We start from the raw sequence: 71923 nt of genomic DNA on the forward strand, positions 1-71923 counted from the left end.
AGGGGTCAGGCAGAAATTCACCTTCAAAGTCAAACACACATCAGCAAAGAGACCTGCTGAGACTCATCAGTCGGCCCAGAACATGGATCATAAAAAACAAAAAGGTGGTGCTTAAAAAGAGACAAAAAAAGGCTCTTGAGACTGACGCTGCTAAACGTGTAAAATTAACCAACTTATTTTCTAAAAGTTCTGGTCTGAGAAATGATGTAGGCGCATTGACAGATCAGATGATGCTGCAGAAGACAGTGCAGTCGAGGTAGGGAGAAAACAAAGACACACACGGACACAGATTTAACCTACTGCTGCCAATTCATATTTTGTCTGTATACCATATTAAATAGTAGTTTTATTATCACTTAGGCCTAATTATGGAAGGGGTGATTTGGAGGAACAGATATGACAGGTAATCAACTTGCAATAGCCTTAAAAGTTGTTAGATTGGCTTTTATAACACATAAGCTAATAGCCATCAAGCTAATCAAATCAACTTTTATTGGTTACATACACATGTTTAGCAGATGTTATTGCGTGTGTAGCAAAATGCTTGCAAATAGTAATGTAAAACATGAAACACTGGATTAATCCATAATAGCTAAATAATCCTCTGTGAAAGGTCAATTCAGGGACTCTCTGTGTATTTAAATTGTTTTATCAATGTTTATTCTCTCCTGAATCTGAGTCTTCAGCCAGCGAGTGGGTCTTAGTTTATGAGCTCTAGTAACAAGTGTCTCTGGTGTCGAATTACATTACAATCCACTGCCACTGGAGGCTGGAAAGTCCCGCCTATTTCCTGCCTAAGGCCTGTCACTTCTTGGCAGAAAGATACGCATAAACTGCACTGTCAAATGAAGCAGACGCTGGAAATCTATCAGCATCCACATAAAGTACTCCTGGCATCGTTCTATGAGAAACACAGAAGGTTTTATATTGAATTCAATAGAATAAAACAGAGAGAGCTGGAGAGAGAGATAGTTATACTCCCAAAACATTAAGGAACTGCAGTCTCTCTCTCCTTTTCTCTTTATGTTTTCTGTAACTCAACCATTAGTGAATGAATAAACACATCTATTAGACAAAGAAGCCTTGTAGATGACCATTGGTAGTGTCTGTAACTTTCCACTCATCATTATTCATGCTTCTATCAGGACTATCAGGAATCATGGTAGCATCCACATGAATGTAGAAGTGTTTAGAGACATATTCTATTCATACATACAATAAAAGTCACCCCAGTATGACACTACACATTATTTACCATTAATTTCTATTAGGCACAAAATAATCTGAAACACAACCAAAGCAAACAGCAAATGCATCCAACAAGTTTGTAGAGTCACAAGCTTGATGTAATTATTGCATGCTAGGAATATGGGACCAAATACTAAACATTTGACTACTTTAATACATATGCAGCAGACCGCATGAAAAATATGGGTAGGGTTAGGGTTGTAGACAATCGAAGGACCGTGAATGTAATGGTTGAAGATTTCCCTCTAGTGGTGTGGGGGCTGTGCTTTGGCAAAGTGGGTGGGGTTATATCCTTCCTGTTTGGCCCTGTCCGGGGGTGTCCTCGGATGGGGCCACAGTGTCTCCTGACCCCTCCTGTCTCAGCCTCCAGTATTTATGCTGCAGTAGTTTATGTGTCGGGGGGCTAGGGTCAGTTTGTTTATCTGGAGTACTTCTCCTGTCCTATTCAGGTGTCCTGTGTGAATCTAAGTGTGCGTTCTCTAATTCTCTCCTTCTCTCTTTCTTTCTCTCTCTCGGAGGACCTGAGCCCTAGGACCATGCCCCAGGACTACCTGACATGATGACTCCTTGCTGTCCCCAGTCCACCTGGCCATGCTGCTGCTCCAGTTTCAACTGGCCTGGGCCCTAGGACCATGTCCCAGGACTACCTGACATGAGGACTCCTTGCTGTCCCCAGTCCACCTGGCCATGCTCCTGCTCCAGTTTCAACTGTTCTGCCTTATTATTATTTGACCATGCTGGTCATTTATGAACATTTGAACATCTTGGTCATGTTCTGTTATAATCTCTACCCGGCACAGCCAGAAGAGGACTGGCCACCCCACATAGCCCGGTTCCTCTCTAGGTTTCTTCCTAGGTTTTGGCCTTTCTAGGGAGTTTTTCCTAGCCACCGTGCTTTTACACCTGCATTGTTTGCTGTTTGGGGTTTTAGGCTGGGTTTCTGTACAGCACTTTGAGATATCAGCTGATGTACGAAGGGCTATATAAATAAATTTGATTTGATTTGATTTGTTTTGATTTGATAAGAAACCTTAGGTGCTGGATTAAGGCCGGTAGCAACCACTTGAGAATGTCCGGTCAGAACAAGGATGAGGCGGATGTCCAGGTTAATGAGAGTTTAACGGAAGAAGATGTCCACATTTACACATTTACACATTTACACATTCACCCACACACACACACACACACACACACACACACACACACACACACACACACACACACACACACACACACACACACACACACACACACACACACACACACACACACACACACACACACACACACACACACACACACACACACACACACACGGTTCATGGTTCTGACCACTCATGGTTCAGATAACTGAGAATCATGTCCAGTGAGAACTGACATTGACTATGTGGTCATTTAGATGCATGCGCAATTAAACATCAGACATACATGGATTCAGTCCACAGGAGGATAATTTCAGCAGGAGGGGAAACTGTGGAAGTGATCATCAGGATGTGGAAGGCACGTTTCTGTACACACAGCGTGCTGGGACATAGACCAACTGAAACTGAAGTTGCAGGAATCAAGACTGTTGATAGGCTGAACGAGATGTGGTGATAAGTATTTGGCGTCACCTTGACCAAGATGACACTAACAAAAGTTGGGGTCCTCTGAATAGGAGACGAAGCTGCCCGACTAGAACTAACCATAAAGGACAGCTAGAATCAGCTAACTGAAGCTGGCCATTTTAATAACCGCCCTAAAATTTGTTGTACAGATTTGAAATCAACAACAAAGGGCAGCAAGGGCAGACAGTCACTGAGAGGAATGACATGAATACTTGTTGTCATCCAGAGAGGCAGAAATGTAGACCAGACCGGTTACTGGTCCAAAAGAAGGGCTGTGTTTTGGTGAACCTGGCCACCCCATCACAAAGGTTCTTGTGGTCAACAGACCAGGGCGACTGAAACGGGTGTGGCCAGGGCAGATTGTGAAGGAGTTCTGGAATGGGCTGCTCCCGCTGCCCAGGAACAGGCAACATGAGTACCTCAATGGTGAGGGCTTGTAAGATGTCCCAGGAGCAGGAGTCCTGTTCACCCCTGTTCAGCCAGAAACTGTGAAGCCACTAGGGAATCAGGAAACTCAGGGCTAAGATACTCTTGACCTCCTGGCGCTATAGACTTAGGACCTAGTAAGGCAAAAGGTGAAGTGTCTCCTACAAAAGGACACTGAACACCTCGGTCAGGAGGGTCCCCCATGGGGACGTCAGGAGGGTTCCCCACAGGGTCTCCCAAGGCTGAAACTAGCAGGAAACAGTTTGGAGGGGCTAGCAAGCACCCCAGGGCTGAGACCGGCAGGTTCCACCAGGCAGGGACTGACAGGGCCTGGACAGCAGATATTGACCAAGCCACTGCAGCAGAGACTGGAGGGGGCTCCCAGGGAGGAGCAGGGAGACGTGTTTGGAGAGCAAGTAGGCTGTATGTTGAAGGTAGGAGTAGACAGATCCCACCAGAGAGGTCTGAGTGGCAGGGCTGGTCATGGCGCCTTCAGCAACTACAGACAGGGCTCCCGCATTATGGACCAATTGACATCCAGAGGTGTCAGCTGGAGTAGGTGTAGGGTTCTCCCTCAGGGTGAACTTTGGTAACTTCTCCGTCCCTGAAGAAGGCTGTAGCTCCTCCTGCTCGCAAATAGGCAGGGAGGTAAGGATAAATCTTGGGTCCAGAACAGGGGTCGGCAGAACCTCTGTCACTGGAGATGGCACAACTGTGGGAACCAGTTGAGACTCTGTGACAGGAGCTGGTGGAGTAGGCCCCACTACTAACTTGAGCTCCATTGTTGGAACCGGCTGGATCTGCACGGCTGGGGTCAGCTGGAACACAGTGGTAGGGTGCTCCACCACGGTGAACTCTGGTAGCTCCTTTGGCCCTGGAGAAAGCTGTAGCACCACTGTGAGGGACTCCATAGCATGGGTCAGATCCAAGACCGGGGCTAATGTTGACACTGATGCAGAATGACGCTGTGTCTCGAGCATTTAGGGCTCCCGAGTGGCACAGCGGTCTAAGGCACTGCATCTCAGTGCAAGAGGTGTCACTGCAGTCCCTGGTTCAAATCCAGGCTGCATCACATCCGGCCGTGGGCGGTGCACAATTGGCCCAGCGTCGTCCGAGTTTGGCTGGGGTAGGCCATCATTGTAAATAAGAATTTGTTCTTAACTGACTTGCCTAGTTAAATAAAGGTTCAATTAAAAAAAATAATAATAATCTTTCGACATCTGGCATTAATGAGCTGGATGACGATCTCTGAGATGATGTCATCAACTTCTTTGTCAGCTTGGTGGCACAGATCCTTGCACTCCCACTCCCACGCCTTTCAGTTGTGAAGAGAGAACTATTGAAGGACTGGCTGAGGCGCTCAGGTGACAACTGGCAGTGGTCACATGGACTGTAGGAACCTTCCATCTTCTGGACTGCTTCAATGAGCACATCAATCTCGTCACACTGGCTGTGTAAACGCAGTGAGACCTTTCCGGTTGTCACTGGCGATCCATGCTCAGGTCGACGCGGATCCCGGTGATCTTTGGTTGAGGTCAGATGCTGATCCTGAGGATCTGGTCGAGGTTCGACGCTGATCTTGGCGATCTCTGGTCGAGGTTAGCCTGAGGTGGGAACTCGGTGAAGTAGTAACTAATAAAAAGGCTGAGGCTTTGTCCTTTATTCTGCTGATCACTCTGCGTGGTGACTTGGACCGGTGATGAGTTGTTGAAGGGGAAGACGGCCATTTTGACTGCTCAAGAAAACCCTCTAGCTGCTCTCCCTCGTAGGAGTGGTATGTGGATGTGTGTGGTAGTCTGTGCCTTGACTTGTAGCCTTCGCCCAATTTTCAAGATATTGTGGCAGGTGAGCTGGTCGATGCGGACGGACCTCATCTTGTGGAGAATCTTCTCTGTTAACTGTCATTCTTGGGCTTCAGCAGTTATCTGGATCCAGCTCGAAAGGACCATGAAAAATAATGGTTGCTACTGGCCTTTATGCAGACTGTCATCTTTAATTCCAGAGTATTCTCATCCATATCATGTGAATCGTTTACAAATTACAGCACTTTTTGTACAAATGTACTTAAACAGTATGAAAAATAGGGGTAGGATTAGGGTTGTAGAGAATTGAAGGACCATGAATGTAATAAGAAACCTTACAGTGCCTTGCGAAAGTATTCGGCCCCCTTGAACTTTGCGACCTTTTGCCACATTTCAGGCTTCAAACATAAAGATATAAAACTGTATTTTTTGTGAAGAATCAACAACAAGTGGGACACAATCATGAAGTGGAATGACATTTATTGGATATTTCAAACTTTTTTAACAAATCAAAAACTGAAAAATTGGGCGTGCAAAATTATTCACACGTGGTGATGTGGCTGGTGTGCTTAAAATGCCAGGGCTGGATTTTTGTCCCAGTCTACCCTTGAGAGCGATGATACATCACTCTCTGCCTAGATAGCTGCAGAGAATGTGATGTCTCGGACAATAATGATGACAGGCGAGTGTACCGCCCGGTCTGTGTTAATCTGTCATGGCACTCCACATATACAAGCATGTGATTAAACTAAATCCATTGTGATACGGCATCGGTTGGGGTGTAGTAAGTGGTGGGGTTGGAAGGGGTATAGTAGAGCTACAGCTGAGAGGGTGAGAACTATACTGGCTTGACAGTGTGATTAGCCCCCCTCTCTCTCTCTCTCTCTCTCTCTCTCTCTCTCTCTCTCTCTCTCTCTCTCTCTCTCTCTCTCTCTCTCTCTCTCTCTCTCATTTATATCTCTCCCCTCTCTCTGTCTCTCTCTCTCTTATTATCTCTCCTCTCTCTCCCATTCTCTCGCTCTTCGCTCTCTCTTTCGCTCTCTTTCTCTCAGGAAGCGTGCAGCTGATGCTCCAGAGCAGCAGCTGGGTTAAACTCTAGGACACACTTACCCCGAGGGGTCCAGGGACACAGTGAGTAAACTGATTTTCTTCTCACAAGAATGTTTGTTCATTCTTTGTATTTATTTATCCTTTATTTATAGAGGTTGTCTCATTTAGGAGTTTTTTCAAATGACATATTTACTTGTGGAGCTGAATGAGAAGTTGCTGGATGAGAAGTGGACAGGACGATTGCACCGCACTGAGTTGACCAATTAAGCCGAGTATACTTAAGTAGTATTTCTCTACCATTACTCCACCTCTATTTGTAATCACATGCAAAGAAAAGAGTATTACTAAGGTCAAACATACTTCAATACTGCAAATTATTATGTAAAATTTCACAGATTTGTTAATTATGGAACACTCTAACGTGTTTTTCTGATGTAACCTATGCAATTTGGCACATTTGTGTAGATACTGAGGGCAATCCCTTGGCAAATCTGTATTTGTCTCTAGTGTTCACTGAGTTGAGTGTCAAGGTCTTTCCCTCCTCATCCAGACACTACTCCTGGGACTGCTTGGCTAGCTTGGTAAGACACCAGGTGTGTTAGGAGAGTGGATGACCTCGGTGTGTGTGTGGGGGGGTGGGGGTGTGTGTGTGTGTGGGGGGGGTGTTGTGTTATCTCTCCCTATATGATCTTAATGCTGCATTAACATATTTTCAAAAGCTCAGTGAAGTCTTCACTAATCTTTTGTGAAAGACTCTTCTCAATTGCTTTAGTGGAGACAGTGATAGCAAATGCTTACCCAGGCTAATAGCTGTACACTCATTCAATGAAAGCAGCTTTTCTCCCAGTCATTTGCTTTAAACCTATTTATTTTAATCTGCCATCATAACCAATCAATCCAGAGTCGATAGGGGTTACATTGTGATAGGAAGCTTTATACTGTATATTAAGGGCGAAATGTATCCTCGAGGTTAGAGCGCTGGGCTAGTTACCAAAAGATTGCTGATTGGAATACCAGATCCGAAAATGTACAAAACTCTGTTGCTGTGCCCTTGAGCAAGGAGGTTAACCCTAATTGCGCCAGCCACGCTGTACAATGATGACCGCACTGCCTGCCCGAGTCTCAGGGGGAGTATGGATATGCAAGAAATATATTTCCATTACACACTTGTGTGTAACAGGACAAATATAAGCACCCCCAAATTATTGTATTTGTACAGCTAACCTAGAGAGCTAGACAGAGAATACTAGCACTCATGTAACAGGGTTAACTGTATAGCTACTTGCTTAACTCTATAGCGTCCTTACCGGCACTTGCTATCAGATTCTTTGTCTCACAAACCCGCGACCACCCTCTTGACAATGTTTTAGCCAGCCGCACCATCTAAAAGCTAGTATTTCTTTGGCTTGGGAGTGGACATTCCAAGCTTTGTTACGGTCGCACAGCAGAATGTACACTGTTAATTTATCTAGAAGGAAAGACTCATTCACGTTTATATTATCAACTCAGTCGTCTTCCACAACCCTTGACCCCAGTGTTCGAATAGATTAAATGTGTGAAACAACTGGTGGTACCAGAGACTGGGATGAGAAACAGCACCACTATGAACACTGGGTACCAGAGACGGAGATAGTTTGATGAATGTAAAACCCTCTCCTTATCACTCAGATCATGTAGGGTTGCAAAATTCTGGAACCTTAACAAACATTCCCAGGTGTTCCAGAAATTCAGGTTATGTAATAGGATATGTGAGATCAGACTTTTAGAATATCTCTGATGTGGTTGTTCTAAGAAACCTTACTGAAGGAGGAACAAGGATAAGCCGAGCTGAAGGGTGCTTTGTTGTACGTACGTACACACAACACAACACAACCCCCTGATTAAGACCATATAGGCTTTCTGAGGATCAAAGGAACCACAGACTACAAATGCTCCCTGGCAACCATCTTTAATCTGACTGACTATCACGGCTCAGGGTAAGACCCAGATGCAGACACAGGAGGCGGATAGTACACAGGAACACGCTGGTAGGACTTGACGGGACAAGACGAACTGGAAACAGACAAACAGAAACCACAGGTATAAATACACATTAGGTAATGGGAGACACCTGTTGGGGGTTGGAGACAATCACAAGACAGATGAAACAGACCAGGGTTTGACAGTACCCCCCCCCCTCTAGGGGCACCACCTGGTGTCCTACCCTGGGACATGTCCTACCCTGGGACTTGACGACCGGGGTGACGACGGCAGACGTCTGCAATGAGGACTGGGTCCAGGATATTCCCCAGTCAACCAGGCACTGGAATCCCCTGCCTCGAGGTCGAACACTCAGTAGGCGCCTCACCATGTACACCGGATGGCAACAGAAGGCAAACAGCAAAGAGGCTAAGGTCCTTAGAGATGGGGAAAGGGCCGATAAAACGGAGGGAAAGTCTGCGGACATCACCTGGATGGGCAGATCCAGAATGGAAAGCCATACGCTCTGCCCAAAATTATGGCGGTCCTCCTGTCGTCGATACCTGGAGGTGGTCGTGAGAAGAGTAGCCTGGGCTCTCTTGCTCCGGGAAGAGCTTCTGGTCAGCGGGGTGGTGGCATCGGGATCCTTATCTCTCCCAAGTGGTCATTCTCTCTTTCTCCCCTTACCCATCTGTCTATCGCCTCCTTTGAATTTCATGCTGTCACAGTTACCAGCCCTTTCAAGCTTAACATCCTTATCATTTATCACCCTCCAGGTCCCCTCGGAGAGTTCATCAATGAGCTTGATGCCTTGATAAGCTCCTTTCCTGAGGACGGCTCACCTCTCACAGTTCTGGGCGACTTTAACCTCCCCACGTCTACCTTTGACTCATTCCTCTCTGCCTCCTTCTTTCCACTCCTCTCCTCTTTTGACCTCACCCTCTCACCTTCCCCCCCTATTCACAAGGCAGGCAATACGCTCGACCTCATCTTTACTAGATGCTGTTCTTCCACTAACCTCATTGCAACTCCCCTCCAAGTCTCCGACCACTACCTTGTATCCTTTTCCCTCTCGCTCTCATCCAACACTTCCCACACTGCCCCTACTCGGATGGTATCGCGCCGTCCCAACCTTCGCTCTCTCTCCCCCGCTACTCTCTCCTCTTCCATCCTATCATCTCTTCCCTCTGCTCAAACCTTCTCCAACCTATCTCCTGATTCTGCCTCCTCAACCCTCTTCTCCTCCCTTTCTGCATCCTTTGACTCTCTATGTCCCCTATCTTCCAGGCCGGCTCGGTCCTCCCCTCCCGCTCCGTGGCTTGACGACTCATTGCGAGCTCACAGAACAGGGCTCCGGGCAGCCGAGCGGAAATGGAGGAAAACTCGCCTCCCTGCGGACCTGGCATCCTTTCACTCCCTCCTCTCTACATTTTCCTCCTATGTCTCTGCTGCTAAAGCCACTTTCTACCACTCTAAATTCCAAGCATCTGCCTCTAACCCTAGGAAGCTCTTTGCCACCTTCTCCTCCCTCCTGAATCCTCCTCCCGCCCCCCCCTCCCTCTCTGCAGATGACTTCGTCAACCATTTTGAAAAGAAGGTCGACGACATCCGATCCTCGTTTGCTAAGTCAAACGACACCGCTGGTTCTGCTCACACTGCCCTACCCTGTGCTCTGACCTCTTTCTCCCCTCTCTCTCCAGATGAAATCTCGCGTCTTGTGACGGCCGGCCGCCCAACAACCTGCCCGCTCGACCCTATCCCCTCCTATCTTCTCCAGACCATTTCCGGAGACCTTCTCCCTTACCTCACCTCGCTCATCAACTTATCCCTGACCGCTGGCTACGTCCCTTCCGTCTTCAAGAGAGCGAGAGTTGCACCCCTTCTGAAAAAGCCTACACTCGATCCCTCCGATGTCAACAACTACAGACCAGTATCCCTTCTTTCTTTTCTCTCAAACTCTTGAACGTGCCGTCCTTGGTCAGCTCTCCCGCTATCTCTCTCAGAATGACCTTCTTGATCCAAATCAGTCAGGTTTCAAGACTAGTCATTCAACTGAGACTGCTCTTCTCTGTATCACGGAGGCGCTCCGCACCGCTAAAGCTAACTCTCTCTCCTCTGCTCTCATCCTTCTAGACCTATCGGCTGCCTTCGATACTGTGAACCATCAGATCCTCCTCTCCACCCTCTCCGAGTTGGGCGCGGCCCACGCTTGGATTGCGTCCTACCTGACAGGTCGCTCCTACCAGGTGGCGTGGCGAGAATCTGTCTCCTCACCACGCGCTCTCACCACTGGTGTCCCCCAGGGCTCTGTTCTAGGCCCTCTCCTTTTCTCGCTATACACCAAGTCACTTGGCTCTGTCATAACCTCACATGGTCTCTCCTATCATTGCTATGCAGACGACACACAATTAATCTTCTCCTTTCCCCCTTCTGATGACCAGGTGGCGAATCGCATCTCTGCATGTCTGGCAGACATATCAGTGTGGATGACGGATCACCACCTCAAGCTGAACTTCGGCAAGACGGAGCTGCTCTTCCTCCCGGGGAAGGACTGCCCGTTCCATGATCTCGCCATCACGGTTGCCAACTCCAATGTGTCCTCCTCCCAGAGCGCTAAGAACCTTGGCGTGATCCTGGACAACACCCTGTCGTTCTCAACTAACATCAAGGCGGTGGCCCGTTCCTGTAGGTTCATGCTCTACAACATCCGCAGAGTACGACCCTGCCTCACACAGGAAGCAGCGCAGGTCCTAATCCAGGCACTTGTCATCTCCCGTCTGGATTACTGCAACTCGCTGTTGGCTGGGCTCCCTGCCTGTGCCATTAAACCCCTACAACTCATCCAGAACGCCGCAGCCCGTCTAGTGTTCAACCTTCCCAAGTTCTCTCACGTCACCCCGCTCCTCCGCTCTCTCCACTGGCTTCCAGTTGAAGCTCGCATCCGCTACAAGACCATGGTGCTTGCCTACGGAGCTGTGAGGGGAACGGCACCTCAGTACCTCCAGGCTCTGATCAGGCCCTACACCCAAATAAGGGCACTGCGTTCATCCACCTCTGGCCTGCTCGCCTCCCTACCACTGAGGAAGTACAGTTCCCGCTCAGCCCAGTCAAAACTGTTCGCTGCTCTGGCTCCCCAATGGTGGAACAAACTCCCTCACGACGCCAGGACAGCGGAGTCAATCACCACCTTCCGGAGACACCTGAAACCCCACCTCTTTAAGGAATACCTAGGATAGGATAAAGTAATCCTTCTCACCCCCTCCCCCCTTAAAATATTTAGATGCACTATTGTAAAGTGGCTGTTCCACTGGATGTCATAAGGTGAATGCACCAATTTGTAAGTCGCTCTGGATAAGAGCGTCTGCTAAATGACTTAAATGTAAATGTAAATGTAGAACAGGGAAGGGTGTTGCGGGCATATAAACCCACACTAGTTGCTGACCATGTGGTGGTATTGGTGGAGACATGGCAACGAAGTGTCGTCTCCAGGTCCCGATTGGCTCGCTCCGACTGGCCATTAGACTAGAGAAGAAAACCAGAGGACAGGCTGGCCAACGACCCAATGAGGGTGCAGAATGCCTTCCAGAAACGGGATGAGAACTGAGGACCGTGATTGGAGACAATGTCGACCGGAAGTCCATGGATCCAGAAGACATGCTGCACCATGAGCTGGGCCGTCTCCTTAGCTGAGGGCAACTTAGGACGGGGGATCAAATGGGAAACCTATCTACCACCATAAGGATGGTTATGTTGCCATGTGATGGAGGGAGACCCGTGACGAAGTCCAAGGATATATCGGACCCGGCATGGTGAGGAACAGGGAGAAGTTGAAGGAAGCCAGCCGAAACTTGCGTCTGAGTCTTGTTCTGCGCACACACAGTGCAGGCGGCAATGAAAGCGGAGACGTCAGGAACCATGGTGGCCCACCAAAAACATTGTCGGACGAAAGCCAAGTTCCGACGGGAGCCAGGATGACACGAGTCTCGAGGAATGTGCCCATTCCAGGACTGGAGCATGGGCAGAGTCTGGGACAAACATCCGGTTGGGCGGCTCCTCCCCCTTTGGACCCCGGGTGGTAGGAGGTAGTGAAACGAGTGAATAACAGGGAACTGCCTGGATTTGAGGTGTGGCGATATTTCAGGATCTTATGGTCAATCCCCACAAATAATTGATGTTCCTCCCCTTCTAACCAGTGCCATTCACTCCTACAACGGCATCTTAACTGCGAGTAATTCACGATTTCCCACGTCATAGTTCCTCTCAGCAGGGTTAAGACGATGGGAAAGGAAAGTGCAGGGATTCAGGTTCTGGTCCTGGGCAGAACGCTGGGACATGACAGCCCCCACTCTGACGTCCGAGGTGTCAACCTCCACCATGAGCTGACGGGACGGGTCCGGATGTATTAAGATGGGAGCTGTAGTGAATCGCTGCTTGAAGTCTGAGAACGCCCGGTCAGCTGCTGGAGACCATATGAACAAAATCTTGGGAGAGGTGAGTGCAGAGAGGGGGGATGCAAGGGTGCTGTAACCCCGGATGAAACAACGGTAGAAATTAGCAAACCCCAGGAAACGTTGCAATGCATTCTGGATGTGGGTTGAGGCCAACCCACCACTGCTCTCACCTTCTCAGGGTCCATCTGAATACTCCCTGCAGCGATGACGTACCCTAGGAAGGAGATGGTGGAGCGATGAAACTCACATTTCTCCACCTTCACCTGTCGGACATGGAGGACGGGCTCTTGAGCTTACCGGGAATAAATGAGGATGTTGTCGAGGTAGACAAACAAATCGGTTCAACATGTAACGGAGTACATCATTGACCAGGGCCTGGAACACTGCGGGAGTGTTTGTCAGTCCGAACAGCATCACCAGGTACTCGTAGTGCCCGATAGCCATGTTAAAGGCTGTCTTCCACTCGTCTCCTTCCGGTATCCGAACCAGATGGTAGGCGTTCCAAAGGTCCAACTTGGAAATGCTCAAAAGCCGAGGAGCTAAGTGGTAGCGGGTAATGGGAGACACCTGGTGAGGGTTGGAGACAATCACAAGACAGGTGAAACAGATCAGGGTGTGACATTGACTGTGATGGGATTATATTGTATGGTCCCCTGGCCAGGCGGAAGCCTTTATGGTTGGAGTCAGGCCATGTACATAAAGAGATCAGAATGCTTTAAAGAGGAGTCTTATTGAGGCCACGTACAGAAAGAGAGAGAGGAGCCAGGTCCTAGAGTGATTCAGTGCACTTCTTCCAGGACTCCCAGAAAAAAACTTTGGCAATCTCGTCACTCCGCCAACCTTCCTTCAATCCCATGAAAATGCTGAACTCCTTGCTTCTGTCCAATGAAAATTCTGAACACCTTTCTTCTGTCCAATGAAAACCATGTAGCTGTGTCAACCAGAAAGTAGCCTACTTGCAATAGTAGTAACCTTTCCTTAGAGTTTCCTTTACCTCAGATAGTCAAGCCATTTTTACATTAGCAGTCACAAAGTGCTTTACAGTAACCTGTCCAGACCCCAAAGAGCAAAGCAGAAGCGAAAGCACAGTGGCCAGGGAAAACTCCCTAGAAGAAAGAAGGCTAGAGAGGAACTCGGCTCAGAGGGTTGGTCTTTGATGAGCCATCAGTATGTTGCCACCCTGGCAGTGTCGGTACTGCTCCTCGTAGCCTCCTAGAAAGACCAACAGGTCCACCATGTGGCTCAACACATCACCAAGGTTGCATTTCCTGTGACAAATTCTTAGGTGTTTACATAAAAATGTAACACGATGTGCAAGTGACTTTGTCCCACGTCATACTTCCAGGTCCTGTCCCCTCATCTTTTGAATGGCTTGACGATTATATCATCACATATGTGCCAGATGCCTTTTAGGACATTTTTGCTCATTGAAAACCATTTTAAAAAACCTACAAAAGTAAAAAACTACAAGGCTATTTCATTGAAAACTACGCATCACTTTCATACCGTATCTCGGCACCCAAAACCAAATCAGCTACTAATGTCAAGGAAAAAGACAATATGACTGTGGATATACAAAAAACATTGTGAAATACACTTCTCACATCAGCTGAGCAGACTTTTCCCACAGTTTGTTGTATGAAATAACTAGAACAACATAATGTAGATCCAGGCATTCAGCAAAGCAAGCAGAAACCAGTTCAACCTTCCTCCATCTGTCCATCCCGGTGTACAGCTGCAGTGGTAGGAAGTCAACATCTGGAACAGGGCAGCTAAAGCCCCATAGCAGGGGCACTGCCTTTCCTCTCCTCTGCCTGCCTCTCTGACTGTACTGGAAGACTTTACCATCAAGCCTTTGTGAAATGGATGGATATCTCACTGTGTTGCTGTCATAGCTCTGTCTCTGTGGTGTAAATCTCACTTGTGCACTGATCTGATGCACAAATTGGTCACACTCTCTGACTGAGTGGGTGATGGATAGAGAGGCAATATAGGGAGGGGGATAGAGGGAGTGAGAGGAGAAACATGAAACCAGGAGGTGTCTCCTAATAGTCCAAGGTGGAGGGAGGACAGACGCAGAGTGAGAATAATTTTTAATTAGGGCTTAAGCCAAGGGGGGAAACTTGTGTTGCATCCCAAATTACACCCTATTCCCTTTATAGTGCACTCATTTTTACCAGGGCCCCATGCACTCATTGGAGTGACAGGGGCAAGTCAAATGGTAGATGAGGAAACACTATGCATAATAGCAATCTATTTTACCCTGTCATTTTATAATCCCGACAGGTTTATAACCATAGCGATCATACAATTCACTTCTGTGCCTATATCTTATTCTCCTGGGTGGTCTGGAGGCAGAGCAGTTGTGTGGTGGTATCAGGGCAGGGTTTAACCCTCTTTGCTCACTGTCTGCTCTGTGTTCCACTCCCAGCCTGTATCTGTAACAGATAGATAGCAGAGCCAGCTAGCAGGATCTCCTCCGCTTCCCCCCTGTGGATTATACATGGGGTTGTTTACTGCCTTTAATTCTGCTAGCTGGCACACACATACGTACGTAGACACACACACACACACACACACACACACACACACACACACACACACACACACACACACACACACACACACACACACACACACACACACACACACACACACACACACACACACACACACACACACACACACACACACACACACACACACACACACACATAAATACGTACTCACCAATGCACATACTGGCTGGCATACACACATGACCATGTACATATGCACGTGGATGTGCACACGCATGCACACGCTGCGGGCACTCTGTCCGAGAGCAGCAGATTACAGTTGTGTGAGGAGTGAGTGACTATTTGCAGTTTACAGTCTAGCTGAGCTCATTTCAGTCGATGTTTATTTGCCTACTACAATGCTGTAATGCCTTTTGTAAGGAGAGGGCATATTATATATTTTTTATAATTACGTATTTGGATTGAGCCCATCAATCGTTGGTTTGTTGTTTGACTTTTCTCAGGCATACCGCTGCACCCTGACCTTTTTAAAGGATCAATCTGGGATTGGGATACATCCTGCTGGAACACGGACATCCTGGATGAGGTAAAACAATGCTTTCAGATCAGATGAAAAATATTGACCATTTAGATTTTAAATATATTCATCATATCGACCATTAGATATTGTCCTTGATGTTATTTAAAAAAAAGAATGAAATCATTATTGATGATCTGATACAGAAAACAATTATCCCTATACCAGATTAGGTTTTCATGTCATTACACTATCTTTATGTGATAGAGATGAATGGCTTTCTATCTTAGATTGCGTGTTGGAGGTTGATGCACTATTTTTGTGATTGAGATAGAGTTTAGCATTTTTAGCATTTTAACCTCAGTGTGTAATGTATGTTGTGTGTTGGATTGCACATTAGTGATGTGTGTGCTCGTGCGTGCATGCATTTGTGTGCGTGTGTATGCATGTGTGCGTCCATGCGTACATGTGTATGTTTAACGTTAGTATTCTGTGTGTTGTGTTGACAGTAGTGAGTAGTGATGAGTGACAGGGAGGCAGTCCAAGCCCATGTCCTTCTGTCATCACAGGGCCACCAGACAGCCCTCCACCGAGCAGCCATGGTGGGGAACAGTGATATCATAGACGGACTCATCAAGGGAGGCTGCGCTCTAGACCTACAGGACAAGGTGAGGGAGAGAAATGTCTCTGAATCTGGATCTGTCCCAATACAGTTGAAGTCGGAAGTTTACATACACCTTAGCCAAATACATATTAACTCAGTTTTTCACAATTTCTGACATTTAATAGTAAAGATTCCCTGTTTTAGGTCAGCTAGGATCACCACTTTATTTTAAGAATATGAAATGTCGAGAGAATGTAGAGAGAATAACGTATTTCAGCTTTTATTTATTTCATTTATTTATTTCATCACATTCCCAGTGAGTCAGAAGTTTACATACACTCAATTTGTATTTGGTAGCATTGCCTTTAAATTGTTTAACTTGGGTCAAAGTTTTCAGGTAGCCTTCCACAAGCTTCCCACAATAAATTGGGTGAATTTTGGCCCATTCCTCCTGACAGAGCTGGTGTAACTGAGTCAGGTTTGTAGGCATCTTTGTTCGCACACACTTTTTCAGTTCTACCCACAAATTTTCTATGGGATTGAGGTCAGGGCTTTGTGATGGTTAATCCAATACCTTGACTTTGTTGTCCTTAATTAAGCCATTTTGCCACAACTTTGGAAGTATGCTTGGGGTCATTGTCCATTTGGAAGACCCATTTGCGACCAAGCTTTAACTTCCTGACTGATGTCTTGAGATGTTGCTTCAATATATCCACATAATTTTCCTGCCTCTTGATGCCATCTATTTTGTGAAGTGCACCAGTCCCTCTTGCAGCAAAGCACTCCCACAACATGATGCTGCCACCCCCATGCTTCACGGTCGGGATGGTGTTGTTCGGATTTTTCCTCCAAACATAACGATGGTCATTATGTTCAAAAAGTTCTATTTTTGTTTCATCAGACCAAAGCATATTTCTCCAAAAAGTATGATCTTTGTCCCCATGTGCAGTTGCAAACAGTAGTCTGGCTTTTTTATGGCGGTTTTGGAGCAGTGGCTTCTTCCTTGCTGAGCGGCCTTTCAGGTTATGTTGATATATGACTTGTTTTACTGTGGATATAGATACTTATGTACCTGTTTCCTCCACCATCTTCAACAAGGTCCTTTGCTGTTGTTCTGGGATTGATTTGCACTTTTCGCACCAAAGCACGTTCATCTTTAGGAGACAGAACGCGTCTCCTTCCTCAGCGGTATGACAGATGCATGGTCCCATGGTGTTTATACTTGTGTACTATTGTTTGTACAGATGAATGTGGTACCTTCAGATGTTTAGAAATGGCTCCCAAGGATGAACCAGACTTGTGGAGGTCTACAATTTTTTCTGAGGTCTTGGCTGATTTCTTTTGATTTTCCCATGATGTCAAGCAAAGAGACACTGAGTTTGAAGGTAGGTTTTGAAATACATCCACAGCTACAACTCCAATTAACTCAAATGATGTCAATTAGCCTAACAGAAGCTTCTACAGCCCTGACATCATTTTCTGGAATTTTCCAAGCTGTTTAAAGGCACAGTCAACATAGTGTATGTAAACTTCTGACCCACTGGAATTGTGATACAGTGAATTATAAGTGAACTAATCTGTCTGTAAACAATTGTTGGAAAAAGTACTTGTGTCATGCACAAAGTAGATTTCTTAACCGACTTGCCAAAACTATAGTTTGTTAACAAGAAATTTGTGGAATGGTTGAAAAACGAGTTTTAATGACTCCAACTTAAGTGTATGTAAACTTCAATCACCTTCAAATGTATATAGTGCATTCGGAAAGTATTCAGACTCTTTGACTTTACACATTTTGTTATGTTACAGCCTTATTCTAAAATGGAATAAATTCCCACTTTCCCTCTTAATCTACACACAATAACCCATAATGACAAAGGTTTTTAGAAATTTGTGCAAATGTACAGTAAAACGTGTTTACATAAGTATTCAGACCCTTTGCAATGAGACTGGAAATTGAGCTCCGGTGCATCCTGCTTCCATTGGTCATTCTTGAGATGTTTTTACAACTTGATTGGAGTCCACCTGTGTAAAATTCAATTGATTGTACATGATTTGGAAAGGCACACACCTGTCTATATAAGTTCCCACAGTTGACAGTGCATGTCAGAGCAAAAACCAAGCCATGAGGTCGAAGAAATTGTCTGTAGAGCATTGTGTCGAGGCCCAGATCTGGGGAAGGGCACCAAAACATTTATGCAGCATTGACGGTCCCCAAGAACACAGTGGCCTCCACCATTTTTAAATGAAAGAAGTTTGGAACCACTAAGACTCTTCCTAGAGCTGGCCGCCCGGCTAAACTACGCAATCGGGGGAGAAGGGCCTTAGTCAGGGAGGTGACCAAGAACCCAATGGTCACTCTGAAAGAGCTCCATAGTTCTTTTGTGGAGATGGGAGAACTTTCCATCACTGCAGCACTCCACCAATCAGGCCTTTATGGTAGAGTGGCCAGACAGAAGCCACTCCTCAGTAAAAGGCCATTCACAGCCAGCTTGGAGTTTGCCAAAAGGCACCTAAAGGACTCTCAGACCATGAGAAACAGGATTCTCTGGTCTGATGAAACCAAGATTGAACTTTTTGGCCTGAATACCAAATGTCAGATCTGGAAGAAACCTGGCACCATCCCTACGGTTAAGCATGGTTGTGGCAGCGCCATGTTATGGGGATGTTTTTCAGAGGCAGGAACTGGGAGACTAGTCAGAATCGAGGGAAAGCTGAACGGAGCAAATCCTTGATGAAAACCTGCTCCAGAGTGCTCAGGACCTCAGACTGGGGAGAAGGTTCACCTTCCAACATGACAACGACCCTAAGCACACAGCCAAGACAAAGCAGGGGTGGCTTCGGGACAAGTCACTGAATGTCGTTAAGTGGCCCAGCTTGAACCTGATCAAACATCTCTGGAGAGACCTGAAAATAACTGTGCAGCAATGCTCCCCATCCAACCTGACAGAGCTTCAAATCAAATCAAATTGGTCAAATACACATGGTTAGCATCAATTAATGCGAGTGTAGCGAAATTATTGTGCTTCTAGATCCAACTGTGCAGTAATATCTAACAAGTAATCTAACAATTTCACAACAACTACCTGATACACACAAGTGTAAAGGAATGAATAAGAATATGTACATATAAATATATGGATGAGTGATGGCTGAACGGCATAGGCAAGATGCAGTAGATGGTATAGAGTACAGTATATACATATGAGATGAGTAATGTAGGGTATGTAAACATTGTATAAAGTGGCATTGTTTAAAGTGACTAGTGATACATTTATTACAACCAATTTTTTATTATTAATGTGGCTTGAGATTTGAGTCAGTATGTTGGCAGCAGCCACTAGTGATGGCTGTTTACAGTCTGATGGCCTTGAGATAGAAGCTATTTTTCAGTCTCTCGGTCCCAGCTTTGATGTACCTGTACTGACCTCGCCTTTTGGATGATAGCGGGGTGAACTGGCAGTGGCTTGGGTGGTTGTTGTCCTTGATGATCTTTTTGGCCTTCCTGTAACATCAGGTGGTGTAGGTGTCCTGGAGGGCAGGTAGTTTGCCCCCAGTGATGCGTTGTGCAGACCTCACTACCCTCAGGAGAGCCTTACGGTTGTGGGCGGAGCAGTTGCCGTACCAGGTGGTGATACAGCCCAACAGGATGCTCTTGATTGTGCATCTGTAAAAGTTTGTGAGTGTTTTTGGTGACAAGCCGAATTACTTCAGCCTCCTGAGGTTGAAGAGGCGCTGCTGCGCCTTCTTCACCACGCTGTCTGTGTGGGTGGACCTTTTCAGTTTGTCCGTGATATGTATGCCGAGGGACTTAAAACTTTCCACCTTGTCCACTACAGTCCCGTCAATGTGGGTAGGGGGGGTGCTCCCTCTGCTGTTTCCTGAAGTCCAGGATCATCTCCTTTGTTTTGGTGACGTTGCGTGTGAGGTTATTTTCCTGACACCATACTCCGAGGGCCCTCACCTGCTCCCTGTAGGCTCCCTGTAGGCTGTCTCGGATATAACCCCACCCACATTGTCAAAGCACAGCCCCCACACCACACAGTTTCACACCACTAGAGGGATATCTTCAACAACCAACTTACCATCCTGAGACAAGGCCCGAGTATAGCCCACAAAGATCTCCGCCACGGCACAACCCAAGGGGAGGCGCCAACCCAGACAGGAAGATCACGTCAGTGACTCAACCCACTCAAGTGACGCACCCCTCCTAGGGACGGCATGGAAGAGCACCAGTAAGCCAGTGACTCAGCCCCTGAAATAGGATCCCTACTGGGATCCGATCCATTGTCCTGGGTGGTGGTCCAAAACAGAGGATCCGCCTCGGGAAAGTCGTATTCCTGGTCGTAATGTTGGTAAGTTGACGTTGCTCTTATATCCAATAGTTCTTCCCGGCTGTATGTAATAAGACTTCATATTTCCTGGGGTAACAGTGTAATAAATAATACATTAAAAAACAAATACTGCATAGTTTCCTAAGAACGCGAAGCGAGGCGACCATCTCTGTTGGCGCCATCCTTTGAGAGGATCTGCACAGAAGAATGGGAGAAACTCCCCAAATACAGGTGTGCCAAACTTGTAGCGTCATACCCAAGAAGACTCGCTGCCAAAGGTGCCTTAACAACGTACTGACTAAAGGGTCTGAATACTTATGTAAATGTGATATTTCAGTGTTTTATTGTGAATATATTTGCAAACCATTCTTGAAACCTGTTTTTGCTTCGTCATTATGGGGTATTGTGTGTAGATTGATGAGGAAAGAAAAAAATATGTAGTCAATTTTAGAATTAGTAACAAAATGTGGAGAAGTCGAGGAGTCTGAATACTTTCCGAATACACTGCAGGTCCCCATGGGCCCTGGTCAAATGTATTGCACTATAAAGGGAATAGGGCGCCACGTGGGACACAGACTCTGAATGGCTCATGAAATGTTGAGGAATCTGAAGCAATGTTACTGAAATGTCACTGAATCTTCAAGTCTGAAGACAATGTCACATTTCCTTTATTTAATGTACAGGAGGGCCAAAAATACAAGCATTCACAACACAGGGAGGAATGTAATGTACCTGAACTGAATTAGCAATCTATATGAGGTCCGGGCATATGAAATAAATTACATTATTAGAAAAACAAATGTTTCACTCCTTCTAATGACAGTGCTTTACGTCTCGCTGTTTCTGATAGGACGGCAACACGGCGCTTCATGAGGTCTCATGGCATGGCTTCCGTCAGTCAGTCAAACTGTTGGTCAAGGCTGGAGCTGACGTTCACGCCAGGAACAAGGTACAGCAATTCAAATGTGAATATGCTAGGTCTAGATCTGTGACCAATGATGGTAAAAATCATTAGGACTGAAATGTTTTTCTGTCTGGTGTCTGACAGGTTTTTCATGCCACTGTCAGAGTGTATCCCAAATGGCATCCTATTCCCTATGTAGTGCACTCCTTTTGAAGTAGTGCACTATAATAGGGTGTCGCTGGAATAAAATAAAAAAAATGTGTCACATACACCGGATAGGTGCAGTGTTGTTTCACAGGGTCAGTCATAGTAGTATGGCGCCCCTGATTTGGTATAATTTGGTATCTTACATGTGTGATTTAATGAGTTAGATTTTTATAGTATTTTTTTATTATTTGGCGCTCTGCATTTTCCCTGGCTATTGGCCAAGTGGGACGCGACTGTCCCGCCTATCCCAGAGAGGTTAAGTGCCTTGCTCAAGGGCACATCGACAGACTTTCCACCTTGACGGCTCGGTTCTGCCACACTAGGCTTTGTGTGTTTGTTCTTAGGCAGGAAACACAGCTCTCCACCTGGCCTGTCAGAATGCCAATACTCAGAGCGCCCACGTGCTGCTGCTGGGAGGCTCCAGACCAGACATCAAGAACAATGTGGGGGACACCTGTTTGCATGTGGCAGCACGCTACAATCACCTGGCCATGATCAAGATTCTGGTGGACTCCTTATGCTCTGTTACGGAGAAAAACCAGGTAGGTCCCAGCTTGATTTATATTGTTACTACAGCTCCTTTCACGTCATTGATTACTTGTTTAGTTTGATGCCACAGTAGAGTTTGTGTCCAGTTAATGAGAGACTGTGTCCAGTCAGTGACTGCTCAACTCTGGGTAGAGGTAACCTTTACATAGATGTAGGATCAGCTTATCCTCCCTAATCCTGGGGGGGTGGGCTCCTTTGACTGCTCTCACACCTATAGTCAACTCTTCCCTGTGCCCAGCTAGGGGATAGGGTTAGGGTTAGTCACCTGTCTGTTTCCTATACCCAGCTAGGGGACACTGCTCTCCATGTGGCGGCTGCCCTAAACCACAAGAAAACTGTTCAGCTCCTCCTGGAGGCAGGGACTGACGGCAACGCACGAAACAACGTAAGTGGATGCATCTCAAATGCTACTCTATTACCATACAGTGCTGTACTTCTGACCAGTGTACTATATAGGGGGGGTTGCATTTAAAAGGAGCATTGTCAACAGTGCAGGGACGCAACCTTTCAATTAATTGCTGTGTGTTCCAGGCAGGGAAGACTGCCCTGGACAAGGCCAGAGACTACAACCACAAAGACGCGTCACTCCTGCTGGCCAGAGCTCCTCAGGTCAGCATGAGATGTTTCTTTGGACATAGACCAATGACACACTGATCTGATACACATTATGAGCTGATTCTGGCATCAGAACACCTGTTAGTGAACTTACATTTCCCTCCCAAGGGTGACAGTTTATTAAGGAGTATAAAGAGTGCAGATGATTACCCATCGCCTCGACGAGTAGTCAGTAACCAGTCTGTTCTTCATTTTATGCACCTTGGCTGGACTGTGAAGTTTTCTACTCTCCTGTGCTTTGGTCAGGTTCACTGTTTCACTAGAGAAAGGACGGTGAGGAAGAAAAGGGACCGGCTGAAAGCAGAACGCAGAACCCAGTCTGTCACTAGAGAAGAAATTCTGCCCAACAAGGTAAAGGCTGTCTGGGGGTAAAATTAGGTGGTGTATATTGACGGTCAAAAAATGGATGACAGTAGACGGCGGGATGCCAACCCAGTGTTAAATATGATGTTTACATTATTTTTGCCTCTTGAGTTATTGGGTTGGGGTAAAGCAGAAGTCGAACCTTCATGGACCTTTGTGTACAATTGGACAATAAAGTTATCTTCTCCTTCACCTCTGCCTCCTGGCTGTTTCCTTCATCAGGACAGTGGGTACGTGGCTGAGGCGTCTCACGGTATTGAGCGTAGGGCCAGCAGAGCAGGGCTGCCTCACCATCATCACCACCGCCTTCACTACAGTAAAACATCAGTCACCCCAACCAGCCCTTACCACAGAAGGAGAAGACATAAGCATTTCAAAGAACAGGTGCTTAGGGGTGTCTCAGGGGATTGGGTTGTGAGGATAAAGACCATTTCTGTTCTCTGCAAGATAATGGACAATGAAGTCTCCTTCTTCCAGGCCTTGGCAGAGGATACTCCGAGAAGAAGAATGAATGGCCATCCCGAACTCCACAGGAAGAGCAGACTGTGTACACATGATGAAGCCCTTCCGCCTCACAATGGCAAAACCTATCAGCTATACACCCTGTACCGCGACAAGGACGGCAATGTCAAACAGGTCAGTCACCACGCTGCAAAATTCCGATCATTTCCAAAATTCCCAGGTTTTCGTGAAACCCCAGATAGAATATTCCATTACCAACTTTTTATTTCCTCTTGAAGTAATTGAAATGTTTCAACCCTAGGGGTGGGGTGTTCATAACTGAAGTGGTAGTAGTGGTACAGTACAGTAGAAGTATTGTTGTTGCTGTTGATATTGGTAATATAAGAGATTTAGAAAGAAACCAATGAAAGAAATCTAAAGAAAATATGTAAAACAAATATCACAATTATACATGATTGTGTCGCCTGGTCAGGCCCCAGCCAATGGCTGCCACTGCAAGCCCCTGATCAAGAGGCTAGAGGGAGAGCTGAACACCACTAAAGAGGAGATGAGGACACAGATGCTGACGGTTCAGGAGCAAGTCTATACTAGGCTTGGGAGGATGGACCGCAAGAGCATACACCAGGCCTGTCTGCTACCAGTCAATTCAATTCAACTTTGTTGCACACATGGCTTTTTCTGTCTCATACAGAAAGACAAACTGCAAATACAGCCTGTAAACCTCCACTCGAATTTGTGTGGACATTTGTGTGGAAATGACATGAATGACATACACAGATGTAGCATCTTAATTTGATCACTCTTTTGTGGCTGAGAATTTTCCTGCACGGCAGGAAATGCAAACATGTCGTGTATTTGAGGTTTGAAAGGCTTCTAAAGTTTGTCATATCCACTTAAAAATGTCCGACTTGATTTGCTGCAACAACATTTTTTATTTTTTATTATTTTTTATCAACCCCTTTTTATCACCATATTCCCCCTATAATGCGACACTTTTGAATGCTATTTGAGATGCAACCATGAATTCTGTTTAACTGATAGCTGCTGTTCGGCGTTGTGTTGATCAGATCAAAGTGCTGGACATGTTGACCCAGGAGAGGGTGGCAGCAGAGAGGATGGAGTGTCTCTACAGGATGGACCAGACAGCTGCCCAGGGCAGAGAGGAGGCACAGAGGAGACAGGTATGGTACTACATGGCACAACCACACCCTTATATACCTTCTATCCTCATCCAAAATGGCACTCTATTCTCTATACAGTGTACTCCTTTTAACCAGGGCCTTATTCACCCTTCGTAATAACGTCTGAAACGTATTCACAACATCTCTAACTAACATCTTCACTAACCCACATCTTCTGAAAATATGACAACATGTATTTCTGGTGTTCATTCACACACCAAGCAGGCAGCAGTCACCCTAACCCCTATGTTTCTCTGGTTGTCCACACACCAAGCAGGCAGCAGTCTCCCTAACCCCTATGTTTCTCTGGTTGTTCACACACCAAGCAGGCAGCAGTCACCCTAACCCCTATGTTTCTCTGGTTGTTCACACACCAAGCAGGCAGCAGTCACCCTAACCCCTATGTTTCTCTGGTTGTTCACACACCAAGCAGGCAGCAGTCACCTTAACCCTATGTTTCTCTGGTTGTTCACACAGGAAACAGGCAGCAGTCACCCTAACCCCTATGTTTCTCTGGTTGTTCACACAGAAAACAGTCAGCAGTCACCCTAACCCCTATGTTTCTATGGTTGTCCACACACAAAGCAGGCAGCAGTCACCCTAACCCCTATGTTTCTCTGGTTGTCCACACACAAAACAGGCAGCAGTCACCCTAGCCCCTATGTTTCTCTGGTTGTCCACACACAAATCAGGCAGCAGTCACCCTAACCCCTATGTTTCTCTGGTTGTCCACACACCAAGCAGGCAGCAGTCACCTTAACCCCTATGTTTCTCTGGTTGTCCACACACAAAACAAGCAGCAGTCACCCTAACCCCTATGTTTCTCTGGTTGTCCACACACAAAACAGGCAGCAGTCATCATATTTTAAAGTAGAAATTGTGCACCATTTAAAACATTTTTAACTTAACATTTAAAACTTTTTAATATAGACCACACGGAGAATTGACTAAATCAGATGTTTAATATGAATAAAGACATTCAGCATTTTGCCATGTTCCTCCTTTGTGACTTCTAAGATTTCATCCCACTTAATCGCAACATTTCTCCAGGTTTGTAAAGCCCTAGTCATTTTGTTGCTTGGACAAAAGTTATTTCTGAAAATTATTATTTAGTTGATGGGATTAGTGATTAATTTGTCCCTCATTTGTCCCTGAATTCTCATTTTAATGTGTTGAAACTATTATTTTTTATTTTGTCTCTAAAGAAAAATGTAACATCTAATAGTAAAACTATAGTGTAAAAGCAGGTGAGCTGGTTGTACTCTTTTTGAACATGTTTTGTGGTGAAGTTTACTTACAATTGTCTCTCCCTGTTGCACACAACAAACCTCCTTTCCCCCAAAAAGGATTAATGGCTGTTTCGAGGTGAAATCCTCAACCATGTTACAGTCAACCCTGTTACTTTATTTGGCACTTAATAGATTAATATTCGTATTTAACCATTTAACCACTTTAACCACCAGAAAAAAAAGTTTTTATGAAGTTGAACATGTGCTCTTTATGACAGAATGTTAAAATGAGGTGAAATCAAAAGTTACACTACCCAGAAGGCACACAATTTGTGGAATGACCCCTCTATGTCTCTCTGTGGTTCAAACCCCAAGCAGGCAGCAGCAACCCAGGAGTTGAAGAGGTGGTGCATGACTCAGATCCAGGATTTGGACCTCCACCTCCCAGCCCACCCCCAGTACTACAAGCTGCTCCCCTCACCGTCTGTGGAGCAGTCTGTGGGGGACAATGGAGACTCAGAGTGCCTCCCCCTGCTCTCTGTCTTCTCTGGGGACAGCAGCAGCTCTCTGGCGAACTACGTCAACCTGCTGTCATGCCCTTCACCCTCGCCTTCAATCACCCACAATGCACCACACAGTCCGGCAATGGAGCAGGGCCAGGGATCGGGCAGGAAGTACTTTGAGCTGAAGCTGGACAGATCACCAGGTGGGTGTTAGGAGGAGCATGAAATGAAAATGAGACATGAGAAGGTGGTTCCAGAAATCAAGTCACAATCAACAACAAAAAAGTATGAATTTGTTTAACCTCGTCCCAACATTTTTGGTGATGAAGTTGTGGGGTTGACAGTAGGTCTAGGTCCTACACCTCTGATTTAGAAAACGCACAAGCTTGAAAAAAACCAGCTCCATTTCTCGTTCCTCCCTTCTCAGATGACGACCAGAACACTACTCTTCTCCCTCTGCTAGCTCACCGCCATCACACGGGAATCCTCCTGAGCTCTACCGCCACCCGGTGTCAGCATCCAGAACTGCTCGACAATCACATTCCGGGGCTGATCTGGGATGGCTGCTCCAGCAGCAGCCAGTCTCCCACCAGCAACCGGAAGCAGGGCCGAGGCCAGGACAGCCATGGCTGGCACCACAAGAAGCACCTCCGGGACCGGATCAGGACGCGCGGCCTGATGAGACCACCCAGTGTCGGGACCAGGACCCTAGAGTTCTTCATGGACAGACCCCATGAGCCCACATTCAGTCAGGAGAGAAACAACCTACACGCCATGGAGGTAACTGATGACAAGATAGCAGTGGTGAATATTATATCAATGGCTTCACATTGGCCTGGTTTTTAGATTAACTAACTTCAAGGTAATGACTCGGGACGTCGGGTTTGATATGAAAGCGTATTTTAGTAATAATACTTGTTCACGTTACATTTAACAACTTTAGATACTACAGAGCAATGCAGGTAAGATGCTATCGGAAAGTCCGCTTAATCACTTGCACCTGCACATAATTGGCGCGTTATCGCTCTACTTTTCTGTCGCAAGGCATTCTGGAACTTGCAGTCAAAAGCGTAATTCAATACTAACCAATACAATTACATATGTAAATAACTGTAAAGAAATATCTTTAGATACAGCTGCATGAATTAACTTAAACATTAACTCTGTAACACATTAAAGTTACAACACTGGTGGGCTGTGGACCAATGATTCCTTTTCACTTGGATTCTGGGAAGGGGTTGTGTGTGGAGAAGGGGTAACTTCTTCTTCACTCACTTCATGTATCTTTGTTGCAGGTGACCCAGAGGTTCTTTGAGACAGTGTCCACTCAGCTGGAGTGCTGGTATGAGAGGAAGATCCAGGATGCCAAGCGGCAGGCAGAGCTCAGGGCACAGCAGGACAGGGCCGAACTCCTGCAGCGAATTAGAAGCCTGGAGGAGGAGCTTGAACAGCTCAGGATGACCAATGGGAGCACAGACAGTTGATGCCAACCGGATTGACATCATGATTTTGAGCAGAGGAAGAGATGAAGTGAGAGGGTTTACTTTGCCCAAAATCTGTCCACGAAAATAAGACCGCAAAGTGAGGAATTTTTTATGGAGGACAATGAGTCGAATTTGGATAAGAAAAACTTGAATTGCTTACTTAAAAGTTTCAAAATGGTTAGGTTGTTATGAATGTATTGATATAAGTGAACACGTGGCATTTCGGAAACCTAAAAAAAAAAAAAAAACTTAATCTGAGTTGTGCCTTTTGTTCACATGTCTATCTGCCCTCTCATTGAATAGTCCCACCTGATCTCGACTCCTTATGGCCTGCCTTCCATCAAAGACAATACAGTGCTTCCATCTTTGAGGACACTCATTTCCAATGTTAGTGGTCACTCGACTATCTTGTCAATATAATAGATTGTCTTTGGTTAGACCCTTACCGTAACCTAATTGTAACCCATTTGAAAATGAAATATCACATCTGCTACGTCCCCTTTGTTTTCCCCATTTAATGCTTATACAGTGTTTTGCAAAAGTATTCAACCCACTTGGCGTTTTTTTTCAATTTTATTCCATTACAACCTGCAATTTAAATGGATTTTTATTTGGTTTTCATGTAATGGACATACACAAAATAGTCCAAATTGGTGAAATGAAATGAAAAAATATTAAAAAACAGAAAAGTGGTGAACGCATTTGTATTCACCCCCTTTGCTATGAAGCCCCTAAATAAGATCTGGTGCAACCAATTACCTTCAGAAGTCACTTAATTAGTTAGATTGCACACAGGTGGACAATATTTAAGTGTCACATGATCTGTGACATGATCTCAGTATACATACACCTGTTCTGAAAGGCCCCAGAGTCTGCAACACCACCAAGCAAGCAGCACCATGAAGACCAAGGAGCTCTCCAAACAGGTCAGGGACAAAGTTGTGGAGAAGTACAGATCAGGGTTGGGTTATAAAAAAATACCAGAAACTTTGAACATCCCACGGAGCACCATTAAATCCATTATAAAAAAATGGAAGAACCACAACAAATATGCCAAGAGAGGGCCGCACACCAAAACTCACGGACCGGGCAAGGAGGGCATTAATCAGAGAGAAAACAAAGAGACCAAAGATAACCCAGAAGGAGCTGCAAAGCTCCACAGCAGAGATTGGATTATCTGTCCATAGGACCACTTTAAGCGATACACTCCACAGAGCTGGGCTTTACGGAAGAGAAAAAAGCCATTGCTTAAAGAAAAAAAAAAGAAAACACGTTTGGTGTTCGCCAAAAGGCATGTGGAAGACTCCCCAAACATATGGAAGAAGGTACCCTGGTCAGTTGAGACTAAAATGTAGCTTTTTGTCCATCAAGGAAAACTTTATGTCTGGCGCAAACCCAACACCTCTCATCACCCCGAGAATACCATCCCCACAATGAAGCATGGTGGTGGCAGCATCATGCTGCGGGGGTGTTTTTCATCTGCAGGGACTGGGAAACTGGTCAGAATTGAAGGAATGATGGATGGCACTAAATACAGGAAATTCTTGAGGGAAACCTGTTTCAGTCTTACAGAGATTTGAGACTGGGACAAAGGTTCACCTTCCAGCAGGACAATGACCCTATGCATACTGCTAAAGCAACACTCGAGTGGTTTAAGGGACACATTTAAATGTTTTGGAATGGCCTAATCAAAGCCCAGACCTAAATCCAGTCGATAATCTGTGGTATGACTTAAAGATTGTACACCAGCGGAACCCATCCAACTTGAAGGAGCTGGATCAGTTCTGCCTGGAATAATGGACAAAAATCCCAGTGGCTAGATGTGCCAAGCTTATAGACACATACCCCAAGAGACCTGCAGCTGTAATTGCTGAAAAAGGTGGCTCTACAAACTATTGACTTTGGAGGGGGTGAATAGTTATGCATGCTCAAGTTTTCATTTTTTTTGTCTTATTTCTTATTGCTTTGCATCTTCATAGTAGTAGGCATGTTGTGTAATCAAATGATTCAACCCCCCCCCCCATAAAAATCTATTTGAATTCTAGGTTGTAAGGCAACAAAATAGGTCAAATGCTAAGGGGGGTGAATACTTTCACAAGCCACTGTAGCTGCTCCTATGCAGCATTCCAATTTAATATGGGTTACTACGTACTCACGACTATGAGTGATGTGTTTTCTTTATGGATCCTTCCTGACTACTCCTACAGGCCTGAGATAATATACGATACTAGTACATTATATTCTGGTAGGTTGTATCTGACAAAGTCCTAATGGCAACAAATCCTGGTTTACTTTTTGTGAAAACATTTTTTACAGTTTGTATTTTCTTTGAAAACACAGCAACAACCAATAAAACCCACTCCGAGCATGTGTTTTTCCTTTCATTTGTACCTTTTCATCTTTGCTAGTTTCTTTCAATCTTTTCCAAATACAAATTTCATGGAACACACATTTGAAAAAAGGATCAATCTGAACACTAAAAACATTTACATCTCATACTTAGGTTAAAAGGCTAAAAATGGAACGTACAACTCTATAACACACTCTTACAATGCCGAACTGTAAAATCCTACTCTGGTCCCTGTGTCGTGGTAGAGTTCTGGGTTCTGGTTGGCGAGATGGTGGGCTTGTGTTTCTTGAGGAGAGTTTTGATGCTGCTCTTGGTTGGCATGGCAACGCCGTTGTATATGAGAAGGAAGCCAAAGAGCAGCAGGCCTCCCAGGATGATGGCTGCCATGTTGTTGACGAGGTGTTGGGTTGGGAACGCCAGCGGAGGCTCGTCTACGTAGATCTACCCGTATGGAAAGAGAGAGAAAGGGAGAGCGAGAAAGGAAGGAGAGAAATAGGTGAGGGCCGGAGGTTATCTTGCTCTTCCTCTTTTTTTATTCGTTACTGACTTCAGTATAACAGCTACAGGGTTCCTCACCTGTACCTCCTCCACCAGGTCACACAACACAACTCCAGGAATGACAGAGATACGGAAGTGGAAAAGCTCAGAGCCCTGTGGAAAATAATGGTGGTGGTTGTTAGGTTGGAGAAATATTATATTTATAACATTGTCACAATAAAACCCCAGATGGAAACAATTTGCATGACTGTAATGACAGTATGTCTATGCAGACGTTTTCAGATTACACTCAACTATTTTACAATTTATATTCAATTTATATTACAATTTATGTCATATAGTCAGGGAGACTGTAGATTATTTACATATAGGCTGATCTGCAGTCCTTCTGGGTTGTAGAGATTGTTCTTTAGACTGTCTTCAAGATATTGTCTCATCCTGTCCATGGTGGGGGTGGCATGGGTCCCTACCAACACAAAGGATGGGAAAAGACGGGTTAACAACAGAGAATGTGTGTTTTACTATAGTGCACTAGAGACCTGCCCATTAGGCAACATTTTGCAAGGGAAGTCATGATCACACCCTTTTCTTGTTGAAATCAGTTTTTCTGGTTGAAAAGATGACAGAAAAGGTGTATTTTTCAAAACCTTCTGGGATGAGACTGACCTGTGACCTTCCAGCTGGTCCGGTTGTTGACCTCCGTGACAGTAACAAAGTAAGGAGAGCAGAGCGGGTGGTCAGCGTGGTTGGTTCTCCTCAGGAACAGGGTGATGTTGAAGTCAGTCACAGGAAACGTTAGCCTCAGCACCTACAGTACAACACAGAGGACATGGGAAAGACTAAAATACTTTTTAACCAATATACCATTTTTATATGATTTCATTCATGTTCGCAGCCAACAAGACTGAAATATGCAGAATGCACAGTTACATTAAGACAATACTTTAATATATTCCACTAAGTGGTACTAAATATGAGTGTATAGCATATTGAATATTGTTTTGTGTTATAAATGTTACAATATTTAATGTATAGTACCAGTCAGAAGTTTGGACACACCTACTCATTCAAGGGTTATTCTTGATTTATCTATTTTCTACATTATAGAAACTATGAAATAACACATATGGAATTTGCTTATTGAAGCTGTTCTTGCCATAATATGGACTTGGTCTTTTACCAAATAGGGCTATTGCCACGCCTTGGTCATTGTATTTTATGTTTTTGTTATATGTTTGGGTAGGCCAGGGTGTGACATGAGTTTATATGTTGTTTTCGTATTGGGGTTTGTATTAGTTGGGATCGCGGCTGATTAGGGGTGTTGTTAGGCTTGGCTGCCTGAGGCGATTCTCAATCAGAGTCAGGTGCTTATCGTTGTCTCTGATTGGGAACCGTATTTAGGGAGCCATGGTTTCGCTTTGTATTTCGTGGGTGATTGTTCCTGTCTTTGTGTAGTTTCACCAGATAGGCTGTAATAGGTTCACGTTCCGTTTGTTGTTTTCGTCTTTCAGTTATTTCATGTACCGCATTTTCATTCATTAAAGTCATGAGTAACCAACACGCTGCATTTCGGTCCGACTTTCTTCTTTCAACAGACGAACGCCGTTACAGAATCACCCACCACTCACGGACCGAGCAGTGTGTAAACTGGCTGCGCCAGCGACAGCTTCAGCAGCGAAAGGAGGACGTTATGGACGGTAGAGGCATGGAGTATACGACGTGGGAAGAAATCGACAGGTGTGCGGCCGACCCAGAGAGAGTGCAGGCGCCCGCCTGGGATTCGCTGCAGCAATGCCCAGCACCGCCAGTGCTCCCAGTCTGTCCAGCGCCGCCAGTCTGCCCAGCGCCGCCAGTGCCGCCAGTCTGCCCAGCGCCGCCAGTGCGCCCAGTCTGCCCAGCGCCGCCAGTGCTCCCAGTCTGCCCAGCGCCGCCAGTGCTCCCAGTCTGCCCAGCGCCGCCAGTGCTCCCAGTCTGTCCAGCGCCGCCAGTGCTCCCAGTCTGTCCAGCGCCGCCAGTCTGCCCAGCGCCGCCAGTGCCGCCAGTCTGCCCAGCTCCGCCAGTGCTCCCAGTCTGCCCAGCGCCGCCAGTGCTCCCAGTCTGCCCAGTTCCGCCAGTGCTCCCAGTCTGCCCAGCACCGCCAGTGCTCCCAGTCTGCCCAGCGCCGCCAGTGCTCCCAGTCTGCCCAGCGCCGCCAGTGCTCCCAGTCTGTCCAGCGCCGCCAGTCTGCCCAGCGCCGCCAGTGCTCCCAGTCTGCCCAGTGCCGCCAGTGCTCCCAGTCTGCCCAGCGCCGCCAGTGCTCCCAGTCTGCCAAGCGCCGCCAGTGCTCCCAGTCTGCCCAGCGCCGCCAGTGCTCCCAGTCTGTCCAGCGCCGCCAGTCTGCCCAGCGCCACCAGTGCCGCCAGTCTGCCCAGCGCCGCCAGTCAGCCCAGATCTGCCAGACAACCAGTCTCTTCCAGATCTGCCAGACAACCAGTCTCTTCCAGATCTGCCAGACAACCAGTCTCTTCCAGATCTGCCAGACAACCAGTCTCTTCCAGATCTGCCAGACAACCAGTCTCTTCCAGATCTGCCAGACAACCAGTCTCTTCCAGATCTGCTTGTCAACCTGAATCTTCCAGTTCCGCCAGCCAGCCAGGATTTACCGGAGCCTACTACCTGCCTGAGCTTCATCTCAGTACTGGGCTTCCTCTCAGTACTGGGCTTCCTCTCAGTACTGGGCTCCCCCTCAGTCCTGGGCAGCCCCTCAGTTCCGGGCTGCTTCTGTCCCGAGCTGCCCCTCTGTCCCGGGCTGCCCCTCTGTCCCGAGCTGCCCCTCTGTCCCGAGCTGCCCCTCTGTCCCGAGCTGCCCCTCTGTCCCGAGCTGCTCCTCAGTTATGTGGGGATCTGGGTGAGGACTATTAGGCCATGGTCGGCGGAGAGGGTGGATTATCCCAGGACGCGAAGGGGAGGAACAAGGACATTAATGGAGTGGGGTCCACGTCCCGAGCCGGAACCGCCACCATGGACAGACGCCCACCCGGACCCTCCCTATGCTTTTGAGGTGCGTCCGGGAGTCCGCACCTTAGGGGGGGTTCTGTCACGCCTTGGTCATTGTATTTTGTGTTTTTGTTATATGTTTGGGTAGGCCAGGGTGTGACATGGGTTTATATGTTGTTTTCGTATTGGGGTTTGTATTATTTGGGATCGTGGCTGATTAGGGGTGTTGTTAGGCTTGGCTGCCTGAGGCTATTCTCAATCAGAGTCAGGTGCTTATCGTTGTCTCTGATTGGGAACCGTATTTAGGGAGCCATAGTTTCGCTCTGTATTTCGTGGGTGATTGTTCCTGTCTTTGTGTAGTTTCACCAGATAGGCTGTAATAGGTTCACGTTCCGTTTGTTGTTTTCGTCTTTCAGTTATTTCATGTACTGCATTTTCATTCATTAAAGTCATGAGTAAACCAACACGCTGAATTTCGGTCCGACTCTCTTCTTTCAACAGACGAACGCCATTACAACTATCTTCTCTATACCACCGCTACCTTGTCACAACACAACTGATTGGCTCAACGCATTAAATAAAGCAATTCCACAAATGAACTTTTAATAAGGCACACCTGTTTATTGAAATGCATTCCAGGTGACTACCTCAGGAAGCTTGCTGAGAGAATGCCAAGAGTATGCAAAGCTGTCATCAAGGCAAAGGGTGGCTACTTTGAAGAATATAAAATATTGGTTACTACATGATTATTTCATAGTTTTGATGTCTTCACTACTATTCTACAAAGTAAAAAAATAACATGTCCAAACTTTTGACTGGTACTTTATATGTAATTGTTTTGTTTTTGGAAGACATTGATGATTGATCACACTGATGCAGATGTGTACCCTCTGTCTGCAGTCAGAGTTGATGGCTAGAGGAGAGACTTTCAGTGTGTCTGTACAGCCACATTCCTCTGCGGACCTTTTCCCTGCACACTGCTTATACCGACCAGAGTTCTGGAAGAAGGCACACAATTTGTCACCCACAGACACTATGTATCACAGCTTACACCCAATGCGAAACACAACACAGAAGCACACATAGACACTTGGTTAAGTTACACTGCACAACAATACAAGACTTGCTCAGCTTGGACACAAGGTAGTGCTGACGTGTGTGAACCTTGTGACCTGTGCTCACCTTGGAGATGGGGTAGTGCTCTCTGGGGCGGGGATGACTTGGGTCAGCGTTATAGATGTTGTCTGAGGTCGGGATTAAAACACCTAGTTGGGAGGGAGGCCGGTAGTTCACCTGAAGCACACACATGCATCTCATTATCTGCACACAGGTAAACTAATAAAACATTGATCGCATGCCTGTAACCCAGTGTGTCTCTATCTCTCACAGGCAGGTTGAAGAGCCTCTTGTTGTCCATGTGATCCTCTGGATCCGCGTGGATCCATTCGTGGTCACTGATTGGCTGTTGGGAGACATAGACGATTTGGAGTCCCTCGGGGCAGGAGTTCTGCAGCGTGAAGGTGAAGGAGGAGGACCTACACAACAGAGAGGCTTCTGGGATGTATACCGTCACTGTGGTGGTTGCCTAGGGGCAGAGGGAAAGATATCACAACACAATACAATGGAGGAACAGACTTCAGACAACTGCATTCAGCAGGGTTGGGGTTCTTTCAATTAAAAAAATGGAATTGGAATTTCAGATAAATTCCAGAATTGAGTGAATTGAAATGGAATTGACCTATACCCTGATATACAACTACAAAATGTTTTTTATGTTATTATTAGTCTATATAGGAAAACGCGAGGATGATATGAGGGTGATTTGGAGTATTGGAGTATATACCTTCTTGCAGAGGTGACTGAAGGCGGTGAGGGTGAGCATGTGGTTGTTGGTGTCGTCCCAGGAGTGTCTGGCTGTGACTCGGATGGCCAGAGGGTTGGTCAGAACCACACGCATGAACTTCTTATGGTACACCATGGACAAAGCTGCACGCACACAGGTTTTGTTAGAACGAGAGCATTAAAGCTGGACTCCTTAAGTGGTGAAACGGTTTGGGATATTACAACAAAGAGGTTACTGCAAAAACCAGACATCATTGAACACGCGTGACAGAACAGCAGAATAATTCAATACAAAATGACCACATTGAAGGAGGCCCTGTTTCCCCTAACGCGGATCTCAATCTTAAACTATAGACTACCCTTTCAAAAGAATGTAGACAGTGATAGACAGTGAATAGGAATTGGTGTTAGGTTCTAATTCTCAGACTGAAAACTCGGACACTATGAAAGCTTAAACCAAGTTTATTCTTCCCCGGAGGATCAATACATCTGCATTAGACAAAGACATTGTTCACACAAGCACTGATATCTAACCATTTCTCCTAGGCTGAGTCTCCTCCTACACATCTGAACAAACATGGCATCTTTACTGCTAGGCAGGAAACTAAGTAATACGGCCATAAACTTTTCTTTCTGCCTTAATGTGACCTGACCTCGACCCCCTTCATCACTAATCCATGGCTCTCTCCCCTTATCAACGCTTGCCACATGTGATCGCTTTCTCTGCACTCAGCACATTCCAAGCTTAATTGCTGTAGTGGAAATGTCCTGTATTTACCAAATCATGAGAGCAAACCACCACACAAGTAAGAGTTATCATAAAGTCCATCTTTAATTATATGAACTCCATCACAGCCCTGTGACTCTCAGATCAATTCATTGTCTATAAATGAATTCTCTGAGAGTCCTTACAAAACAGTTCTTAGTATCATTTATAGCCTAGACACACCCATCTCAACTCACACGACGAATAACAGATCTTATGAACATTACAAAGGAAGACTCTACTTGAGAGAGGAGTAATTCCATAGCCAGACAGCGTTAGCTATAAATTATCGCTCAGTTTGCTCTCCTAAAACGAGGTTCTACTTCTCGTTCTTGGTACAACATAGTACCAAGACATTAGGATATATATCAATTGTCATTTTAGACACTCCCATTCTGGACAAGCTCACGGAGACACAGTGACTGGCACACAGACATTGTGGAGCCAAGAGATAATTGGTTCCCCCTCAATCAATCCATTCACATGGTTTAAAAGACATGTTTACATATAAAGACAAGCTTGACCTTTCCCCTCTCTGCGGCCCAAGTAACTGAACCGTGAGAGAGAACAGATAACTGCAACCGGCCAACAGTATTATCCCAAAATAGACATTCTAATGACATATCTCACATAAGCATGCAATAAAATAAATAAAACATTATTTATAAATATATAATAAATAAATAAATAATTCTGATTCCGCCACGACATTGCACACACTATATACCTTCCTCCCACAGATAACCATTTACTTCTGGTGTAGACCCTTTAAACCTAAGCACTCAATATTTCAATAGGATACCTGATAATTAACCCTATCCCAAGTTTAGGAGTTAGTACGCAGAATCCATCATTGGTAAGAACCCAGATACCACACACCTCAACCCCCCACACCACCACTACTCACAGTAGTCGGACATGAAGGCCTTGAAGGTGAAGTTGAGCTTTTCTCTGACGTTGATCCTCATCAGAGCGTTATTCCTCACACCGTTCAATGACTGCAGGGCGTGACGACATGGCCCCTCCTTCATCCCCCAGCTCCCCCGGCCTAGATGGATAAACGGATGGATCTATTTCACACATTTAAAACACATACAGGGTTGGTTTCCCAAATCTAGATTAAGTCTAGTCTTGGATTAAGAAGTACTTTCTATGGAGAATCTCTTATCAAGCATACTTTTTAGCCCAGGACCAGGCTTAATCTGTATACAGGAAATGAGCCCATAGACTTACCTCAGGCGAGTACTACAACAATACACATTCAAAATCATTGAGGATGTAATAACACACAATAAACACAGTAACCTGCAGAGTGGAAGAGCAGCCACTCTCCTGACCGGTGGCTGGTCAGGGGCAGCACTAGGGCTGGCATGGTGGGTTTGGCTAGGGCACTGCCGCTGGGCAGCAGCCCTGTGATGAGGTAACTGCTGAAGCCTGGTGCTACCACAGCCTTCCCCACGTGGGACAAATTAAACCCCTGGGACGGATCTGGACAAGACAGGACAGGACAGCTCAGAGTTCACCACAGGAGAAACAGCAGCAGGGTTGACTAAAGCAGTGTTTACCGCAGAAGAATGATAGTGTTATCATCTAAGAAATCAAATCAAATCAAATGTTATTGGTCACATACACATGGTTAGCAGATCTTAATGCGAGTGTAGCAAAATGTTTGTGCTTCTAGTTCCGACCGTACAGTAATATCAAACAAGTAATCTATCAATTCACCAACAACTACCTAATACACACAAATCTAAAGGGGTGAATGAGAATATGTACATGTAAGTATATGGATGAGTGATGGCCGAGCAGCATAGGCAAGGTGCAATAGATGGTAAAAAATACAGTATATACATGTGATGAGTAATGTAAGATATGTAAACATTATTAAAGTGGCATTATTTAAAGTAGCATTGTATAAAGTGACTAGTGATCCATTTATCAAAGTGGCCAGTGATTGGGTCTCAATGTAGGCAGCAGCCTCTCTGATTTAGTGATGGCTGTTTAGCAGTCTGATGGCCTTGAGATAGAAGCTGTTTTTCAGTCTCTCTGTCCCAGCTTCGACGCACCTGTACTGACCTCGCCTTCTGGATGGTAGCGGTGTGAACAGGCAGTGGCTCGGGTGGATGATGTCCTTCATGATCTTTTTGGCCTTCCTGTGACATCGGGTGCTGTAGGTGTCATGGAGGGCAGGTAGTTTGCCCCCGGTGATACGTTGTGCAGACCGCACCACCAGGCTGTGATACAGCCCGACAGGATGCTCTCGATTGTGCATCTGTAAAAGTTTGTCAGGGTTCTGGGTGAAAAGCCAAATTTCTTCAGCCTCATGTGGTTGACGAGGCACTGTTGCGCCTTCTTCACCACATTGTCTGTGTGGGTGGACTATTTCAGCTTGTCTGTGATGTGTACGCCGAGGAACTTAAAACTTTCCACCTTCTCCACTGCTATCCCGTCGATATGGATAGGGGGGAAGGGGGTGCTCCCTCTGCTGTTTCCTGAAGTCTACGATCATCTCCTTTGTTTTGTTGACGTTGAGTGAGAGGTTGTTTTCCTGACACCACACTCCGATTGCCCTTACCGCTGAGCACGCACCCTTGTAGGGCCCCAGTGTTGAGGGTCAGAGAAGTGGAGATGTTGTTTCCTACCTTCACCACCTGGGGGCGGCCCGTAAGAAAGTCCAGGACCCAATTGCACAGGGCTGGGTTGAGGCCCAGGGCTTCCAGCTTGATGATGAGCTTGGAGGGTACTATGCTGTTGAATGCTGAGCTGTAGTCAATGAACAGCATTCTTACATAGGTATTCATTTGGTCCAGATGGGATAGGGCAGTGTGCAATGCGATGGTGATTGCGTCGTCTGTGGACCCGTTGCGGCGGTATGCAAACTGAAATGGCTCTAGGGTGGCCGGTAAGGTAGTCTCTCAAAGCACTTCATAATGATAGAAGTGAGTGCTATGGGGCGGTCGTCATTTAGTTCAGTTATCTTTTCTTTCTTGGGTACAGGAAAAATGGTGGCCATCTTGAAGCATGTGGGGACAACAGACTGGGATAGGGAGAGATTGAATATGTCCGTAAACACACCAGCCAGCTGGTCTGCGCATCCTCTGAGGACGAGGCTAGGGATGCCGTCTGGGCCAACAGCCCTGCGAGAGTTAACACGTCTAAATGTTTTACTTACGTCAGCCAGTCCTTGTTAGTGGGGCTGCGACGGTGCCACTGTATTATCTTCAAGAGGGCAAAGAAGGTGTTTAGTTCGTCTGGAAGCGTGACGTCGTTGTCCGTAACGTGGCTGGTTTTCTTTTTGTAGTCTGTGATTTCCTGTAGACCCTGCCACATACGTCTCGTGTCTGAGCCGTTGAATTGCAACTCCACCTTGTCCCTGTACTGGCCTTTTGCTTGTTTGATTGCCTTGCAGAGGGAATAACTACACTGTTTATCTTAACTTCAAGTGTGCACACTTAAATGTAATCTTCCTTCAAATAGATCTGGCAAGTCAGGCAGCTCATAGTTTACCCCAGGAGAAACCGAAGCAGGCTGGGTTAAATAAAGCTATGAGTTGTGAGTAGTGGTTGATTTATTTTGGATCGTTTCTTAAGACTCGTGATGAGAGATTGAGATCGTAGCTAGAAATATCACATTCATTTACTTGGAAGGATAGGAAAATATCTGAAACGTCGCATGATTCTGTTAGAATTCAGGACTAGTAAGCAGCACAAAATAAGTTTGGGAATCACTAAATGTAAATGAACAAACAAGTCAGTTGATGCTATCTTTCTTTCCAGTTACCTAGGTCTTTGAGCTGCAGTGTAACAATGAGCCCCTCGGGCTCCCCCTTCTTCACCAACAGGTCATATAACTGCACAGGCTCCGCATTCAAGCTGGCTCCTTTGATTGGCTCCAGGATCTCCCCGACGACAACCCCGGAGAACCCCTTCAGATAGTGAGTCCGGAACACCTCTGTGATCACCACCATGCCACCGTCACTGGGGGAGAACACAGACACAGACATGTATGGACATGCACACACGCACATCTGGAGGACACTTGATGGCATTTACTAAGACACATAAAGACAATACAAAGATATAAAGACACTCAATAGTAGATAGGAAAGTCAATATGAGATAAGAAAGTCAATACTAGATCAGGAAGTCAATATTAGATAAGAAAGTCAATAATAGATAAGGAAGTCCATATTAAAGTCAATATTAGATAAGGATGTCAATATTAGACAAGGAGGTCAATATTACATGTAGACAAGGAACAAGTGTCTAAAATAGTTCAAAAGATCCACAAGATGACAGGTTAAAGAGATTTGGAACATGTGAGAGGTAAATGTATGGTTGAGGATAGTATTGAACAGGTGAAAAGGAAATGGGGAGTAGGGAGAGACTAGGGCTAGAGTCCCCCCCACCTGAAGTAGATGACCTTGCCCACGTGGTCAGGTGAGAAGTGGCTGGCAGGTGCCACGGTGAGAGGGTTGTTCCTGCCCTGGCGGTTGTTTCCGTTAGCATGGTCATTGATGACAACGTTCTCGTGGAGCAGGACTGTGTGGTCTGTGGTGTACTGGAGGGCCAGGGCTTTGTCAAAACTCATCTCATGTTTCTATTGGGACACAAACACACAGCAGGTTAAAAATCAAGATATCAGTGTATGTCTGCAACAGGCCTGACAGACAGGAGAATATCGTATTGGCCAGTATAAACAACAGATGATGTGCTATAAAGGCATTTCTACACCAACAGTTGTCAAAAACTGCAGTAACCCGATTCTTATTGCGTGTAGACCGAAGAATCTGCCGGGACTGAATGGGATACGTGAGATAACGAGCTGCAGTAGTTCTGGTCTTTGGGTTTTGGCACGGGTTATATGGACATATCAGAATTGTGCGAAGGCAGTGCTTAAACTGCCTCACTTCAAGTGCTTTGCGCATGTGCCCATGTGGATCGAAAGGGGCGGGTGGGGGGGGTGGCTTTGGCTGAGAGTTTCCTTTTACAAGGGCGGAGACTTTGCAAACCACCAGAACTCTCAATTTCAAACACATTTTGACCCAGAAGTTAATCACGCAGTTGACCAAATTACGCAAGATTTTACTTCTGGGTTAACTAACATTAGGGGGGCGGCAGCGTAGCCTAGTGGTTAGAGCGTTGGACTAGTAACCGGAAGGTTGTGAGTTCAAACCCCCGAGCTGACAAGGTACAAATCTGTTGTTCTGCCCCTGAACAGGCAGTTAACCCACTGTTCCCAGGCCGTCATTGAAAATAAGAATATGTTCTTAACTGACTTGCCTGGTTAAATAAAGGTAAAAAAAATAAAATAAATAACATTAGTCTGAGGACAGTGTCTACCCTAACTGGGTCCTGTTCAGTTGGAAATAGTGCCTCTGTGTTTCAAAAACAAAATCTCCCGACTAAACAGGCCGTTGGTCTGTACCGTTATGAGGTGGTCTATTTCAATGGTCCTGTAGCTAAAGCAACTTTGGATGTGTTCAGTATGGCATACCGCAACACTGACCTCTATGAGGTGGTCAATCTCGATGGCCCTGTAGCTAAAGGGCAATTGCACAGTGACAGAATGATGCTGAAACAAACTTTTCACCTTAAAATGCATGTTACGTTAAACAAACCATATGCACAAGGACCACTTTTAACCAAATCACTTTTTTTGTGCCATCATTCTGTTACCAATCTGTGCATCTGCACTGTTCTTCAAGTAAATGTGTTTTTGTAAAAATGTCTGTGGAAATTCTTAAAAGGTGTCTTTGTGCATTGAGATGCATGGTCTGTTTAACTTTGCAATCATTGGATTTTGTTTGGCATACATTTTAAAGTGAAACATCTGAGTCTCAGCATCATTATGTTACCGTGAAATTGATCTAAAGCAACTGGGGTTGTGTTGAGTAGGGCATACCGTAGCAAAATGTTTGCAACACTGACCTCTATGAGGTGGTCTATCTCGATGTTCCTGTAGCTAAAGCCACTGGGTTTGTCTTTGTCCAGCTGAACAGCAATTAGGATGCCCATGTGACCACACAGTAGAGTACTGGCTACATCCAGGGTCTCGTTCAACCACGCATACCTGGCAAGACCTTCAGGAGGACAAAAATGGGTGGGGATGGGGGAGATGGGATGTGATGGGAATTCTGTCAGGTTCAAGTAAGGGCTGTGGTGGTCATGACATTTTGTCAGCTGGTTATTGTCATGCAAAAGAATGCCGGTCTCATAATTAACATCTCCAGGCTTCCATGCATATAAGCCGCTGATGGATCTGCATTTAAAATAGCTGAATAAATCAATTTAATATACACCATCACAATAAATCCATTATTTATTTTAGCCAGGTGTAAAGAAAGATGATATGAAGAATATGTATTTTTAGAAGAACAAAATATGAGTTGGCCTACTGTATGTTATCTGGCTATGCTCCATGCCTTAGGCTGGACGCTTGTTCATTTAGCAGACTAGATATGCTAATAAGTGCTGTGGCATTATTTTATATTATATGATTTTATAGTAACTAGAATATAATTGAACTTAACTGAATAAAATGGAACGGATATTTTTCCCCATTCCGGAGCGAGTGCACATGGCTATGTTGAGCGTAAAAGTGATAATTTGAAACAGGTCCTATACAATAGATTTAGAGTTATTTGGCAAAGCTTGCAGTCTGTTCCATGCCTCAGTCTGCACACTTTGTTCTCTCATTAAAGTGATCATATTTTCCCTATTCTAACTGTAATCTAGCCTTTACTATCATGTAAAAGTAGTTTTCATTTAGAATGGGCCATTATCAAATGGGCAGAAACAGGGGCATGGGCAAAAAGACATGTCATCCATTTGCACTCGAATAGTGAATGGAGGCAACTTTGGAGCTGGTTTGGTTATTTGGAGAAAGGAATGAAGGAGAGAGGAAAATATGGAAACGTATAGTGGTGAGATATTCTGTAGCTAAAGGTAATGCCCTATATTACTAGGCATTTCAAAATCAAATACAAATTCATATACAGTGCATTCGAAAAGTTTTCAGACCCCTTGATTTAGAATTCAAGGCACACTTAACCAGCCCGGCTACCACAGCATTATGCAGTGATACGCCATCCCATCTGGTTTGCACTTAGTGGGACTATCATTTGTTTTTCAACAGGACAATGACCCAACACACCTCCAGGATCTGTAAGGGCTCTTTGGCCAAGGAGTGATAGAGTACTGCATCAGATGACCTGGTCTCCAAAATCACTTAACCTCAACACAATTGAGATGGTTTGGGATGAGTTGGAGGAGTGAAGGAAAAGCAGCCAACAAGTGCTCAGCATATGTGGGAACTCTTTCAATACACATTGGAAAAGCATTCCAGGTGAAGCTGGTTGAAAGAATGCCAAGAGTGTGCAAAGCTGTCATCAAGGCAGTGTGGCCACTTTGAAGAACCCAAATATATTTGGATTTGTTTAACACTTATTTGGTTACTACATGATTCCATATGTGTTATTTCATAGTTTGGATGTCTTCACTACTTTGTACAATGTAGAAAATAGTAAAAATAAAGAAAAACCATTGAATGAGGAGGTGTGTCCAAACTTTTGACTGGTACTGTACATAAGTATTCAGACCCGTTGCTATGAGACTCGAAATTTAGCTCAGGTGAATCCTGTTTCCATTGACTATTATTGAGACATTTCTACCACTTAATTGGAGTCCACCTGTGGTAAATTCATTTGATTGGATATGATTTGGAAAGTCACACACCTGTCTATATAAGGTCCCACAGTTGACAGTGCATGTCAGAGCAAAAACCAAAAACCGACGACCCTAAACAAACAGCCAAGACAACGCCGGAGTGGCTTTGGGAAAAGTCTCTGAATGTCCTTGAGTGGCCCAACCAGAGCCAAGATTCTTGAACCCGATCGAACACCTCTGGAGAGACCTGAAAATAGCTGTGCAGCGACACTCGCCATCCAATCTGACAGAGCTTGAGAGGATCTGGAGAGAGGAATGGGAGAAACTCCCCAAATTTAGGTGTGCCAAGCTTGTAGCGTCATACCCAAGAAGACTCGAGGCTGTAATCGCTGTCAAAGGTGCTTCAACAAAGTACTGAGTAAAGGGTCTGAATACTAATGTAAATGTGATATCATAAAAAAAAAAAGTTGTATACATTTGCTAACATTTCTAAAAAAAAACTGCTTTTGCTTTGTAAATATGGGTTATTGTGTGTAGATTGGTGAGGGAAAAAAACCATTTAAATACATTTTTGAATACGGCTGTAACGTAACATAATGTGGAAAAGGTCAAAGGGTCAGAATACTTTCCGAATGCCCTTTAGAAATTAAACGCAACATGTAAAGTGTTGGTCCCATGTTTCATGAGCTGAAATAAAAGATCCCAGAAATGTTCCATATGCACTAAAAGCTCATTTATTTACATCCCTGTTAGTGAGCATTTCTCCTTTGCCAAGATAATCCATCCACTTGACAGGTATGGCATATCAAAAAGCTGATTAAACAGCATGATCATGACACAGGTGCACCTTGACAATAAAAGGCCACTCTAAAATGTGCAGTTTTGTCACACAACACAATGCCACAGATGTCTCAAGTTTTGAGGGAGCATGCAATTGGCTTGCTGACTGCAGGAATGTCCACCAGAATTGAATGTTCATTTATCTACCACAATACGCCTCCAACGTCATTTTAGAGTATTTGGCAGTACATCCAACCAGCCTCACAACCGCAGACCACGTGTAACCACACCAGCCCAGGACTTCCAAATTCCCCCCAGGCCCACCCATGTCTGCGCCCCTGCCCAGCCATGTGAAATCTATCAATAAAGGCCTAATGAATTTATTTCAAATGACCGATTTCCTTAAATTAACTTTAGCTCATTAAAATCATTGAAATTGTTGCATGCAGTGTTTATACTTTTGTTCAGTATATAACTGTAGGTTAGCCGCCCTGTACAATCAATGAACCAACAGCATCGCCTAGGCCTATATGTTCTCTCCCAGACTCATGAATAGAACGTTTGCAGCATGGCATAAGGGAACCAGTCCATCCAGTATGGATAATAAGTCCACACTCAAAAGCGATTACTACAATTAGTTACATTTTGGAGTACAGGCAAGACCAATTATGTACCAAAGACATCTTAAATCAGTTTTTCAAAATAAAATATTTTTCTGCCATTCGTAATATGCGGTAGGCTATCTATTGTGTAACGTCACAATCATTATTTTAAATCAGGTTTTTTTTCCGGGATCGGGCTCATAGACCTATCCGTATTTATAAACTCTATGCGTATGGGTGTTTTGAATTAATCATCACCTTAGAAAGCGCTGTCCATTTAGTTGTGTTCGGCTTTGAAATAACATCCACAACGACCACGTTTTCCACTCAGTTTCAACCTGTTGTTGAACTTCTTTCTTCAAAGTGATCAATCACAGTGAGGTGAGTTTTAAAAGCATGACACTGTTTTGATGATAAGTTTTTGCCGTGATTTTCAATTGTATTTGAATTGATGTCAGTGGTTAGAGGGACAATAGAGCCCTGAGTACCAGACCGTTAGTGACCTGATGATCGTTAGCGAGTTGGGTACTACCAACACGTGTCCTGAGTGCATAAGAGGAGATTACCGTGACTCAGCGGTCACGTGGAATTTAACTGCGGGCATGACTCATGACTGCCGATGTGGCGGTAATAGGGTCTCCACAACAGCCCTGGGCTCAAGCCTACATCCTGCAGCATATTCTTTAGGAGTTGATGGTGGTGTTCCAGGTTGTCTGTTCTGCAGTCACCCTGTTCTCAGAAGGGTTCCCAAACAAACACGGTTCCTTTCTGAGTAGTTACAAACTTCTCCAGGAGATTGGATCATTTGGGAAGCACGACTGCAAGAAAAGATAACCTGGAACATCACTGTTGTTGTTGTCCCACCTGACTTCATGATGTAGAGGTTTCCATGGTCAGTGAAGAACACTACCACGCCAATGACAGTACAGCTCAGAGCGTCTATCACGATCTGATTGTCTAGAGAGAACACCCACGTGAAGGTAGAGCCTCTATCTGACGATGTCCATACCTAAAAACAATGCAATACACAGACAGAGGTTGGGTAGGGGAAATGCATTATGATATGAAATTCATCATACTTAGACAGGACCCTGAGTTTTCCTACCTCCGGTATTTTTTATTTTGTCAAGTTATTTGAACTCTGTGTGCGTGAGTATGCATGTGTGCGATGCATGTGTGTGTGTGCTGTCACCTCTGAGCCGTACAGGATAACATGGTTGTCCAACAGGAAGATACCTCTGGGCTGGAAGTCTAGAATCACCGGGGGGAACTTGGTGTGACGCTGAAAGAGTTCCTCTGCCTTTACACCAAACACTGACACCATAGCACCCTCCTGCTGGAAGAGAGAAGACAACACAATATAATTTCATGATCTATCTGGGGATAGTGGATTTTTACTTGACTCAAATTGAATCAATCAAATCAATCTCAAACAAAGCAAATGGGATCCACACTTAATGGATTGCACTCACTTTGTATGGATTGTGCTATACACTGAGTGTATAAAACATGAAAAACACCTTTCCATGACATAGACTGACCAGGTGAATCCAGGTAAGAGCTATGATCCCTTATTTATGTCAATTGTTAAATCAACTTCAATCAGTGTAGATAAAGAAGGATTTTTATGCCTTGAGACAATTGAAACATTGTGTCACACCCTGATCGGTTTCACCTGTCTTTGTGCTTGTCTCCACCCCGCTCTAGAGTTCGCCCATCTTCCCCATGGTCTTGTCTGGTCTTACCAGTGTGTTTTCCTGTTTCTCAAGTGTTTGTTTCCTAGTCTTCCCGGGTTCTGACCATTCTGCCTGCCCTGACCTAAACCTGCCTGCCGTCCTGTACCTGCCTGACTCTGATCTTATTACGAACCTCTGCCTGCCCTGACCCTGCCTGCCGTCCTGTACCTGCCTGACTCTGACCTGTTTACGAACCTCTGCCTGTTCTCGACCTGCCATTTGTTATGAAATTATTGAGAACTGTACTATCCGCATCCTGTGTTTGCATCTGGGTCATATCCTGAGTCGTGATACATGGATTGTGTACGTGTGCCATTCTGAGGGTGAATGGGCAAAACAAAATATTTTACAATGTCTTTGAACGGGGTACAGTAGTATGTGCCAGGTGCACAGGTTTGTGTCAAGTTTCCCGTGTGTTCACCTAAAGGACATCCAGCCATCTTGGCACAACTGTGGGAAGCATTTGAGTCAACATTGGCCAGCTTCCCTGTGGAATGATTTTGACACTTTCTAGAGTCCATGCACTGACGAATTGAGGCTGTTCTGAGGGCGAAAGGTGGGGGTGAAACTCAATATTAGGCAAGGTGTTCTTAATGTTTTGTACACTCACTCAATGTATATAAAAATATACACAGTAGCAGTCAAAACCTTTGGACACTCATTCCAGGGTTTTTCTTTATTTTTTTACTATTTTCTACATTGTAGAATAATAGTGAAGACATCAAAACTATGAAATAACACTTATGGAATCATTTAGTAATCAAAAAAGTGTTAAACAAATTAAAATATATTTTAGATTCTTCAAAGTAGTTACCCTATGCCTTGATGACAGCTTGCACTCTCGGCATTCTGTCACTACAGTTTAGAAAATAGTAAAAATAAAGAAAAACCCTTGAATGAGTAGGTGTGTCCAAACTTCTGACTGGTACTGTACATGAATCTGTTTTGACCATTTAGAAATGAAAGCATTTCCTGTATCTAGTCCCTCCATTTGAAGAGGTCATACGTATTTGGACAAATTCACTTATAGTGTATTAAAGGAGTCAAAAGTTTAGTATTTGGTCCCATATTCCTAGCACACAATGACCACATCAAGATTGTGACTCTACAAACTTGTTGGATACATTTGCAGTTTGTTTTCATTTTGTATTGAATTATGTTGTACCCAATAGAAATGAATGATAAATAATGTTTGTGTCATTTTACTCTCTCCTACCTAATGCTGCGTTCGTAACGAAGTGGGAAGTGGGAATTTACCACATGCAACTGGGAAAAATCCACTTGAACGGCCCTCTAACTGGTAATTACTAGTGGGAAACGTGTCTATCATCCCTCAGCTCTGACCTCTCCCACATGCTGGCCTCTGACGTCACCTACTAAGGAAATTACCTTGGCAGTTAAATGTAACAACAAAACATTGTAAAAAGCAATCTATTAATATGGTTTTTGAACTCTATAATTTGTTTACAAGCATGATAGCTATTTGTGGTTGATGTTGCTTGTTGGCCATTAGCCAATTGGCATTTCCCAACCATTTCATAGCGCGTGAATACATTCAACTGGTATTTACGACTTCACAACTTGTAAATTCCCACCTTCCAAATGGTTATGAACGCAGCTTTGTATTTAATATATTGGGTAGAAAACTTCACATTATACTAGATAATCCACACACGTACCGTAAAAGGTACCGCTCAGTAACATGTGAGTTCATATATGTACCTCTGAAGTTACCTTTGACCTTTTTGTACACCAGGGAAGGGATATACCACAACCAGACTCTTATTTTTGAGAGTGTGTGGATATATGTTTAATCATCTGGTGGTATTGCTGAGACATTAATGCACTCCAGATCAAAAGGTTGCAAGTTCAAATCCCAAAAGCATTTACGCACTTACGGCTAGATTCTATCAGATCCGTGCTAGTGGACAACCAACCACATAGTGTTTTGTGGTGGGCGATGTCGGAGCTGGAACAGCTGGCAAATCCACAAGCGTCTCCTGGCTTTATACCAGAAGCAGAAATTGCCATTGGCTGCACAGAGCTGCATTAAGAGAAATCCCATGCAGCTTTGTTTACAAGTTGAAACACTGGAATGTGATATAAATATGAATGAAAATATTATTTTCTTTAATGATTTTCAATTTTAGTGTCATTGTTTCTATACAGCCTACACTTTATTATTCTGAACTCTTATTCTGAGCCGCTCACCAATTTGACAGCTCTAATGTAGTAACATCTCTGACACCGTCAAAACACCAGCTATGTGGCTGTCGGCTATCGTTTGCTTATGCTGTTCATGCTTGTAGTGAAGAGGGCACGACAACACCTCTTTGCCCTCAGGAGGCTGAAAAGATTCGGCATGGGCCCTCAGGTCCTCAAAACCTTCTACAGCTGTACCATTCAGAGCATGGCTGCATCACCACTTGGTATGGCAACTGTTTGGCATCTGATCGCAAGGAACTACAGAGGGTAGTGCGTACGGCCCAGTACATCACTGGGGCCAAGGTCCCTGCCATCCAGGACCTCTATACCAGGCGGTGTCAGAGGAAGGCCCTAAAATGTCAGACACCAGCCACCCAACTCATAGACTGCATGGCAAGCAGTACTGATGCACCAAGTCTAGAGCCAACAGGACCCTGAACAGCTTCTACCCAAAAGCCATAAAACTGATAAATAGTTAGTTAAATAGTTAACCAAATAGCTACCCGGGTTATCTGAATTGACCCTTTTTGCACCAACTTTGTTGACTCATCACATACGCTGCTGCTACTATTTACTATGTCATTTTTATTCCTAGTTATATGTACATTTATACCTCAATTACCTCGTACCCCTGCACATGGACTCAGTACAGGTACCCCTTGTATATAGTCATCATTACTCATTGTGTATCTATTATTACTTTTATTATTACGTGTTTCACTTTTAAATGTTTTATCTATTTCCTTTCTCTCTGCATTGTTGGGAAGGGCCCTTAAGGAAGCACCTCACTGCTAGTCCACCCCTGTTGTTTACAAAAAAATGTGACTAACACAATTTTATTTGATTAGATTGAATCTAGGCCTTAAGGTCAAGTGTCCCTGAGCACTTTTACTTTTTAGTTTTAATCGCACAATTGTCGACTTGATTCTGGGCATCTTTTAGCAAAGGGCAGAAATGTTTTCATATTTTTAAAAAAATGTTTAGCTCACATAATATAATTGAAAGTACGCATTAAGGTGTCTGAAATAGAATACACGTGTCAAAAACAAATGTAGACATTCTTAAATGCATTTCTATAGCTTCCAAAATATATTTTTTTACAATGGAGGAGGAGTACCAAGATGGCTGCGCGGTGGCTTCAATACATAGGCCCCTGTCAGTCATCCAGGGTTTATACACATCATTGGTTGTTCTCCACCAATCTCTATTCGCCAGATTGAGCCATGAGTTCTAATCAGTGGAGGCTGGTGGGAGGAGCAAGGAGGACGGGCTCATTGTAATGGATGGAATGGAATTAATGGAACGTTATCAAACATATGGAAACCACATGTTTGACTTTGTTCCATATATTCCATTTCAGCCATTACAATGAACCTGTCCTCCTATAGCTTCTCCCATCAGCCTCCACTGGTTCTAATTATTGATGCTAGGGGTTCCGTGGCTAAAGCAAATAAATAAATGGGCAGAGGGCATCCCTGTCATGTCCCTCTTGATAACCTAAATGGATCAGAGATTTGTCAATTTGTTCGTATGGCTCACATGTGAAAACATGTGTTTTTGAAACACTTCACATGTGATCACGTGTTTTCAAATGCGCATTTCCATATGTTATCGCTGTTCAGCAAAAATATGACCCCCCCTGGGATTTGAAATCACAACCTCTGAATTTGAGGTACACTGATCTTTCTAGTGTGCCACACATTCATTAACTATAATACATCTCTGCGCTTAGCAAAAGAGTGCCATCTGCACTGCTATTTTAGTTATCAGTTATTCAGAATATTCTCTCATCGTTGATTTCATATAATTATTTCAGCCGTTTGAGAGTTTTCTGTATAGTTTTTCTAATGATGGTGGTGCATATTATTCTGTTTTACGTTACTCCTGAATCCAATGATAAATATAATTGTTTATCTGAGTGTATTTACTTTAAAGTCCAAAGTGTAGAAATACAGTGTCATGTTTTGTCATTTATTATCTTGTCTTGTCCCTGTGCTTCCCATTCTATTCGTTTCCCTCTGCTGGTCTTATTAGGTTCTTTCCCTCTTTCTATCCCTCTCTCTCCCCCTCCCTCTCTCACTCTCTCGCTCTCTCTTCTCTCTATCGTTCCGTTCCTGCTCCCAGCTGTTCCTATTCCCCTAATCATCATTTAGTCTTCCCACACCTGTTCCCGATCCTTTTCCCTGATTAGAGTCCCTATTTCACTCCTTGTTTCCCGTACCTGCCCTGTCGGATCCTCATTTATAATTCACCGTGCTGTGTCTATGTTTTGCCCTGTCGTGTCGTGTTTCCCTCAGATGCTGCGTGGTGAGCAGGTGTCTGAGTCTGCTAGGTTCAAGTGCCTTCCCGAGGCAACCTGCAGTTCTCGATCAAGTCTCCAGTCCGTTCTCGTCTTTACGTGTAGTATTATGCTTTTTGTTTTGTAAAGTTTATTCTGTTTTCGCCAAGTCGCTTTTGGGTCCTCATTCACCTGCATGACAGAAGGATCCGACCAAGGAATGGACCCAGCGACTACAGACGCTCGTAACACTGCCGTCGAGATCCAAGGAGCCATGCTCGGCAGACACGAGCAGGAATTGTCTGCTGCTCGCCATGCCGTGGAGAGCCTGGCCGCTCAGGTTTCCGACCTCTCTGGACAGTTCCAGAGTCTTCGTCTCGTGCCACCTGTTACTTCCTGGCCTGCCGAGCCTCCAGAACCTAGGGTTAATAACCCACCTTGCTACTCCGGGCAGCCCACTGAGTGCCGCTCCTTTCTCACCCAGTGTGAGATTGTGTTCTCTCTCCAACCCAACACATACTCTAGAGAGAGAGCTCGGGTTGCTTACGTCATTTCACTCCTTACTGGCCGGGCCCGAGAGTGGGGCACAGCTATCTGGGAGGCAAGGGCTGATTGTTCTAACAATTACCAGAACTTTAAAGAGGAGATGATTCGGGTTTTTGACCGTTCAGTTTTTGGTGGGGAGGCTTCTAGGGTCCTGGCTTCCCTATGCCAAGGTGATCGATCCATAACGGATTACTCTATAGAGTTTCGTACTCTTGCTGCCTCTAGTGACTGGAACGAGCCGGCGCTGCTCGCTCGTTTTCTGGAGGGACTCCACACAGTGGTCAGATGAGATTCTCTCTCGGGAGGTTCCTTCCAGTGTGGACTCTTTGATTGCTCTCGCCATCCGCATAGAACGACGGGTAGATCTTTGTCACCAGGCTCGTGGAAGAGAGCTCGCATCAACGGTGTTTCCCTGCTCCGCATCGCAACCATCTCCCTCCTCTGGCTCTGAGACTGTGCCCATGCAGCTGGGAGGGATTCGCATCTCGACTAAGGAGAGGGAACGGAGGATCACCAACCGCCTGTGCCTCTATTGCGGATTTGATGGACATTTTGTTAATTCATGTCCAGTAAGAGGCCAGAGCCCATCAGTAAGCGGAGGGCTACTGGTGAGCGCTACTACTCAGGTCTCTTCATCTAGATCTTGTACTACTATGTCGGTCCATCTACGCTGGACCGGTTCGGGTGCTACATGCAGTGCCTTGATTGACTCTGGGGCTGAGGGTTGTTTCATGGACGAAGCATGGGTTCGGAAACATAACATTCCTTTCAGACAGTTAGACAAGCCTACGCCCATGTTTGCCTTAGATGGTAGTCATCTTCCCAGTATCAGATTTGAGACACTACCTTTAACTCTCACAGTATCTGGTAACCACAGTGAGACTATTTCTTTTTTGATTTTTCGTTCACCTTTCACACCTGTTGTTTTGGGTCATCCCTGGCTAGTATGTCATAATCCTTCTATTAATTGGTCTTGTAATTCTATCCTATCCTGGAACGTATCTTGTCATGTGAAGTGCTTAATGTCTGCCATCCCTCCCATTTCTTCTGTCCCCACTTCTCAGGAGGAACCTGGCGATTTGACAGGAGTGCCGGAGGAATATCATGATCTGCGCACGGTCTTCAGTCGGTCCCGAGCCAACTCCCTTCCTCCTCACCGGTCGTATGATTGTAGTATTGATCTCCTTCCGGGGACCACTCCTCCTCGGGGTAGACTATACTCTCTGTCGGCTCCCGAACGTAAGGCTCTCGAGGATTATTTATCTGTGTCTCTTGACGCCGGTACCATAGTGCCTTCTTCCTCTCCGGCCGGGGCGGGGTTCTTTTTGTTAAGAAGAAGGACGGTACTCTGCGCCCCTGCGTGGATTATCGAGGGCTGAATGACATAACGGTTAAGAATCGTTATCCGCTTCCCCTTATGTCATCAGCCTTCGAGATTCTGCAGGGAGCCAGGTGCTTTACTAAGTTGGACCTTCGTAACGCTTACCATCTCGTGCGCATCAGAGAGGGGGACGAGTGGAAAACGGCGTTTAACACTCCGTTAGGGCATTTTGAGTACCGGGTTCTGCCGTTTGGTCTCGCCAATGCGCCAGCTGTTTTTCAGGCATTAGTTAATGATGTTCTGAGAGACATGCTGAACATCTTTGTTTTTGTCTATCTTGACGATATCCTGATTTTTTCACCGTCACTCGAGATTCATGTTCAGCACGTTCGACGTGTTCTACAGCGCCTTTTAGAGAATTGTCTCTACGTAAAGGCTGAGAAGTGCTCTTTTCATGTCTCCTCCGTTACTTTTCTCGGTTCCGTTATTTCCGCTGAAGGCATTCAGATGGATTCCGCTAAGGTCCAAGCTGTCAGTGATTGGCCCGTTCCAAGGTCACGTGTCGAGTTGCAGCGCTTTTTAGGTTTCGCTAATTTCTATCGGCGTTTCATTCGTAATTTCGGTCAAGTTGCTGCCCCTCTCACAGCTCTTACTTCTGTCAAGACGTGTTTTAAGTGGTCCGGTTCCGCCCAGGGAGCTTTTGATCTTCTAAAAGAACGTTTTACGTCCGCTCCTATCCTCGTTACTCCTGACGTCACTAGACAATTCATTGTCGAGGTTGACGCTTCAGAGGTAGGCGTGGGAGCCATTCTATCCCAGCGCTTCCAGTCTGACGATAAGGTTCATCCTTGCGCTTATTTTTCTCATCGCCTGTCGCCATCTGAGCGCAACTATGATGTGGGTAACCGTGAACTGCTCGCCATCCGCTTAGCCCTAGGCGAATGGCGACAGTGGTTGGAGGGGGCGACCGTTCCTTTTGTCGTTTGGACAGACCATAAGAACCTTGAGTACATCCGTTCTGCCAAACGACTTAATGCCCGTCAAGCTCGTTGGGCGTTGTTTTTCGCTCGTTTCGAGTTTGTGATTTCTTACCGTCCGGGTAGCAAGAACACCAAGCCTGATGCCTTATCCCGTCTGTTTAGTTCTTCTGTGGCTTCTACTGATCCCGAGGGGATTCTTCCTTATGGGCGTGTTGTCGGGTTGACAGTCTGGGGAATTGAAAGACAGGTTAAGCAAGCACTCACGCACACTGCGTCGCCGCGCGCTTGTCCTAGTAACCTCCTTTTCGTTCCTGTTTCCACTCGTCTGGCTGTTCTTCAGTGGGCTCACTCTGCCAAGTTAGCTGGTCATCCCGGTGTTCGAGGCACTCTTGCGTCTATTCGCCAGCGCTTTTGGTGGCCGACTCAGGAGCGTGACACGCGCCGTTTCGTGGCTGCTTGTTCGGACTGCGCGCAGACTAAGTCGGGTAACTCTCCTCCTGCCGGTCGTCTCAGACCGCTCCCCATTCCTTCTCGACCATGGTCTCACATCGCCCTAGACTTCATTACCGGTCTGCCTTTGTCTGCGGGGAAGACTGTGATTCTTACGGTTGTCGATAGGTTCTCTAAGGCGGCACATTTCATTCCCCTCGCTAAACTTCCTTCCGCTAAGGAGACGGCACAAATCATTAACGAGAATGTGTTCAGAATTCATGGCCTCCCGTTAGACGCCGTTTCAGACAGAGGCCCGCAATTCACGTCACAGTTTTGGAGGGAGTTCTGTCGTTTGATTGGTGCGTCCGTCAGTCTCTCTTCCGGGTTTCATCCCCAGTCTAACGGTCAAGCAGAGAGGGCCAATCAGACGATTGGTCGCATACTACGCAGCCTTTCTTTCAGAAACCCTGCGTCTTGGGCAGAACAGCTCCCCTGGGCAGAATACGCTCACAACTCGCTTCCTTCGTCTGCTACCGGGTTATCTCCGTTTCAGAGTAGTCTGGGTTATCAGCCTCCTCTATTCTCTTCCCAGCTTGCCGAGTCCAGCGTTCCCTCCGCTCAAGCGTTTGTCCAACGTTGTGAGCGCACCTGGAGGAGGGTGAGGTCTGCACTTTGCCGCTACAGGGCACAGACTGTGAGAGCTGCCAATAAACGCAGGATTAAGAGTCCTAGGTATTGTTGCGGCCAGAGAGTGTGGCTTTCCACTCGCAACCTTCCTCTTACGACAGCTTCTCGTAAGTTGACTCCGCGGTTCATTGGTCCGTTCCGTGTCTCCCAGGTCGTCAATCCTGTCGCTGTGCGACTGCTTCTTCCGCGACATCTTCGTCGCGTCCATCCTGTCTTCCATGTCTCCTGTGTTAAGCCCTTTCTTCGCACCCCGTTCGTCTTCCCTCCCCCCTCCCGTCCTTGTCGAGAGCGCACCTATTTACAAGGTACATAAGATCATGGACATGCGTTCTCGGGACGGGGTCACCAATACTTAGTGGATTGGGAGGGTTACGGTCCTGAGGAGAGGAGTTGGGTTCCGTCTCGGGACGTGCTGGACCGTTCACTCATTGATGATTTCCTCCGTTGCCGCCAGGATTCCTCCTCGAGTGCGCCAGGAGGCGCTCGGTGAGTGGGGGGTACTGTCATGTTTTGTCATTTATTATCTTGTCTTGTCCCTGTGCTTCCCATTCTATTCGTTTCCCTCTGCTGGTCTTATTAGGTTCTTTCCCTCTTTCTATCCCTCTCTCTCCCCCTCCCTCTCTCACTCTCTCGCTCTCTCTTCTCTCTATCGTTCCGTTCCTGCTCCCAGCTGTTCCTATTCCCCTAATCATCATTTAGTCTTCCCACACCTGTTCCCGATCCTTTTCCCTGATTAGAGTCCCTATTTCACTCCTTGTTTCCCGTACCTGCCCTGTCGGATCCTCATTTATAATTCACCGTGCTGTGTCTATGTTTTGCCCTGTCGTGTCGTGTTTCCCTCAGATGCTGCGTGGTGAGCAGGTGTCTGAGTCTGCTAGGTTCAAGTGCCTTCCCGAGGCAACCTGCAGTTCTCGATCAAGTCTCCAGTCCGTTCTCGTCTTTACGTGTAGTATTATGCTTTTTGTTTTGTAAAGTTTATTCTGGATTAATACTCTGTTTTCGCCAAGTCGCTTTTGGGTCCTCATTCACCTGCATGACAGAAGGATCCGACCAAGGAATGGACCCAGCGACTACAGACGCTCGTAACACTGCCGTCGAGATCCAAGGAGCCATGCTCGGCAGACACGAGCAGGAATTGTCTGCTGCTCGCCATGCCGTGGAGAGCCTGGCCGCTCAGGTTTCCGACCTCTCTGGACAGTTCCAGAGTCTTCGTCTCGTGCCACCTGTTACTTCCTGGCCTGCCGAGCCTCCAGAACCTAGGGTTAATAACCCACCTTGCTACTCCGGGCAGCCCACTGAGTGCCGCTCCTTTCTCACCCAGTGTGAGATTGTGTTCTCTCTCCAACCCAACACATACTCTAGAGAGAGAGCTCGGGTTGCTTACGTCATTTCACTCCTTACTGGCCGGGCCCGAGAGTGGGGCACAGCTATCTGGGAGGCAAGGGCTGATTGTTCTAACAATTACCAGAACTTTAAAGAGGAGATGATTCGGGTTTTTGACCGTTCAGTTTTTGGTGGGGAGGCTTCTAGGGTCCTGGCTTCCCTATGCCAAGGTGATCGATCCATAACGGATTACTCTATAGAGTTTCGTACTCTTGCTGCCTCTAGTGACTGGAACGAGCCGGCGCTGCTCGCTCGTTTTCTGGAGGGACTCCACACAGTGGTCAAAGATGAGATTCTCTCTCGGGAGGTTCCTTCCAGTGTGGACTCTTTGATTGCTCTCGCCATCCGCATAGAACGACGGGTAGATCTTTGTCACCAGGCTCGTGGAAGAGAGCTCGCATCAACGGTGTTTCCCTGCTCCGCATCGCAACCATCTCCCTCCTCTGGCTCTGAGACTGAGCCCATGCAGCTGGGAGGGATTCGCATCTCGACTAAGGAGAGGGAACGGAGGATCACCAACCGCCTGTGCCTCTATTGCGGATTTGATGGACATTTTGTTAATTCATGTCCAGTAAGAGGCCAGAGCCCATCAGTAAGCGGAGGGCTACTGGTGAGCGCTACTACTCAGGTCTCTTCATCTAGATCTTGTACTACTATGTCGGTCCATCTACGCTGGACCGGTTCGGGTGCTACATGCAGTGCCTTGATTGACTCTGGGGCTGAGGGTTGTTTCATGGACGAAGCATGGGTTCGGAAACATAACATTCCTTTCAGACAGTTAGACAAGCCTACGCCCATGTTTGCCTTAGATGGTAGTCATCTTCCCAGTATCAGATTTGAGACACTACCTTTAACTCTCACAGTATCTGGTAACCACAGTGAGACTATTTCTTTTTTGATTTTTCGTTCACCTTTCACACCTGTTGTTTTGGGTCATCCCTGGCTAGTATGTCATAATCCTTCTATTAATTGGTCTTGTAATTCTATCCTATCCTGGAACGTATCTTGTCATGTGAAGTGCTTAATGTCTGCCATCCCTCCCATTTCTTCTGTCCCCACTTCTCAGGAGGAACCTGGCGATTTGACAGGAGTGCCGGAGGAATATCATGATCTGCGCACGGTCTTCAGTCGGTCCCGAGCCAACTCCCTTCCTCCTCACCGGTCGTATGATTGTAGTATTGATCTCCTTCCGGGGACCACTCCTCCTCGGGGTAGACTATACTCTCTGTCGGCTCCCGAACGTAAGGCTCTCGAGGATTATTTATCTGTGTCTCTTGACGCCGGTACCATAGTGCCTTCTTCCTCTCCGGCCGGGGCGGGGTTCTTTTTGTTAAGAAGAAGGACGGTACTCTGCGCCCCTGCGTGGATTATCGAGGGCTGAATGACATAACGGTTAAGAATCGTTATCCGCTTCCCCTTATGTCATCAGCCTTCGAGATTCTGCAGGGAGCCAGGTGCTTTACTAAGTTGGACCTTCGTAACGCTTACCATCTCGTGCGCATCAGAGAGGGGGACGAGTGGAAAACGGCGTTTAACACTCCGTTAGGGCATTTTGAGTACCGGGTTCTGCCGTTTGGTCTCGCCAATGCGCCAGCTGTTTTTCAGGCATTAGTTAATGATGTTCTGAGAGACATGCTGAACATCTTTGTTTTTGTCTATCTTGACGATATCCTGATTTTTTCACCGTCACTCGAGATTCATGTTCAGCACGTTCGACGTGTTCTACAGCGCCTTTTAGAGAATTGTCTCTACGTAAAGGCTGAGAAGTGCTCTTTTCATGTCTCCTCCGTTACTTTTCTCGGTTCCGTTATTTCCGCTGAAGGCATTCAGATGGATTCCGCTAAGGTCCAAGCTGTCAGTGATTGGCCCGTTCCAAGGTCACGTGTCGAGTTGCAGCGCTTTTTAGGTTTCGCTAATTTCTATCGGCGTTTCATTCGTAATTTCGGTCAAGTTGCTGCCCCTCTCACAGCTCTTACTTCTGTCAAGACGTGTTTTAAGTGGTCCGGTTCCGCCCAGGGAGCTTTTGATCTTCTAAAAGAACGTTTTACGTCCGCTCCTATCCTCGTTACTCCTGACGTCACTAGACAATTCATTGTCGAGGTTGACGCTTCAGAGGTAGGCGTGGGAGCCATTCTATCCCAGCGCTTCCAGTCTGACGATAAGGTTCATCCTTGCGCTTATTTTTCTCATCGCCTGTCGCCATCTGAGCGCAACTATGATGTGGGTAACCGTGAACTGCTCGCCATCCGCTTAGCCCTAGGCGAATGGCGACAGTGGTTGGAGGGGGCGACCGTTCCTTTTGTCGTTTGGACAGACCATAAGAACCTTGAGTACATCCGTTCTGCCAAACGACTTAATGCCCGTCAAGCTCGTTGGGCGTTGTTTTTCGCTCGTTTCGAGTTTGTGATTTCTTACCGTCCGGGTAGCAAGAACACCAAGCCTGATGCCTTATCCCGTCTGTTTAGTTCTTCTGTGGCTTCTACTGATCCCGAGGGGATTCTTCCTTATGGGCGTGTTGTCGGGTTGACAGTCTGGGGAATTGAAAGACAGGTTAAGCAAGCACTCACGCACACTGCGTCGCCGCGCGCTTGTCCTAGTAACCTCCTTTTCGTTCCTGTTTCCACTCGTCTGGCTGTTCTTCAGTGGGCTCACTCTGCCAAGTTAGCTGGTCATCCCGGTGTTCGAGGCACTCTTGCGTCTATTCGCCAGCGCTTTTGGTGGCCGACTCAGGAGCGTGACACGCGCCGTTTCGTGGCTGCTTGTTCGGACTGCGCGCAGACTAAGTCGGGTAACCCTCCTCCTGCCGGTCGTCTCAGACCGCTCCCCATTCCTTCTCGACCATGGTCTCACATCGCCCTAGACTTCATTACCGGTCTGCCTTTGTCTGCGGGGAAGACTGTGATTCTTACGGTTGTCGATAGGTTCTCTAAGGCGGCACATTTCATTCCCCTCGCTAAACTTCCTTCCGCTAAGGAGACGGCACAAATCATTAACGAGAATGTGTTCAGAATTCATGGCCTCCCGTTAGACGCCGTTTCAGACAGAGGCCCGCAATTCACGTCACAGTTTTGGAGGGAGTTCTGTCGTTTGATTGGTGCGTCCGTCAGTCTCTCTTCCGGGTTTCATCCCCAGTCTAACGGTCAAGCAGAGAGGGCCAATCAGACGATTGGTCGCATACTACGCAGCCTTTCTTTCAGAAACCCTGCGTCTTGGGCAGAACAGCTCCCCTGGGCAGAATACGCTCACAACTCGCTTCCTTCGTCTGCTACCGGGTTATCTCCGTTTCAGAGTAGTCTGGGTTATCAGCCTCCTCTATTCTCTTCCCAGCTTGCCGAGTCCAGCGTTCCCTCCGCTCAAGCGTTTGTCCAACGTTGTGAGCGCACCTGGAGGAGGGTGAGGTCTGCACTTTGCCGCTACAGGGCACAGACTGTGAGAGCCGCCAATAAACGCAGGATTAAGAGTCCTAGGTATTGTTGCGGCCAGAGAGTGTGGCTTTCCACTCGCAACCTTCCTCTTACGACAGCTTCTCGTAAGTTGACTCCGCGGTTCATTGGTCCGTTCCGTGTCTCCCAGGTCGTCAATCCTGTCGCTGTGCGACTGCTTCTTCCGCGACATCTTCGTCGCGTCCATCCTGTCTTCCATGTCTCCTGTGTTAAGCCCTTTCTTCGCACCCCCGTTCGTCTTCCCTCCCCCCTCCCGTCCTTGTCGAGAGCGCACCTATTTACAAGGTACATAAGATCATGGACATGCGTTCTCGGGACGGGGTCACCAATACTTAGTGGATTGGGAGGGTTACGGTCCTGAGGAGAGGAGTTGGGTTCCGTCTCGGGACGTGCTGGACCGTTCACTCATTGATGATTTCCTCCGTTGCCGCCAGGATTCCTCCTCGAGTGCGCCAGGAGGCGCTCGGTGAGTGGGGGGTACTGTCATGTTTTGTCATTTATTATCTTGTCTTGTCCCTGTGCTTCCCATTCTATTCGTTTCCCTCTGCTGGTCTTATTAGGTTCTTTCCCTCTTTCTATCCCTCTCTCTCCCCTCCCTCTCTCACTCTCTCGCTCTCTCTTCTCTCTATCGTTCCGTTCCTGCTCCCAGCTGTTCCTATTCCCCTAATCATCATTTAGTCTTCCCACACCTGTTCCCGATCCTTTTCCCTGATTAGAGTCCCTATTTCACTCCTTGTTTCCCGTACCTGCCCTGTCGGATCCTCATTTATAATTCACCGTGCTGTGTCTATGTTTTGCCCTGTCGTGTCGTGTTTCCCTCAGATGCTGCGTGGTGAGCAGGTGTCTGAGTCTGCTAGGTTCAAGTGCCTTCCCGAGGCAACCTGCAGTTCTCGATCAAGTCTCCAGTCCGTTCTCGTCTTTACGTGTAGTATTATGCTTTTTGTTTTGTAAAGTTTATTCTGGATTAATACTCTGTTTTCGCCAAGTCGCTTTTGGGTCCTCATTCACCTGCATGACATACAGATTAAATCAGTTACTGATACAGATATGGTGGCGTATGTGAAAGGTTATGTGATCACATGGGAAAATCCACATGGAAAACCTCATGTGGGGAAACTTCAATATTTATTCTGCCGATTCTGTTGAAAAGCATTTCTTAAACAGAAGCAAACTGAATGAAACGGGGATACACATACCAGAATTTGTCCAATATAAACTGTTGGACTTAATGATTACACCCCAGATCTGCTAAATGTAAGCAGGAGTGTGCAAGCCGGTATTGAATGTGTCACTGTCTGTCATTACTCAACTTTTTCTCTCGATCTGTGCACCTCTGTCGTAAACTTTCATTCATAGGCCAGGTTGTAGCAACCTCATGATGGATATAGAGAAAATGTGAGTATCATGTAGGAAACTAAACCTATCTGGGTGAATGGAATATGAATAACAGTCATCCAATATGCTGTAATAGAAATAAGGCCATGTTCATAAATCATCCTCCCTCATCTTAAACGGCCCCGGCCGCCACTGAATTAGAACCCCAGTAATACAGTGGTAGCTATTTAAAACGGTGCTACTTTTTAGCCAATTAAGCTAAAAGATCAACTTTAAAACATTCAGGCTATCCTAACTTCCAATTCTCTATAAATTAAAACTATATACATTTGCATAAATTTGCATGAAATAACTCACCGCGGTAACTCTTGAAACATTCAAGCTAGAGACACCAATCCAACTTTATCATGTTCAAGCTATCCTAACTTCAAATTCTTAAAAACTTTGATCAACTATAATTATATAACTTAACAATAATTATATAAATGTGCATACATTTGCATAAAATAACCAACCCACAGTAAGTCCTGAACCATTCAAGATAGACACCAAACCAACTTTCACATGTTCGGTTATCCTAACTTCAAATTCTATTCTAACTTTAAATTATAGCACACTATAACACATTATAGTGTATTTTCTGTAAGCCAGCGACAAATAATAATAATAATAATCTCAATTTAATCCATTTTAAATTCAGGCTGTAACACAACAAAATCTGGAAAAAGTCAAGGGGTGTGTCTACTTTCTGAAGGCACTGTAATTGTGCTGCCATCCTGTTAGAAGGTAACAGATTATTTTATTACAATGGTTAAATTGGATTTTCATTGTGTTCAATGGTGTTATTTGCCCCCTAGTGGCGCTTTCTGGTACTTAGAAAGACGACGCAAACAGGAAGTACAGAATTTGTTTTGCACGCATAGAAGCAGCTACAAACAACTCTACGGTGCAGGTCTTTCAATGTAGTTATTTCTTGTCACGTTTCAGCCTTGAAAAAATATTTGTTTGTAAGTTCGATTCAAGCATTTAGCTAATGATGATAATCTTGTTATTGATAGAGTTGCTTACATATCAATGTTGGTTGCATTTACTCACAAATTGCAATGCCTTTAATGTATGTCGTTAGCTGTATTACTTTGCTCATGCGTCATGCAAACGAATTGTAAAATATACAATACTGTAGTTTTGTTACTGTTTCTAGTGTAATATGCTTTGATATTCTACATAGATGGTTAAACATTATTAGAGTAATGAAAGGAGCCAATTACCATATGGTTAACAATTAGCTATATGGTTTGGCATCATGCCAGATGCATGGTACCTTAGCACGTGCTTTGTATTTATGCAACTTCAAATGTTTAATGTACAGCTACAGTATGTCGGTGTGAATTGAACACTAAAGTATATTATTTTCTGTATTTTGCAGTTTCACAACATAAATGTTTACAATATATTCATTCAAGAAAAGTCACGCCTTGGGAGTTTTATTGAAGGCTTAGTTGTTAGCTATCTGTCTAGTTTTGCATGGGAACGCAACTCAAGGGCAGAATAGTAATGTTTATTTATCTGAGAATTTTGAATTGTCAAGAGGTGCAAAACAAGGTTTCCGTCTATCACTAAACAGATTTCTTAAGGCCATTAAATTGTTAGCAATAAAAATCAGATCCAATTATAAAATTAAGGGGATAGAAATGAATGGATTAGATACAAATGTATGCCGATGATTCAAGTTCAGACTTCTAGGTTTGGCCTTCTAGGCAGAGTTGCAATGAAAAGCCATACCTCAGACTGGCCAATAAAAATAAAAGATTAAGATGGGCAAAAGAACACAGACACTAGAGGAACTCTGCCTAGAAGGCCAGCATCCCAGAGTCACCTCTTCACTGTTGACATTGAGACTGGTGTTTTGTGGGTACTATTTAATGAAGCTGCCAGTTGAGGACTGTTTCTCAAACTAGACACTCTAATGTACTTGTCCTCTAGCTCAGTTGTGCACCGGGGCTTCCCACTCCTCTTTCTATTCTGGTTAGAGACAGTTTGCGCTGTTCTGTGAAGGGAGTAGCACACAGTGTTGTATGACATCTTCAGTCTCTTGGCAATTTCTCACATGGAATAGCATTCATTTCTCAGCAAAAGAATAGACTGCAGAGTTTCAAAAGAAAGGTCTTTGTTTCTGGCCATTTTGAGCCTTTAATCGAACCCACAAATGCTGATGCTCCAGATACTCAATTAGTCTAAAGGACAGTTTTATTGCTTCTTTAATCAGCACAACAGTTTTCAGCTGTGCTAACATAATTGCAAAAGGGTTTTCTAATAATCAATTAGCCTTTAAAATGAACAACTTGGATTAGCTAACACAACGTGTCATTGGAACACAGGAGTGATGGTTGCTGATAATGGGCCTCTGTACGCCTATGTAGATACTCCATTAAAAGTCTGCCGTTTCCAGCTACAATAGTAATTTACAATATTAACTATGTCTACACTGTATTTGATGTTATTTTAATGGACAAAAAAGGTGATTTTCTTTCAAAAACAAGGACATTTCTAAGTGACCCCAAACTTTTGTGTATATTGATTTGTTTAAACACTTTTTTGGTTACATGATTCCATATGTGTTATTTCATAGTTTTGATGTCTTCACTTATTATTCTACAATGTAGAAAATATAAAAAATATAGAAAAAACCCTGGAGTGAGTAGGTGTGTCCAAACGTTTGACTGGTACTGTGTATGAAGAGAATATAGAAAAGGTACCTCAGTGTGTGAGAGCAGTAGGCCAGTGTGTTGGTGACGGTCATGGAGGAAGGACAGGTAACGGTGTTTGGGGTTCTTCGCGATGTCAACAGCGGAGGCCTGGCACAGGAACCACCTCGTGAAGGGGTACTTACTGTACACACACCTAGAATGCTGCCATTGAGAAGCTCCGGTTGAAACACAAGGATAGACATTTGTATAATATCCATTATAACAAACCCCCTCAATCACACCTACCAGGTTTTCACCTTTTCCTTCATTGGAAATCAAACTCAGTGTGTCATCTAAACAAGAGAGAAAAGAGTTTGAAACTGGCTTCCACAACGACAAAAAACATGTTATGAATCCGTATGGTTCGTTTATTGGAGGTCATGATAAAGCCATACCACTGAAATAGATGCGATCTGTCACACATTGAGAGGAAAACCACAAGGTGGTGGCAGAGTAGTCCATCTGTGAATGAGAAACACAATGACTTGTTAACTGTTTTCTTGGGAGGCACTCTGCCCCTACTATATCTGAGAATAGCTTGAACAACTGACATGTTTACAGACCTGAGCCAGTGCAGGGAGGAACAGCAAGGTGAACTGTAATATTCAGAGGCAAAGATCAGTAACAACAACACAAACTGTTCAGATAAACTATTTATTGACTACCGTAATTTCCGGACTATAAGCCGCTACTTTATTCCCACACTTTGAACCTCGCGGTTTATACAATGACGCGGCTAATTTATGGATTTTTCCCGTTTTCGCAAGATTCATGCCGCCGCCAAAAGCACCGTCACATAATGTGACGTAAATCGAGTGCGCTCAAACTTCCCATCATTCTGATTACGGTAGTAATTTTGTCACCCTTATCATGGCAAAGACACGGAGAAATGCATATGATGCAGCTTTCAAGTTGAAGGCGATCAATCTGGCTGTTGGAAAAAGAAATAGAGCTGCTGCATGGGAGCTTGGCCTTAATGAGTCGATTATAAGACTTTGTAAACAGCAGCGTGAGGAACTGACTCAGTGCAAAAAGACAACAAACCTTTCAGAAGGAAGAAAAGCAGATGGCCCAAAGTATTTGCAGCCACTCGACACATCAGTGTAAATCGTGCATTTAAGGTGGCGCTCCGTGTTCAGTGGGGGGCTTGGATGACAAGTGGGGAGAAATCCTTCACTAAAACGGGCCGCATGCGAAGAGCAACTTATGGTCAAGTCTGCCAGTGGGTCCTGACAGCGTGGAGCATTGTCAAAAAATCCACTATCATCAACGGGTTTCGAAAGGCTGGACTGCTGCGTGTTGAAGGGGCAGCATGAGCTCAGCGGGGTATTTGCCTCCTGATGAAAATGACGAGAGCGACAATGAAAACGATCCATCTGATGAAGCAATTGTGAGGCTATTCAACTCCGACACCGAAGGAGATGACTTCAGTGGTTTCAGTGCACAGGAGGAGGCTTGGTAGGCTACTGTTTTAATTTTGTTACAAGCCGTGTTTCGTTAAAGCCTATTTATTTTTATTACAAGCCGTGTTTCGTTTAAAGGCTGTGTAAACTTCATTTGTTTCAATGTACCGGTAGGCACCTGCGGCTTATAGACATGTGCGGCTTATTTATGTACAAAATACATATTTTTTTTATAATTCAGTGGGTGCGGTTTATATTCAGGTGCGCTTAATAGTCCAGCAATTACGGTAGTAAGGACCATAAAGAATGTTCATGCCAATCAAATGGCTCTGTGCACAAAGTCAAATAAAATGTTATTTTGTCACATGAGCAAAATACAACAGAGCCAGTGAAATGCTTACTTACAAGCCCTTAACCAACAATACAGTTTAAAGAAAAATACCTACAAAAATAAATAAATAAAAGTAACAAATAATTAAAGAGGAGCAGTAAAATAACAATAGCGAGGCTATACACAGGGGGTACCGGTACAGAGTCAATGTGCGGTGGCACCGGTTAGTCGAGGTAATTAAGGTAATATATACATGTGGGTAGAGTTATTAAAGTGATTTATGCATAGACAATAAGAAAGAGTAGCAGCAGCGTAAAGGGGGGGTGCAAGTAGTCTTGGTAGCCATTTGATTAGATGCTCAGTAGTCTTATGGCTTGGGGGAAGAAGCTGTTTAGAAGCCTCTTGGACCTAGACTTCATCTGACCACTTTTTTATTGACCGAGTCACTGGTGATTCCTGCTTTAATATTTGCTTGTGAGCAGGAATCAGGAGGATAGAATTATGGTCAGATTTGCCAGGAGGGTGAGGGAGAGCTTTGTATGCGTCTCTGTGTGTGGAGTAAAGGTGGTCTAGAGTTTTTTTCCCCCTATGGTTGCACATTAAACATGCTGGTAGAAATTAGGTAAAACTGGTTTAAGTTTCCCTGCATTAAAGTCCCCGGCCACTAAGATCTCCGCCTGTGGATGAGCGTTTTCCTGTTTGCTTATAGCTGTATACAGCTCATTGAGTGCGGCCTTTTTGGCAGCATCGATTTGTAGTGGTATGTAGACAGCTACGAAAAATACAGATGAAAACTCTCTAAGTAGATAGTACAGCTTATCAACAGGTACTCTACCTCAGGCCAGCAAAACCTCGAGACTTCCTTAGATATCGAGCACCAGCTGTTGTTTACAAATATACATTGACCGCCACCCCTTGTCTTACGAGAGACGGCTATCCTGCCGGTACAGTGTATAGCCCACCAGCTGTATGTTACTCATGTCATTGTTCTGCCACGACTCAGTGAAACATAAGATATTACAGTTTTTAATGTCCCGTTGGTAGGATATAGTTCGTCCAATTTATTATCCAGCGATTGTATAGCAAAGGCAGATTAGCCACTCTTCGGCGGATCCTCACAAGGCACCCGATCTCTTTCCGGGAAACCTCTTCCGTCTTTTTCTCCTGCAAATGACGGGGATGAGGTTTCTGTTCGGGTATCTGGAGTAAATCCCTCTTGTCCGACTCATTAAAGAGAAATTCTTCGTCCAGTTCAAGGTGAGTAATCGCTGTTCTAATTTCCTGAAGCTCTTTTCGGGTCATAAGAGACAGTAGCAGCAACAATATGTACAAAATATGTTCCACAAAATGCAAAAAAGCGAACAAAATAGCACGGTAGGTTAATTAAGAGCTCATTAAACAGCAGCCACCCCCCAGTGTCATCTTTAGTGGTGTAAATGTGTGTGTGTGTGTGTGTGTGTGTGTGTGTGTGTGTGTGTGTGTGTGTGTGTGTGTGTGTGTGTGTGTGTGTGTGTGTGTGTGTGTGTGTGTGTGTGTGTGTGTGTGTGTGTGTGTGTGTGTGTGTGTGTGTGTGTCTAGTACATTGAGAGTGCCTGTGACAGGGGAAAGGAGATCCTGGCTGATGAAGAGCCCCCGGTTGGTCAGCAGGAACAGGTGACAGTTGGTCAGCTTCAGGTCCACGATGGAGATCCCCGCACAGCCAGACACACACACTGTGGAGATAGCAGGTCAGTTACACACACGCACACACACACAGACAGTGGGGGATCAGTAAGTCAGAAAAAGTTAGTTCCCTGCACAGCCAGACACACACACTGTGGAACATCAAGAGACTGGTCAGCAGCCAGACACACACACTGTAGAGGACAATGAGAACAGCCATTAAGGCCCTTTTCAAGCGATCTCTCAGCTCGGCTCACCTTGGGTGTGTGAAAATGGTTTTAGAGTCATTAATAACCAAATAATACAGGACCGGCGAAAGACAATGCACTGAAAACTACTGTACAACACACTCACTCACTGTATCGTTGTGTATCAAACAGCAGAATAAGGGATGTTGAAATACAATTCTAAGTAATACAGTATATATCAAAGCTGAAACGTGATAGATAAGATGCTCTACCTTCATTGATCAAGCTACATAGTGATCTTGTGGCGTTGAACCATCGTCCCTGAGCGGTGAAGGCAGATCTGGTGACACTGAGAATCACCCCTACAGTTACAATGGGAGAGTACAGAAGACCTCAGTAATGATCACTGACAAAGTCCTATGAATGAGTACAAGCAGGGGTAGAATTGAATTGGAATGTTTGAGAACTGAGATCCCCATGTGAAACTAATTTTAACAAGTGCAAGTTGCTTTCAAGCTAAATTACCAGTGATGTTACAGTGACTTTTCTTCTAATTCTACCCCTGCGCAAAAGCATCCATTTTTGGATCAGTGGCTAGGCAGACAGACATCGAGGCATTCAGTTAATGTTCGATTGACCGTTACAATGGGCAAAACGAGTGACTTAAGTGACTTTGAGAGTGGTATGATCGTCGGTGCCAGGTGAGCCGGTATCTCAGAAACGGCCACCCTCCTGGGCTTTTCACGCACGACAGTGTCTAGGCTTTACCAAGAATTGGTAAACATCAAGTCAGCGGCAGTACTGTGGGCGAAAACAGCTTGTTGATGAGAGAGGTCGAACGAGAATGGCAAGAATCGTGCAAGCTAACAGGCGGGCCACAAACAGACAAATAACGGCTCAGTACAGATGTGGTGTGTAGAACGGCATCTCGGAACACACAACCCGTCAATCCTTGTCATGGATGGAAAAACATTGGCTGGAACATTGACAGCGACTTCAGTTTACTTGAGTGGCCTTCGCAGTCCCCAGACCTCAACTGAACAGAGCATCTTTGGGTTGAGATGGAACGGGCTGTTAGCAGCATGAATGTACCGCTGTCCAATCTGCAGCAACTCTGTGATGCCATCGCGTCAGCCTGGACCAACATCGCCATAAAACGTTTCTGACGCCTTGTAGAATGCCTGAAGAATTCAGGCTGTTCTGAAGGCAAAGGTGGATCCGAACCGGTACTAGGGTGTACCTAATAAACTGGCTGGTGAGTGTATACACAGGGCATCAATGTCCTGTTTGTCTGCAGTTAGTTCTCTATGGAGAACTAACTGCAGACCCTGGGGCGGCAGGGTAGCCTAGTGGTTAGAGTGTTGGACTAGTAACCGAAAGGTTGCAAGTTCGAATCCCAGAGCTGACAAGGATTTGTATCTGTCGTTCTGCCCCTGAACAGGCAGATAACCCACTGTTCCTAGGCCGTGTGTGTGTGTGTGTGTGTGTGTGTGTGTGTGTGTGTGTGTGTGTGTGTGTGTGTGTGTGTGTGTGTGTGTGTGTGTGTGTGTGTGTGTGTGTGTGTGTGTGTGTGTGTGTGTGTGTGTGTGTGTGTGTGTGTGTGTGTGTGTGTGTGTGTGGTATGTCTTCCTCACCTGTGTGTCCTCCTGGAGCGAAGACAGGTGCCAACACGGCCACATCACCGGCACAGGGACTCTGGCTGACCTGTAGTTGCAGGACCCGGTGGAGATGTGGTTCAATGATACGAGACGACAACTCCTCCCCTATCGTCCACTGCAGGATGGGCTCTAAGGGAGAGATGCCATGGCCAATGCAATTCTGACAAACTTATTGAAATTCACACTCATACTGCTAAGATACAACCTTAAAAGGGCAATCAATAGTTGAAACAATAACAATGTGAACACCCCCCCATCTGTTTTGTTAAAAAGCTGAGGGATGGGCCTGGAGAAATGTCACCACTCTCAAATTCACAGAGAGCTATGTATACAAGGACTGCCCATCGAAGATATCAACATTGTTGTTTTAAGCATGTTTTAAGGCTATACAGTGTTTTATTTTTTTTTACAATGTTTACACATTTGAGTAAAACAAGCTTATAATTTGGGTTCTGATGGGCTTTGACAGTTGAACTAAGCACGGGGCATGTATAAGTTATATTCTTCATCAATGGGTATACAGTGGGGCAAAAGTATTTAGTCAGCCACCAATTGTGCAAGTTCTCCCACTTAAAAAGATGAGAGGCTTGTAAGTTTTGTCTTAGGTACACTTCAACTATGACAGACAAAATTAAAAAGAAAAATCCAGAAAATCACATTGTAGGATTTTTCATGAATTTATTTGCAAATTATGGTGGAAAATAAGTATTTGGTCACCTACAAACAAGCAAGATTTTTGGCTCTCACAGACCTGTAACTTCTTCTTTAAGAGGCTCCTCTTGTCCTCCACTCGTTACCTGTATTAATGGCACCTGTTTGAACTTGTTATCAGAATAAAAGACACCTGTCCACAACCTCAAACAGTCACACTCCAAACTCCACTATGGCCAAGACCAAAGAGCTGCCAAAGGACACCAGAAACAAAATTGTAGACCTGCACCTTGTATTGAAGGGAAAACTGAATCTGCAATAGGTAAGCAGCTTGTATTGAAGAAATCAACTGTGGGAGGAATTATTAGGAAATGGAAGACATACAAGACCACTGATAATCTCCCTCGATCTGGGGCTCCACGCAAGATCTCACCCCGTGGGGTCAAAATGATCACAAGAACGGTGAGCAAAAATCCCAGAACCACACGGGGGGACCTAGTGAATGACCTGCAGAGTGCTGGGACCAATGTAACAAAGCCTACCATCAGTAACACACTGACGCAAATCCTGCAGTGCCAGACGTGTCCCCCTGCTTAAGCCAGTACATGTCCAGGCCCGTCTGAAGTTTGCTAGAGAGCATTTGGATGATCCAGAAGAAGATTGGGAGAATGTCATATGGTCAGATGAAACCAAAATATAACCTTTTGGTAAAAACTCAACTCGTCGTGTTTGGAGGACAAAGAATGCTGAGTTGCATCCAAAGAACACCATACCAACTGTGAAGCATGGGGGTGGAAACATCATGCTTTGGGGCTGTTTTTCTGCAAAGGGACCTGGACGTGTGATCCGTGTAAAGGAAAAAATGAATGGGGCCATGTATCGTGAGATTTTGAGTGAAAATCTCCTTCCATCAGCAAGGGCATTGAAGATGAAACGTGGCTGGGTCTTTCAGCATGACAATGATCCCAAACACACCTCCCGGGCAACGAAGGAGTGGCTTCGTAAGAAGCATTTCAAGGTCCTTGAGCCGTCTAGCCAGTCTCCAGATGTCAACCCCATGGAAAATCTTTGGAGGGAGTTGAAAGTCTGTGTTGCCCAGCAACAGCCCCAAAACATGACTGCTCTAGAGGAGATCTGCATGGAGGAATGGGCCAAAATACCAGCAACAGTGTGTGAAAACCTTGTGAAGACTTACATAAAACGTTTGACCTCTGTCATTGCCAACAAAGGGTATATAACAAAGTATTGAGATAAACTTTTGTTATTGACCAAATACTTATTTTCCACCGTCATTTGCAAATAAATTCATAAAAAATCCTACAATGTGATTTTCTGGATTTTGTTTCTCATTTTTTCTGTCATAGTTGAAGTGTACCTATGATGAAAATTACAGGCCCCTCATCTTTTGGCTGACTAAATCATTTTTTGCCCCACTGTATATCATT

General features: G+C 45.4%; 2 protein-coding genes and 1 long non-coding RNA gene across 6 annotated transcripts; 1 reads left to right on the forward strand and 2 right to left on the reverse strand.

Annotated features, from left to right (window-relative positions):
• The first annotated feature begins 6091 nt into the window (after window positions 1–6091).
• ankrd6a (ankyrin repeat domain 6a) lies at window positions 6092–28717 on the forward strand. Of its 4 annotated transcripts, none has more exons than XM_046309134.1 (15): window positions 6092–6214; window positions 15566–15648; window positions 16089–16247; window positions 21365–21463; window positions 21970–22167; window positions 22461–22559; window positions 22706–22783; window positions 23036–23140; window positions 23375–23536; window positions 23630–23788; window positions 24087–24239; window positions 24682–24795; window positions 26400–26730; window positions 26955–27307; window positions 27823–28717. In XM_046309134.1, the coding sequence occupies exons 3-15, from the start codon at window positions 16101–16103 to the stop codon at window positions 28009–28011; spliced, it is 2187 nt and encodes a 728-aa protein (XP_046165090.1). In that variant the 5' UTR covers window positions 6092–6214; window positions 15566–15648; window positions 16089–16100; the 3' UTR covers window positions 28012–28717. The 4 variants fall into 4 exon arrangements, with proteins under 4 accessions (XP_046165090.1, XP_046165093.1, XP_046165094.1 ...); XM_046309137.1 differs by having other exon boundaries at window positions 26403–26730; XM_046309138.1 differs by having other exon boundaries at window positions 16149–16247.
• Window positions 28718–30580: 1863 nt separating this feature from the next.
• LOC124001606 (cation channel sperm-associated protein subunit beta-like) lies at window positions 30581–31311 on the reverse strand. Its single transcript, XM_046308548.1, has 3 exons — window positions 31225–31311; window positions 30938–31012; window positions 30581–30802 (listed from the first exon to the last, which is right to left on the reverse strand). Exons 1-3 carry the CDS (start codon window positions 31303–31305, stop codon window positions 30581–30583), a joined length of 378 nt encoding a protein of 125 aa, XP_046164504.1. The 5' UTR covers window positions 31306–31311.
• A 36599-nt stretch (window positions 31312–67910) lies between these two features.
• On the reverse strand, window positions 67911–69909 carry LOC124001842. Its single transcript, XR_006832864.1, has 3 exons — window positions 69804–69909; window positions 68442–68531; window positions 67911–68031 (listed from the first exon to the last, which is right to left on the reverse strand). It is a non-coding gene; the product is annotated as an uncharacterized LOC124001842 (long non-coding RNA).
• Window positions 69910–71923: the final 2014 nt, after the last annotated feature.

This window comes from Oncorhynchus gorbuscha, linkage group LG17 (assembly GCF_021184085.1).
Source record: "Oncorhynchus gorbuscha isolate QuinsamMale2020 ecotype Even-year linkage group LG17, OgorEven_v1.0, whole genome shotgun sequence".
NCBI classification, from domain to species: Eukaryota; Metazoa; Chordata; class Actinopteri; order Salmoniformes; family Salmonidae; genus Oncorhynchus; species Oncorhynchus gorbuscha.

Coding starts and splice junctions, on each gene's coding strand:
- ankrd6a (XM_046309134.1), top strand. CDS start 16,101: ATGAGTGACAGGGAGGCAGTCCAAGCCCATGTCCTTCTGTCATCACAG. Junction 16,248..21,364: donor CTCTAGACCTACAGGACAAG/GTGAGGGAGAGA, acceptor TGTTTCTGATAG/GACGGCAACACGGCGCTTCA. Junction 23,537..23,629: donor ATAAGCATTTCAAAGAACAG/GTGCTTAGGGGT, acceptor TCCTTCTTCCAG/GCCTTGGCAGAGGATACTCC.
- LOC124001606 (XM_046308548.1), bottom strand. CDS start 31,305: ATGGACAGGATGAGACAATATCTTGAAGACAGTCTAAAGAACAATCTC. Junction 31,013..31,224: donor GACTGCAGATCAGCCTATAT/GTAAATAATCTA, acceptor TATTTTCCACAG/GGCTCTGAGCTTTTCCACTT. Junction 30,803..30,937: donor ACCTGGTGGAGGAGGTACAG/GTGAGGAACCCT, acceptor CCATACGGGTAG/ATCTACGTAGACGAGCCTCC.